Below are 72089 nucleotides of genomic sequence, written 5' to 3' on the forward strand. Positions count from 1 at the left end.
AGAGCAGGTGGGTGTGTCGTCTTCTTCTTGTTGTTGTTGTTGTCAGAGCAAGCGAATTGGAAGAAGGCCTGAGAAGGCCGCCATGAACGAAGCTCGGAATCTGAAGCTTGGGGTCCTTTAGCACAGCCGTGTTCGCAGCTCCAAACGGCGTCGTCATGGGGCCTCTCGCTCAGCAAAGAAAACAAAAAAGCACTGTGAGTGAGAGAGTGAATGAATGTGATGGCTTGGGTTGAGAAAATAGTTAAATAGAGAGAGAGAGAGAGTGTGAGATTCTTGTTGGGTTGAAATTGAATGGCTGGTATGAGGAAAAGCGAAGTGGTGTGGCTTTGAAATTCTTTTATACACAGAAGATATAAATGTTTAATATAGCTGGTAGTGGTATAGGCTAACGTGCGCCGATCACGTGCCTGTCACCCGCTTTTTTTTTTTTTTTTTTAATATATATCTATAAGGATAGGCTATAGCCTCCACGCGCCGTGTTCAATGTGGTTGCTCCAGTATGCGGCTTTCTTTGAAAAGATATGAATTTTGCGAATTGAGATTAGATTTTTCTCTAGTCACATATTGTACGGCTACAGTCCACTTTTAGTCTCTTATCAAGCAAAAAAAAAAAAAAAGAAGAAGTCCATTTTTAATTAGTGATGGAATGCAAGGGGTATTTGCTACATGAACCATTTCTCTTCCACCATATAAATTTTACAGTTGCATAAGTAACACATATGTCATGTTAGTGACATATGTTAGTGATGCTTTTCAACGTGTTAAATATATTAAATACTGACCATCATGCACTTGTGTACTTATATTGAATTAGAGTGAAATTTCTATTTTATATAAAAATATTATATATATATTAGATATTTATTATTATTAATAATAAACTTGTAAGTTATGGTGGCTGAAAACATATATTAAAATTTTATTATTTTATTAATAGATTTTTTTTTTCTTAGAATTTTATGTATTTATTATTAATTTTAAATTACCTACAGATTTATTATCAATGGTTAAGAATTAAGACTGATTTTTGTTGATGATGGATGGATATCTTTTTTGAAATTAATGAACGTAAATATAGTTTTTAAAACTTTTTAAATGAACGTATGTATTTTTTTGAGTTATTCGATATGTAAAGTTGTTTAACATGATCTCATGAGGTTTAATTAATTGCATAACAAATAAATAAGAATTTATATTTGCTGACAATTTTAACAAATTTTGATTAATAAAGTTCAAATCTTCTGTCCCACTTTTCCTACTTTATTTTATATTTTATCAATAAATATTTGCCACGTGTTCATCTAATTAATTAAATATTATCATTATTGACTTATTAATACTGCATTTATTAATTAATAATAATATTTAATTAATTAGGTGGACATATAGTAATTATTTATTAGTGAAGTATAGAGTGAAACAGAAAAAGTGTAACAGAAATTTGGACTCCCTAATAAAATTTTGGGCTCACAAACCCATATAACCAGACGCCGATACCCAGGGGGTAAAAGCGCGTGGAGCTATCAATATTGAACATTTACTAGAGCGACAGACGTGCAAAAAACAAATTTGGATTCCTTAGTACATTGAACCTGGACAGAAACGACCACACGTTGCAAAACCAATTTTTACTTGGGTCCAATATTTTTAGATTAGATTTTAGTATTTACCATGGTCTGGTCTGGTCAGGTAGATTTTTCAAAGACCTTATTATAGATTATAATCTAAACTAAAGTGGAGAGATTCAAATTCAGTTCGTGTTTGCCATACTTGCAACTTGCTAGAAGGCTGTTTGTTTGTTTGTTTAGTCAAAACCTGACAACATATATAAGAGTACTTTAGGGGCTGTTTAGTAAGGTTATTTCAGTAATATTATTTGTATTTTTTAAAAATACGTAAAAAAATGTGTGAAAATACATGTATTAATGTTTAAAAACTGAAAACATATTGCTATAGTACTTCTCTAAATCTAGAGAACACTGTAGCAACTCCAAATCAATTTTCTACTTAAAAAATTATACCAGCTACTATTATATCAATTCTTTCTCTCTCCTACGGATTTCTTTTTTCTCTCATTCTCTTCGTTTCTCACATAATCCAAACACAAAACAAAATCCAATTCTTAAAATAAAGTTGAATCAGAACAAGCAAATATGAAAAAAAAAAAAAAAAAAAAAAAAAAAAAAAAAAGGAAGAAGAACAAGCCATTCTGACCCAGTCTGGTGGTGGGGAGGAGGACGAGTGGCGGTGGAGCGGCGGATGTGGTAGTGCTACATGGTGAACGCTAATCACCACCGGCTTTGTCCTTTTGGCGACCTCGATCTCCACTGGCGGTGGGGCAGTGGACGAGCAACAGTCTCTCTCCCTCTCTCTCTCTCTCTCTCTGATGTGAACAAAATGTGAGGCTGCTAGAACTGGAATGTTCTTGAGGTGAAAAAGAAAATAAAAGAGGGGAGATAGAGATAGGACTGGACACTTGTGTGGAGGAGAAAAACAAGAAAAAGAAAAAAAAGGAAATGAAACGTGTATGGATGAAATTATGAAAATGAAATGAAAGAAAGAAAAAATATATATAAAAAATAAAAAATCCTAATTGAAAAATACTACCACAATATTTTCATAATAAATTTTAAGTAACAGATTGTTTTTAGTTAATATTGGCGAGTAAAAAAATAATTTCAATGGTGGTTTAAATTAGGACTAGTAACAACTTTCCACATAAATTTTGTTGTGAAAGTATTGCGTAAAATGTTGTGAACATAATACTTCTCATTTAAAAATATAGTTGTTAAAAAAAGAATAAATGATGATTAAAAAAGAATAAACAATGAATGAAGAAATAATATTTAAATAAGATAGAGAATCTGTTGAAAAGTGTATTTAAAAAAATGGATAGGTAAAAGCTAAATATCACTGTTTATTCTTCAAACAGTACAAAAATTTAGAGAAGCTGCTGGAGATACCCTAAATGGGGCCTTAATTGTATGGCACAATGAGAGGGACAAGGAGTGGGAGTAGGAGAGTACAAGTAGGACTCACCCACTTATTATTATTATTATTCACTTTTTTCCAAGGGAAATGTTTATTATATCACACTAACCAATAAAAGGTTTTCAAAATATATTAACCTTATGGCTTCAAAGGAAAAAAAAATTAAACAAAAATATCAAATTAAATCCATTTAAATAGAGCCACAATTGTTTATTACAATGTTTACTTTGTTTTATTTAAATTTGATATATTAATTTTGAAATTATAGAATATAAATTTTTACATTTTAAGATTTAATTTTTTAGTATTTTTAAAATTACATGATTTAATTTGTTACACTCATCAATTATAAGGTTAGTAACCCCTTGGCAGGATAACGTTGATCAGAGTGAACCACTTGAGTACCGATAAGGCCTCTGATGGGACGGACGGCCAGAAAAAAGGCAAATAGGTGATCAACAGATGGAAGGAGGAGATAGGAAGATGAAAACTATAAAAGAAAAGCTAGTAAAGTAAGAAAAGGGGGGGGGGGAAAAGAAAAAGGGAGAGAACAATCAGGCCTCCTCGGCCACAGGCCGAGGAGCATTCCCCCATTTGTAAAGAAACTCTTAGCATTTTTTATAAGAAAAGTTCATGCATGGTGATCGACGGCCAGCACCTAAACCTCTCAACCCACTCTCTATAAATTTATTGTTTGAGCTTATTGGGCTGAAAACCCATCACTCAGGGTCAATCCAAATTGAGTCCTTACATATATCATACAATTTTGTTATTTATTTTTTTGCCTATCTCTTTCTTAATAAAATTCAAACCCTAAATTCTCTTTGTATAGTTTGGTGTTATGTTCATGAATCATGACTATTTGATTATAAATTTGTTCTTATTTGTGGTGGTGTTATTCTAATGCTCAATTTAATACTAATAATAATAATAATAATTAAAAAAAAAAATTTGTCCAACCCGATCCAATTCAATCTATGTGGGTTGGGTTGGACATTGTGATGGATTGGATTAAGTTGGACACCTGTGATGGATTGGGTTGAGTTGGATTTTTTTTAAACCCACTATAGTGGGTTGGGTTAAAAAACCCTCCCAACTCAACTCATGCACACTCTTCTCTCCAATATCAAGATTAAAAATTTTGTGATAAATTGTGCATGTGTGTTTGGATGAGCATATTTCCTTTCTTATTTGCTTAGAAGATTAACGGGGATAAAAATGAGTATTACCTAAAAAATAATAATACTTTAAATATTTGTACATTAACCAAATAAGTTCATCCAAACAGATAGTTGAATTTCTAGCCTAAATAACTTCCTATTTTGAGTTGGTCTTTTAAAATTAAATTAGCAGCAAAACAAAACTTGATAGTCTTAAACCCAATCATAAACCTTGTTGACCTAAAGTCGTGAAAACAACTTGCTTGGTAGTCCTATAGGGAAATTGATGTCTATCTTTTTCTCAATCTTAAAAACAGTATTTTTGGAACATTGATTTAACTTCAAGACAAAAATACTTTCCCAGAACCTTATGGCTTTTGATTCATATGCCTATGCTTTCCCTAGCCTGAATGAGGGGAAGTATAAAAAAGATATAAAGTATCAATTTGATAACTTCTTCGTGCCTAAAAATCAAAACAAAGAGAAAAAGATAGCTTCTAACTTCTAAGCAGCAGTCAATTTTTTTGCCCCCAAGTTCAAGCAGTGCCCAACTAATATTTATTAAGGTTCAGCTGTGTCACACCTTGTGCACCTTGGACTTTAAAAAAATAAGCTAAAATCCCACTGATCCCCCATAAAAGTGTGAATGAGCCCTTCATTCTAAAATTTCAGAACCACTGAAAAGAGACTGTTCCACCAAAATAGATGGCATCTAGATAAATTCTAACCTGGCAATTCAGGCTGATAAGGCTGATACAGAATAGATTAACATGTACTGTGGCTTAAATGGTAACAACAAAAATAGAACAAAAAACATCAAAACATGTCAAACAAGAGGCAGCAAGCAAAGCAATGGTTCCATTACACACTAAGCTTTTTTGACTTTCAAGTCCAAGGATATGCGAAGCTAGTTGCAAGGTTTTGAGCTATCTGGCCAGAGATCCTTTTAGTTCAACTCAACTCCGTAGAGTTTTGCCAATAACCCATCAAGTTGAAAAAATCAAGCTTAAGAACACACCACAATATAAAGCATGACCACGTAAATAATAAAAGCGCTAAAGTTCTTATAGATAACTCAGAGGACATGCTCTGAATAAAAGGTTCACATAGTTTCTACCTCTCTGATTAGAAAGAGAAGGGGCAAAAGAAGAAGGAAAAAACTAAGAAAAGAAATAAAAAAGGAAAGCATTTTCCCATGTTTGCCATCAATTTCCATGAAGATTGAAGTCACCAATCAAGCTCAGATGCAAAGCATTCTTGCAGTCAAAAGCTGGCTTCAACCTCAAAACACCAGATAATTACCTGTAATAATCAGAAGAAGGCAAAGGTATCATAATCATGTTTCATCAGGACCAAAAAATTTAAAAAAAAAAAAAAAAAAATAGAGCATTGTGCTGAAATTACAGTGCAATAAAGATGGGGACAGCCAAATAATGGTGTAACTATCGCAGTTTTATATTCAGGAGTAATCAGGACATATTTTGTTTAAGAGACAGAAAGAAGCTTCTGTTGGATTCTTTGGTAAATAAAATACAAAACTTGCTTTTTCAACCAGTTGTCTAGAACTGTAAGCAGTGATCAGTAGACAAGATTTTGAGGGGAAATATGCCAAAGCACTAGGTGAGTGCCAAAGAGCAGAACAAATTGAGCTCTCAGAATTTCATTAAGTAACCAAAGTCACATTGGCATTTTGAATAAACAAACAACAAAGAGGATTTGAGGTAGGTATCATAGAAAGTATGGGACCAATAGAACTGCCAGAAATCAACCTTTTGACATTTCTCATCTTTGCCAAACTAAACCTTAATAACTCATTGACAGAAAGGAACTGAGTCATATGTAAAATTTTCATCCATGGGAAGTGATAACATATATATATATATATATATACACTAAGTAACAATTAAAGGAAACATATGAGTTTGTTGAAAAGCACTAACAGACTAAAAAACAAAAATGTAAGAAATAAAAATTATGCGGCCAGTATAAATTTATACTATTACAGCATAACGAACATCAATTACAAAGTCAAGGCTGGAGGATACTTTTGGTGTACAAAGCCGATGCATTTCCACTGATCACATAACATTTCACCTAATCAGTCAATACATCAAAACAAAATTTAAAATGGAAGTTCAAGCCTACTTAGCATTGATACAACTATTTGGATATGGTAATACTTAAAAAATTAAGATATATGCGTGTAAAGAGAGAGAGAGGGAAAAAACCAATGGATGTTTTCTTCAGCATGCAAAAGTAATTATTGTCAATCTAGTGTCAATTACCAAAATCACCTTGAAGAAAAGAAATAGATAAAACTGATGTAAGGTCCATTTATTGACTTCAAACCAAAAACACCTCAACTTTCTCACACCTTCCAAATCATTTTTGCCAACCCAGACTCAACTGCTTCTTTCAGTTTTATCTCTTTAGTGTTCTGCCAAATTAACTTTTTTCCTTTCATGGATAAATTATAAGGAACCTCAGATGAGAAAGGAAAAATGGGAATTAAATTAAAGTAAGGTGAAAATCTGGTTCTCTAATCAATGAAATTGAGTTGGGAAAAAGACTAAAATAAAATCCTTATCAGCCAAACAAAGCTTGAAGCAAGTACAAACTCAATGGTACCAAACCTGGTGTTGGGTTTCTTCTTGTTCAAGTCGTCTCTCTCCCTGTGTCTCTGCCACTGTGGATCTCTTTATGTCTTCTTTTATTTTAACCAAAACAGCAAGAGAGGAACAAAGAGGAGCAAGACGATTGGAAAGAGAGGAAAATGAGAATGAGCCATAGGCCCTTCTCTCTCCCTCCCTCCTTCTATCTGACTCTCTCTTTGATACAATCAAGGTAATACCTCAAAATGGAGAAAAACAAGAAGAGAAGTAAAGAGGAGGAAGAAAGAGAGTGCTCGCCCCTTTTGTATAGTTGTGTTTTTTAGAAATTAACCATCAACTCCCAAACATTTTCTATTAACATTTTTACCCCTTCTGTATCCCCCACATATCCTTTGACATTTCTCTAGTATCATATATCTGGCATATACCTTATTATTTTCACACAAATCATATTTAGGTGCAGTTACCTTTGCCAAATGTTTCTAATAAAAACATTACCATATATCTGGCATATCCCTCATATGTCAGGGCCCCTTTATAAGAATTATTTGTTTTATATTGTTTATAGCTTATACAAGAAAGGACCAAACCAATCTCTTAACCTCAGTTCTGATTGATAAACTAGCTTTTGCAATTGTGGAAACTAAAATATCACCAAATAACCTAAAATACTCACGCATCAGCCCAAGGAGAGGGAGATTCTAAACCGTTCATCACCATATATAAACAATCTAACAACCTACGCAGACAGCTACTAATGTTCATTTTAAGGGCATAAACTTAATCTAATACAGAAATCTGAATATGAATTCCTGTTCTACAAGCAGGTTGACAATGCATTCACAAAGCAACTAATCCATGTCTACAAATTCAGACCAATCTCCTACAAACTAAAAGCAACCAATTGAGAATGCACAATGAACAGTGAGTGGAGCCTCTTTTTAGGAAAATAATGCAAAGATGACATTTTCAAACCACACAGACATAGTGCATGCCCAGGCACATAGAGCATAAAAAGGTTCCCAAATAATAGAGAAGATATCTGCATGAAACAAACATGTAATGAGGTCATAAAGCCCATCCTTTGCACTAAATGTAAACCAGAAAGCAAAATGTTTATTAAGCAAGAGATATGAAAGCATGTATGTTCAGTTCCATTTCCAATAAAAGATTCATCAGGAAATAAAAAATGATACCTACTATGTTTGAACTATGGCTTTCTCCCTTCTGACAGGTTTGGTTAGGTTTCTTTGTTATCCTTAGTCTTCTGGCCGGTCAAGTTTCCCTCCTCACATATACCTTTTTCAATGTTCCCTACGTCCAGTTTAACCTTCAGAGTTTCTGGATCTTCCTCCCCAAGATTTTTTGGAAATATATGCAGTGCACCATCAGACGACTCACAGGCCCCTTCACTTGCTGCTTTCAGAAGAATTTCTGTCCCATCGCAACTTTTCACAGTATCAGCATCCCTGGGCCCTTCAACATTGATTTGTTTCCCTGTCACTTTCTCTTCAACTTTATTAGGAAGACCAGGGACATCTGCATTTGCTGCCAGCTCGTCCATATCATTTTTCACACCTTGAGGATTTGAGCTTAAACTCAAACTAGTTATAGCATCTTTGGAGGCCATTATATCTTCTATCTCAGTCTGCTTTTCTACTTGATCATCTTCTTTCTTCTTGACATTGAAGTCCGGTTTCTTACATTGGGCTTCAGCCAACATTCCACATTCTTCTTCACATGTTTCCCTTGCGTGAGAATCAATCTCCTCATCCCCCTCTTGATTATTAATTTCCACAGATTTGTCAAAATCAATATCACCGTGCATTATATTGTTCTTAGTTTCATCATGTTGTGAAACAATTTCCTTGTTTGCATCAAGGTCCTCCTCGTTGCTTTTTCTCCTGCTCTGTGACTTGGACCTTTTCTTCTTAACACCTATGGGAGCCATTCTATCCTTTGGCTCTGATTGCTTTTCCACTTTCTGAGCATCCACCATTTCAATATTTCCACACCAAGTTTCAGTACTGCCCTTGTTACCATCCAGGCCATTGACTTTCTTTCCAGAACTGGGTTTGGTTTTCAACTTGAAACCATCAGCAGGCTTAATTTCAAGCTCAAACAACTCTTTCTTCAAATCCACAATCTCGTCTTCATCGTCTTCATACCGAATCTTATGCAGCCTGTTCTTTTTATCAAAAGCTTTGATGCATCCAATGAACCATTTTCGTGACCCTGACCAATAAACCTTAACTCTTTTGCCAACGATCCTTTCATTGTCATCATCAACCAAATCTACCATCCGAAAAGCAGGCACCTCCTTTCTTGGGCGAAGCCTAGACGAACTTATCACCGGGGATGACCAAAATGCCTGTGCTATCTCACCATCTGCTCCCCTCTTTCGCTTCACTGGAGTAGCCATGTCCTGTTTACTCTCTTCCATCATGATGGTATGTGTGTCAATTTTTTCCGCGGTAAGTTTGACCCCACCTGCCTCACTTTCTCTTGCTGCAGACTTCTCTCCCTTTGACTCACCACCAGAAACCTGTCCAATTACTTCATTCTTCACAGCCCCTATCTTCAGATTATCATCTACATCACAGTCTTTCAAGTTGCTGCTTTGTTTGGCCACAGATTTCTCTCCCTTGGACTTATCACCAGCGACCTTCCCCCTTACTTCATTCTCCAAGGCCCCCATTATCAGATCATCATCTACAGTAACATCATTTGATTTTCTATCCTGTTTGGCCACAGATTTCTCTACCTTAGGCTTGCTACCAGCAGTCTTTCTCATTACTTCGTCCTTCAGAGCCCTTATTGTCATATTGTCTACAGAAGCATCATCTGATTTGCTCTTACCTCTGGTATTTTTTCGAGCTACAGGTCCTGATTTCTTATTGTTCCCTTTCCTAGCCATATTGAAAAATCAGATTGCACAAACAGCAAACCTCCTAATACAAAGAATTGTCAAGGCAGCCCCAGCAATGAAGCACTGGATTAAATATAAATCCTGCAAAAAATCAAGGAGTGATCAGAAGATTGTTACAAACAAATTAAAGATGAGAAAATTGTACAAAAGTTTCAGAATGGGAGGCAGGAGGTCAAAAGATGTAATAACAAGAATAAAATATAAAGATATAAATTGCAACAGATGAGACACATACGTGAGAGATGAAGACTCTAAACTCCAACCTTAAAGAAAACCCCAAAATACTAGCAAACTTATTTGTCATTTGCAGCCAGTTTAGCACAAAGTTCATGAATTTATGTACTGTAGAAAAGCCTTGCAGTTGCAGCTCAGATAATTTACATTGATTTTTAAAAGTTAGAATTGGTAATCTGGTTTATTTCAAACAAAATCCATGTGTCCTCCATGAAAAAAGAAGCCTTGAGAAGCTACTTCTCCCATTACCCATTTCAGCCTCTGGTTCAAGAGATTCCAAACCCCAGAATGCATTAATAACAGAAAAGTTTCAGTCCCTACCTCATTAGATTTAGAACTTCCTAGATTGAGATTATGCCCAAGAATCATCAAATCACCATTCATATGAAGTTAGAACTTGTCAAGCTATATGCCACCCACTAATCTTATCTGCCTCTGTAATCCCATTTCATAACTTTCCTTCTTGTTTTGTGTGTTTTAAGGAATGAGTATTGAGTTTCAGAATAGTTGGTGGGTGGTTGCATTTTGTGCTAGTTGACAATTTGTGCTGGATTCATTTGTATGAAAAAATTCAATAAGAGCACTAAAATGAAAGCATTCAAAAAGATTCCCAGACACAAACAGGCACCAACTCATCCCAATTCAAAGACTTCCAATTAATTAGTTGCACCATGTTAGCTGCTACAATTAACCCAGAATTGTAATTATCTTATCTCATGTCAGCTGAGAAACAAAATACAGCAACCAACCTTAATCCCAAAATTTGGGGTCAGCCACATATATTCTTTTCTGCCCTTCTATTCTATTTGAACCCTTCTATTCTATTTGAAGACATACTCCCAGTTACCATAGGTTAAGAAAATCTTGAAACCTTGGTGACATCAAAGCATCAAGATAAATTTTTGATAATTCGATAATGAGGGTGGAGGGATTTGAACCCTAGATGTCTCTGTTGGAGAGGTGTCAGTTGAGCCATCAAGCCCTTGGCCAAAGCATTCAAGAGAAATTGAGAAGCCAAATTGAACAACTTGAATACCAACATCGGAAAACCTAAATTCATCACAATAGAATACTAGCAAACTATATGCAACCTCAACTATAGTGAGAAAACACCACATATGAAGAATCATAAATTGGTAAAATCAAAAGATTTAAGAAAAACCCATACACCAAAACTTCAATATTGATATCAAAATAACAAAATCCATCACCAAAGAACGACCAAATTCATCATATTCTCAGTTACCACAAGTTTAGAAATTGAAAAACCTAAATTGGTGACATCAAAGCATCGAGAGAAATTTTTTATAATTCGATAATATTGGGGGTGGGGGGATTTGATCCTTGGATGGTGCCAGTTGAGCCACAAAGCTCATGGCCAAAGCATTCGAGGGAATTTGAGAAACCAAATCTAACAATACTGACATTGGAAAACCTAAATTCGTAACAATAGAATACTAGCAAACTATATGCAACCTCAACTATAGTGAGAAAACACCACATATGAAGAATCATAAATTGGCAAAATTAAAAGATTTAAGAGAAACTCATACACCAAAACTTCAATACTGGTGTCAAAGTAACCAAATTTATCACAATTGAAGCCTAGAAATATACCTGCAACCCAAAATCATAAGAAAACCATGGATATGCAGGAGCAACCAAAGGTCAAATGGAAGTCACATAATAATATATAGCAGGAAACAGAAATGAGTTAGCTTATAAGGGTTTAGTTGGGATACCTCTTTTGTGCTTTTTTCTGGGGGCTACTGCTACAGACTGTCAGAAACAAGCTCAACCAAAAGAACCCGTTGTTGCCAAGAAGAAACTTGTGCCAAGCTCTACTGTTTCTAAACACTTTACCAATTATAACAGAGAATTCTATGTAGGGAAACCCAATTGCTGAACTGAGCTTGCAGATGAACCATGGTTTTCTTTCCTTGAGAGTGACTCCTTAAATAGTGCTCTCCATGGTCCATCCACCACTCCTAGAAAATGGAAAGTAAATAATGAATTTGCCAATTTCTAACCCAGATACCAAAGTAATTATGCCTCTTGAAGAAATTGTCAAGTAATTCAATTGAATACTACCAAAACACATTCAAAATTATAATCTGGCACCAGAAACCCCAGATATGAAAAATTATGAGGAAAAAAGTCAAATTGAGGCATGCAATAACGTCTAAATTCACCCAATAACGCCTAAAATTTGAAAAGGGAAAACATGAAAACCCCAAAAGCCAAAGTGGACCTTCCAGAAAGAACCAGACTTGAAATGCTGACACAAAACTAAGCAGAAAAAGTTCTTAAATTTGCTACACAAGTGGACCAAATAGACCATTACATATCACCCAAAAGTAAAACAAAACGAAAAAATAGCCTAATTTTGGAGCTACTTGGGGCCTTACAAAAAAAAAGAACCAAACTTGAAAAGCTGGCACAAAATTAACCAAAACCAAGTTCCTAAATTTGCTAAACAAGTGGACCAAATAGACCTTCATGTAATTACCCAACAACAAAAAAATTGAAAAAAGAGCCTAAGTTTGGAGCTACTTGGGCATCAAGAAAAACAAAGTGGGCCAAAAAGAAATTAGAAATAGCAAGGTATGATTGTATAATTGTACCTTAACCCAGAAAAGAACCCAAGTCAGGGCAACTAGTCTGTGTGTGTGCGTACTTCCTGTGGCCCTGAGTGGCTGAGTGTCACGGTGGCAGTGATGTGCTGTGTTGGGCATTAATGGTGAGAGCATGTAGAGCTGCAGAATAGCAAATCACAGCACTGACTATATGCCATGTCAGCTTCAGAATGAGCGGGAAATATTCCTGGGAGTGACACGTGGCTGTATTAGGTTGGATGCTGTGGCAGCTCACCCCTCCCTGGGGTACTAGTGGAAGTGTGACTTGTGTGGCTACTGGTTAAGCTAATGTATGGCAAATTCAACTTTGTGACAAATATGAAATATTAAACAAAAAAAAGTTCCTTGTTTTTTAAAGGATTAAAGAAAAAAGTTTAACCATGTGGTATTGAACTTGCAACAAGTAATCATATAATCTATATTATTAATAAATTTTAGCTAGTACTAAGGAATTGACCCAAAACTCATCCAATTTGTGATTGGGTTTTGGTGTGATAATAAGAATTTTTTGTCCAAAACCAATATCGTGGGTTCAAATCAAAGAACCCATCTCTAAGAGCATGGGTTCAAATCAATGACCTTTTTCAATCCCATTGAATTAGACAAATTGATATTATATATGTAATCATCTCCCTCGCATAGTGGTGAACTCTATAAACATGAAACTACTCTTATATAAAAGAATCATTACATCATATACTATATTGTATAACTACGACTTTTATGCACTAAATTATAACCAAAATAAAGTTTTGATAAAATTATATTTTACAAAACAAAGAGGAATGGTGGAGAGTGGCTAATTTTAATACACACATTCTTGAAAAACATACATATTAATACCTTAAATTACTATGATTCGGTTCAAAAAATATACGCATTTTTTCATAATGAATACCTTGAATTGGTATGATTCCTTCACTTTATTGAAGAATAGTAGAAACAAAAGGATTGGGAGAATCAATTCTATCTAGTTCCTGTGCACTAGAACCCGAATTTAGAATTTAGAATGAATAAGAAGGGGATTGTTCCCCCACCTAATTACACTGCAAGAGAAACAAAACAAAACTTTTCTTATGTCACAAATTAATATGATTGTCTTTCTTATTGTTATGTCATATGAATAATAATAATAAAATAATCCTTTAATTAACATCGATTCTTAACAATGGAAGAGAGAGTTTATATCTTGAATATCTACAATAGAAGCATTAAAAAATTCCAATTGAATTACAATTTATAAAACTTTTGACTACACATACTAAAATTATGTCCTTAAAACATTTGTTAACTGTTTTTGTTATTTAAAGGTGACTCTAAAATGCAAGTTAACATTTTCAAATTAAACACCTAATGGTGAATATCTTGGGACTTGAAGAATCCTACAATGGTGTTTGGATGGCAGAATTTAAACTTAGGTAGTTAAAATCCAAATACCTTATTTTGATCATTTACAAATGATCAATAATTTGAATTTAACAAAACGGTCAAGAATTTTAAATCTTAAAATTGGTGAATTTGAAATAATTTCTAAATTTATAAAAATTTAAAAATTCATCTAACATTTTAAATATTTATGAATTTTGAATTAAATATTTATGGATTTGAGCACTCATTCTTTTGGATGAGTGGACTCAGATCCAAATAGCCCAATACAATGAATTTGTAGAGAGTGAGTCAAAGAGTTAGGTTTTAGTGCGTGGACAACGGTTAATATGGTGTTTATGACAATCAAATAGAGATGAACTGAGTTTATCAAAGAAAGCTTGTTCTCAGGACAATCCGAGGAGCTTTGTTCTGGTAAATATTGAATGACAATGGTTGCAGGAATTGTTGAGATAGCTACAGTGCTTTCTCTTCTCCCTCTTTTCTCTCCTCTTCTTTTTTGATCCCTTCTTTGGAGGATTTCTTACATTATATACCCCCTTTCAGTTGATCCTGGCCCTCCATTTGTTGGTAATGTAGGCCGCTACCTGAGTGCTTGTCCTATCAGCCGTCCTCTTAAGCCTTCTGTGAGTTACAGCAACTAAGGTAGCAGTGTTCAGGGGTCATTTCCTCATTAATGCGGCCAGAATGTTAGTTGTGGACATTTAATACGAAGACGACAGTTTCTCCTTGAATTGCTCCTCCACCATGCCCCGATGGCGGGTCCATTGGATTCGTCCTTCTTTTTTGTGGTGCTCTGCGAGGTTGCCTTTGATGATGTGCTGCTTCTCCCTTCTACGGTCTTGGTTGACCGAGGACAGGATTGTCCTCGGCTATGCTCCTCGGCACTTTGAGCTTTCTTTGTTCGTCCTCGGACATCCCTTCCTCCTCGGCGTAGACCTTGGGCTCGTTACGAAATGGGCCGGAGTCATCGAATTCTCTGGCCCCACACAAACCATAAAGAATATTTTTTCATTTTCATCTCTTTTTTTCCCTTTTTTAAAATTTTTTTCCACTTCTTTTTCCTTCCTTTAAAAATACTGCTAATTTTAGAGAGTAATTATAAATTTGACTCCCTCTTCACAATATTTGTATTGTGTTGGAACTAAACCTCTTGGCTCCTATCATAGATTCACAACACAAAATTGTGAGAGCATGTATATGAAATTTTCGATGAAATTTAGGATGTGTCTACTAGAATTTTTCTTGAAAGAGAGGGAAAGAAAGAACAAGCACAACTTTAGAGGTTTACGGGCATGTAAGAAATTTCCAACCCTTCTTCTCAACGTGTAAGCCTACCCCATATAAGAGCTCGGAGTAGTTTGCACAATAATTTTCCTTCAGCTAAACAATTATTGTATCAATCTCAACATCCAAAAACATTGTGCTAATTTCAAAGAGAGAGAGACAAAGTGGGGAAGATGGGCAAAACTTTTGAGGAGCAAACTGCAGAATGATGCTACGTAACGTGAACGTTTCTAACCCGAATCTCTTCTTTTTTCCACCAAACAGTGTTAATGTCAGAGAATCTCAGTCCTCTGTTAAACATTGTGTTGTGTTAATTCAAAGAGGAAAAGAGAGTAGACTGGCACAACTTTTGAAGAGAACAGTATAATTGTGGAAATTTCCAACCAATTCTTTGCCCTACCAAGCACTCTGAGAGAAGGAGAGGACAAACAAGTTTGGCATGGTGTATGAAATTTCCAACCCTTCGTTTGACGTTTTAGGAGCATATTGCAGATCATGCGTGTGTAGGACAAACAACCTTTGTTATTGCATAAAAGAAGACAAACTCCTTCTTATTATATTGCTTTGTGACCATTTTTTTTTTTTGCTGAATATTGTGACCCATTCATTATAAAGTTCTTTTTACATTTCTTTTCACAAGCTTTTTAAGTAAATTTTACATTACTTTTTGACTAGCTATAAATATTTTTATTTTACATTACTTTTTGACTAGCAATAACGGTTTACATCATTTAATAAAGAGTTAAATAAATCTTAACTGAAACTCAACTCGGGTTCCATATAAGATAGAAAATTAAATGATCTTAGAATTTTAATAATCAGCTTGATTCAGTTTAGCACAATTACAACCTATCTCACAAAACCTGAAAATACTTTATTATTGCCCATGTTATTCAAACAAATTTAAACATATTTTGAGGAGGACCTGAGTTTTAAGTTTCAAGAAGTGAAAATCACAACCGGCCTATCATTTTTCCTGGGATATATTTATGATGAAATTACCCATTCAAAAAATTCTCCCACAAAAGTTGGTATACACCTTGTTTAACAATAAAAAAACATAGAAGGGATCCTAACAACATGACATCTTCACTGAACAGTATTCTTAACCTCAATTTTAGCTGCTAATCTACCTCTTATAGAAATAATAGCTTTCGTAAACTCCACTTCACCTCCCATTTCAGCATTGAGAATGCTTTTATTTATTTATTTTTTATCCCTACAGATATGAACTAATTTAGTCAAATTGCCAAAGCCACATGGCAATCCTCCTCATATTAGATTGATGGACAAGCAAGGTATTCAAGGTGCATCCATCAAGCTTCTAATCATGTGAAAGAGCGGTGTCAAGATGGTTGAAGGCAACCACAGTGAATACCACATGATATCGCTCAAATATAGAGCTAGCATAGTCTTGGAACCAAAGTGATAACTACAAATGACCATAATCCAGTGGCAACAATCTGAGCTGGAATTCCATGAATCTAACCGTTTCAATGTGCTTTTTGTTGAAGCAGTAGCATTGATGATGGAACATAGGGGTGACAATTTTTATCCATATCCATGAACTCACCTATTACCCACCTAATTTGCATAAGTCTTAACCGAATTCATTTGAATAATTGGGTTAAATGGGTAAAGACCCATTAGGTTATTTAATTATATGAGTCTTAATGGATAAACCCACTAAAACCCATCTAAAATTTAAATAAAAACATAAAATCTAAATTTCTAAAAAATGAACAAAATACCCCAAAAACTCAGAAAATGACCAAAATACCATCGAAACAAAAAAAAAAGACCAAAATACCCTCAAAACCTAAAAATGACCAAAATACCCCCAAAATCCAAAAAATGACCAAAATACCCATGAAACCCAAAAAATGACCAAAATACCTTTGAAACCTGAAAATTACCAAAATACTCACAAAAACCCAAAAAATGACCAAAGTACTCTTGAAACCTAAAAATTATCAAAATACTCCTGAAACCTAAAAATAACCAAAATACTCCCAAAATCTAAAAAATGACTAAATTACCCCCGAAAGCTAAAAATTACCAAAATACACCAAAAACCTAAAAATTTACTAAAATACTTCCAAAACCTAAAAAATGACCAAAATACTCCTAAACATATAAGATGACCAAAATACACCTAAAACATCTAAAATTACCAAAATAGAGGTTTATGTTACGAGGGCATTTTTGTCATCTTTTAAGTTTTAGGGGTATTTCATTAATTTTTATATTTTTTAATTATTTTAGTAAATTTATAGATTTCAAAAATATTATAGTAACTTTTAGGATTTAGGGTATTTCAATAACCTTAACGACAATTGTCGTAGTCAAGCCTAGCCAACTTTCCATGTAACTTCAAACCAGTGTTTAGTAAATTGTCATTGGTTGATTGCTTTATTCGTATAAAATGAAGTGTGAACTGTGGACCAGCTTTATCCAGTACACACTTTTTTTTTTTTTTTAGTTTGTTGCGTTTTTCAGTTTGAAATGTGTGGCTATAAAGTATGCTAAAAGGGGTATATGCTAAATTTTAGCATCAAAACACCAAAAAAGCAACTCTATCAAAACTTTCAAATTGTAAAATTTTTGGCATACTTGCACATTGAGCTTGTATTAATACAAGCTCATTGTGGCCTGAATTATAAAAAAATTAGTTTTTTATTTTAATGTTGGTAAGTTAGTTGACTGGATGTTTGTGTTAAGTTATTTTATTATTATTTTAATGAGTAGTTTATATTATTTAAATGAAATGATAAAAATATAGAAGTTTTAATGTTTGATGTATTTTAAAATAGGATAGTATAATAAATAAAATAGATTTTTGAAGTGTTAAATGCTAAAAATTTTAACATTTTTTTTTTTTGGAGAATGAAAAAAAAGAAGGTCTTTATGGTCATATTACATCCCCGACAGGGAGCCAGTAGCCTCGGTCGGAGTAGCCTGATCTCGGAAGCCCTTCTGTACCACTGTGTGGAAGTCACCTCACATTTGTAAATACACTTCACCATTAAATTTAACCACCAACAAAAACTTGCGGACAATAGAACTTGAATCTAAATTTGTTGCACCGCCCAAGTCCAAGTCCAAGTCAATTTGTCAACACATGAAAAACAATAGAGTACCATGGAAGTTTTATTTATTGTTTTTCTTTGTGAAAGAAGTAAACGTGCTGACAAAGTAGAACAATAAAAAGACGAGTCTTTCTTTTGGTTATTTCCATAATTTTTATATATTTTATTTATTTCGGTAAATTTTTAAATTTTAAAAATATTTTGATAATTTTTAAATTTTAAGATGTTTTTATGAACAATTGTCGTAGTTAAGCCTAGCCAACTTTCCATGTAACTTCTTTCTAAAAAAGAAAAACTTTCCATGTAACTTCAGACCAGGGTTTAGTCAATTGTCATTGGCTGACTGCTTTATCCGTATAAAATGAAGTGTGAACTGTGAACCACTTTATCCAGTACACACTTTTTTTTTTTTGTTTTTTATTTTTATTTTTTAGTTTGTTGTGTTTTTCAATGTGAAATGTGTGGCTGTAAAAGCTGGGTTACTACCGTACGTACAAGTCGAAGTCAATTTGTCAACACATGAAAAACAAGAGAGTACCATGAAAGTTTTATTTATTGTTTTTCTTTGTGAAAGAAGTGAACGTACTGACAAAGTAGAACAAGACGAGTATTTTTCTTTCTTTAAGGCCACGTCTACTGTCTTTTTTAAAAGAAAACAAAATACACGTGATCTTGGTATATTTATATCACAGAATTCACTATTTAATTTTTATAATTTATTAATCTTAGTATTTTTTTATATAATTTTTGTTATTTTTAGTTTAGAGTTAATATTTTCTAGTTTTTAGATGTTTTTAATGTTTTTTAGTTCTATTTCTATCATGGTTAAATATTAATTAAAACTTATTTTAAAATATATTTTCTTATTTATCAAGTTTTACTAAGTTTTTAAATAGGTCTTTAAGTTTGTTTTGTAAACATTTTTTAACTTTTTTTTTTTTTTTTAACAATTCAAATTTAGTTTAGTAAAAATTAAACTTTTTCTCTATTATTTTATGATGAATTGGATATTATTTTTTAAAAATAGACGTGTGTTATGTTTCTTATAACTTTCACACTCACAACATCAATTGGGGCCAAAATTGGTAATTAACCCCAATTGTCCAACTATATAGTTAGTAGGCACTGATTCAAAATTATATTATTTACTAACATCTTGAGTTTAAAAGACTCGATTTAAGGCTTATAAATCGAGTCTTAAAGACTCGGTTTCCTTGTTTTGATCATGTTCTGATTTGGCGTTTTTCCATGTGGCGTCCACTTTGAAATCGAGTCTCTAATACTCGAGCTATATCTCGACACTTAGAGCCTCGATTTTTGTTCTCTGAGAATGACGTGGTTGATCCACGTGGAAGCTACCTGGAAATCGAGTCTCTACATAAAGGGCTTATTCAAAATTCATAAGTCACATACACCAGACCACTCTCACGCACCTCCACTCTTACTCACCCTCTCCACTCTCTCTCAATCTCCACTCTCATGCACCCTCTCCACTCTCACTTGGTCTCCACTTTCTCTCAGTCTCCACTCGTCCTCCACCAAATTCCTGTTCCACACTTCTACCCTCACTGAAACCCACGCCAGGTAATCCGTTTCTTAAAAGCTTTTTTTATTTTTTTATTATATTTTTGTGGGTTTGATTTTTTTTTTTTTTTTTTGGTTTTGTTTTTGTTTTTGTTTTGTGCTTTCTTCTACTCGTGGGTTGAACTGTTGATATTAGGCAAATTTCAAATTTCTATCTTGAACTATGCATTGTTCTGCAGTGATGAAATTAGGGTTTGTTAACTGGGTCTTTGATAAATTAAATTATTGATGTTAGGGTTTGTTAAAGTTGATGATTTAGTGTTTAATTGGATCCATGTTACTGAAACTTTGATGACTTTCTTTGATAGGCCAAAAACGTATTGACCCCTTGTGATTAAATTAATTGATTAATTAGCCAAATTATTAATTAATCAAATTAACATACAAAGCGCATGGTAGTACAAACAATTCACCAATAACTAAAGTATGCAGCAGAAAATAAATTGACACGGTGATTTGTTTACGAATGGGAAAAACCTACGTGGCAAAAACTCCACCGGGTAATTTTAAGGTCACCACTCTCGAAATTCCACTATTATCACAACAAGCAGTTACAAGTAAAGGAATCTCAGTACCTTATATCAAATTACAGTTGAACCCTTAACCCAATACCCAATTGGACTTAATCTGTAGTGACAATTTCTCCTTTTAATGCACGACTCCCAAGTACGTGACTAACCAATTGCGCGGATCCCAGTACGTGACTTCAATCATCAACTAGAGAAGATTGTTGACTGCAAAGTTCTTCAATTCATCCACATGATGAAGATCAAGAAGATGCTTGGTCACAAACTCCTATGGTGTACAAACACAGTAACTTCTTCAGAAGAGATGAACTAGGGCAGAATTTCGTCTCTAGTCACAATTTGCTTGAACAAACTTTTCTCAATACTTGTGCAACTTGTATACTCTTTAATGGTCCTTAAAATAATCCTTTTATATGTCTAGGGTTAGGAGAAAAGAAAGCCCAAATACACATTCACGGATCCCAAGAAAATAGAACAGAGAATCTGTTTTTCTTAAACCTCGACAGATAGGAGTTGTCAAGCACACGGGTTGAAATAGCTTCTTAAACTTGATAGATGCAGCTGTCGAGCTTTAATGAATTTTCACTATTCAGCTTGTTTCTTGGACAGACTTGAATTGCTTTAACACTTGATCTTGAAACCTTGTTTCTTGAAGTATTAAGAACACCTAGATTTACCTAATTACAAGTAAAGTGCATTTTGTCAAAAGATTAGTCAAATACATAAATAAATGACATATGTTCTTAACAAGTGAAACACATATGTTCTAACATTCTTCTTGCTAAATTTGATAATTTCAGAAATGATATTGTGTTTATTAATGTAATATTGTTGTAGTGTTATTTTATTTGATTTTATTTGTTAAGTTCTTGCCTTGCTTTCATTTACTGTGTTGGGATATTTTATTTGATATTGAATTATTATTTTGTTTACTTCTGTCATCTATATCATACCAATCCTCCCAAAATTAATTGGTTGAATAGGTTACCCTTTCCATTACTTTTGGCAATTTTTGTTGATTGCATGCTCTACTTAAGTTTTTGTTTATATAAAGTTCTCCAAACTCTAGTAAAAAGCAATTGTGAACTCTAGGGCTGCAATTTAGGCTTGCAGTAGAGTGTATGTCAGTTATTTGACAGAGAATGTCAAATTATGGCTCTTGCTATGTGATGATCAGGCATGATATTAGATTAGATCATCAAGTTATGAAATTGGTTGGGTAAGAGAGTTTGAGGTCAATGATAAAGACTGGTTGTACTTTCTTGGCTTGGAGGACATATGCCCTCATGTTGCTCATAGAAGGGGTATTGTACTGAAAATTGATATTAGAGAGGAAGCATTTACTATGCAGACCAGGCTGATGTTCCATCTAGTAGTTCTGCATCCATGTGTCATACTTTGGTTGAATGAAACTTATTGATGTAGTGGAGTAAAGATAGTCTACCTTAGCAAGGTCAAGTGCAAGGATTGAGATCCTTTCCACTTGGATTGAAATAGACTAAAACCAATTAAAAAGATTAGATCATGCTGCATCATTTGTGTATAATTAGACGGACTAAATTCAGCCACCTCAATGGCTTGGTTGAACGTTTTAGAAAACAGACATTTTATGTTGGCAACTGTGGTCGAATCAACATACCCCTAAACATGTAAGATGACCAAAATACACCTAAAACATCTAAAATTACCAAAATAGGGGTTTGGGGTATTTTGGATGTTTCGAGGATATTTTCGACAAATTAAAGGTTCTAAGGGTATTTTAGTCATTCTATAGGTTTCGAGGGGATTTTGGTAATTTTTTAGGTTTCGAGGGAATTTCGGTACTTTTTTAGGTTTTGGGGTTATTTTGATTATATTTTAGATTCTAAGGGTATTTCAGTCATTTTTTAGGTTATAAGGGCATTTCTGTCATCTTTTAGGTTTTAGGGGTATTTCAATAATTTATATATATTTTTGGTTATTTCGGTAAATTTCTAGGTTTCAGAAGTATTTTGGTAATTTTTAGGTTTTGGGATATTTTGGTAATATTTTAGGTTTCGGGGGGTATTTTGGTCATTTTGTGGGGTTTGGGGGGTATTTTGGTCATTTTTTGAGTTTGGGGGTATTTTGGTAATTTTTAGGTTTCGGGGGTATTTTGGTCATTTTCTGGGTTTTGGTGGTATTTCGGTATTTTTTTTGGGTTTTGGAAGTATTTTGGCCATTTTATGGGTTTTGGGGGTATTTTGGTCATTTTTGGGTTTTGAGGGTATTTTGGTCATTTTTGGGGTATTTTGGTAAATTTTTAGGTTTTAGGGGTATTTTGGTCATTTTTGGGTTTTGAGGGTATTTTGGTTTTTTTTTTTTTGGGGTTTTGGGAGGTATTTTGGTAATTTTCTAGGTTTTGGGGATATTATGGACATTTTAGAGGTTTTGGGGGGTAGTTTGGTCATTTTAGAGATTTTGGAGGTATTTTGGTCATTTTAGTGGTTTTTAATCATATTTGGTGATTTTAGAGATGCCGAGGGTATCTTGGTCATTTTAGAGGTTTCATGGGTATTTTGCTCATTTTAGAGGTTTTGGAGATATCTTGGTCATTTTAGTGGTTTTTTTTAGCATATTTGGTAATTTTAGAGATATCGGGGGTATTTTGGTTATTTTAGAGGTTTTATGGGTATTTTGCTTATTTGAGAGATTTTAGCAATATTTTGCTTATTTAGAGATTTTGGAGATAATTTTGGATGTCCAAGGGTATATTGGTAATTTTGGAAGTATAGGGGTATTTGCGTCATTTTAGGTATTTAAGGGTAATTGTAATTTTGGAGGTCAAGAGGGTATTCAAGTAGTTTTAGAGGTATTTGAGTCATATTGGGTTAAATGAATGTGTTACAAAATAAATGGGTTGGGTTGATAGTGGATAATTAATTTATATATAAACGAGTCATAAATGGATAAATGGGTAATTACATACCCAACTCATTTATAACCCAACCCACCCATACGAAATAGTAGGAATTCAAATAGTGTTTATTTATTTTTTAAATACAAAATTTTTTTTAAATATTGGCTTTGTAAGGACTACACTAATGCAAGCTCCAAGGGCATATAAAGCGTTAGTGGGAGGGTGCTCCTTTCGATGTGGGATTACAAGCAAGCTATTGGTCCTACACTCAGTCGAAGAGTACAAATCAGTGAGAGCTTGGCTCCCCAAGTGAGTAGTAGTATACTAATACAAGCTCCAAGGGCATATAAAGCGTTAGTGGGAGGGTGCTCCTTCCGATGTGGGATTACAAGCAAGCTATTGGTCCTACACTCGGTCGAAGAGTACAAATCCGTGAGGGCTTGGCTCTCCAAAGCGGACAAAGTCCTTACAGGCTTCATTTAAAATTTTTTATTTTTATTTTTTATAGCTTGGAACATACGAAATAATAGGAATTGTGTTATCATGCGTTTAATAAAAAAAATGTTATCATGCTAGATTGTGAAGGAAAGCCTATTGTAGCTATGGTGAAGAAGAAACGACAATAATGAATACCGAACGCATAGAAACTATAGCAACTAGCAATAAGGTTGTCCAAAAAGAAGGATTTTGTTAATAGGAGTCCTTAGAATATTTGTTAATAGACTATTTTAAAAAAAATTTTAATACCACTTTCATGAGAAAATTAAAAAAAAAAAAGTAAAAAAAGTTAGTTACATGTTTTTTTAATAAATATTTTTAAAAATACTTCCTAAACATATTTTTTCTTTTGTATATATATTTTTTTAATTTTTAAAAATAGTTCGTAAATCAATGCCTTTAGGCATTTGTTAGCATTGATGCGAGTTTGTTGTTACTCACATCCAAAATAGTCAATTGTTGCAAGTTTGCTAGTGATTGTGGAATTAAGCTTGATAGATTGTTGTATGATGAGTCCAAACTCTATAGATTACTTAAATCACTAAAACTTACTAGTATCCTCCCAGAAAGGTTGTTTTGTGAGATATTGAGAATCTTTACATTCTCTAGACTACCTAATGAAGCTGGAATTTCACCAGAAAGTTGGTTCATTGACAAGTCTAACAAAAAGTAGAATCTGTGGTTTAACCATGATCAACCTTGTTTTGACCGCTTCCAATTCACAATCACATCATTTTTGTGATTTTCCATGTCAAAACCACCATTAAAATACATATTGTTGATAAAACTAATTATGCTAGGTGTTTCAATCATACTAGCAAAATTTTCAAACTTCGGAGGGATATCTCCAACTAGATGGTTGTTGGAGAGATCAAGAATTTGGAGTTTGGTGAGGTTGGAAATGCAGTTTGGGATTGAACCATAGAGAGAGTTGTTTCGTAAATTTAGGAAATAAAGGCCTGAGATTTGGCAGACACAGTTTAGAAACTCACTTGTGATTTTGTTGTCATGGATGTTTAGGTGTTCAAGTGTTGTCATATTAATCAAGTTACTAGACAATCTGCTAGAAAACTTATGTTTGCCTAGAATTCTACTTTTTTCGGAAACATTTGATGGAATTTCACCTGAAAATTCATTTGAAGAAAAATGTTTGCCTAGAATTCTAGTTTCTCAGGAAACATTTGATGGAATTTCACCTGAGAATTCATTTGGAGAAAAATCAATGGTATGGAGCCTTTGATTGAAGCTAACATCTGGTAAAGTGTTGCTAGAAAATTTGTTGTTTGACAAGTCCAGTAACATGAGACTATGAATGTTGGCAATGGATTCAGGAAGATTCCCTGAAAAATTGTTGCCGTCCAACATAAGAACCTTAAGTGCAGATGCATTACCAATGTTGCTTGGTAGTTCTCCATAAAAGTTGTTACGAGACAGGGAAAGAACAACTAAATTGTCGGAGTTGAAGAGAAAAGGTGAGAGAGAATCTGTGGGATTGTTATCTGACAGAATTATATATTCAGCTTCCATTTCAACAAGCCATTGTGGGAACCTGTGAGCTGTGATGCTTCCTTCCAATTAAGTTATTCAATTTTAGTAACGAAATGGAGTATAACGTTAAGGGTTGAAATTAAATTTTAAAACTTTAGGGGTAAAATTAAAATTACTCCGAACTTTAATTTTGTAAATTACAATTTAATCCAAAAAAGTGGGTTTAAGTTTAAGTTTATAGTATATACTATATGCCATATTGCCTCTCTGTCTTTTGACTCTTGGCTTTTGCACCATACAACATTCTATAGCTGCTGAAGTTATAGCTCAAGCCCAGCCAATCACCATGGAAGAAATGAGTAAGTATAAAAATATAATAAAGACCATAAAGGTATATCAAGAAAGCCAGGTTGCATCATAATGATGGCCAATTAGGTTCAAATTACTTGAGTTGGCTATCAGCCTACCATTTCCATATAATCTATATGGTCTCAAACACCAAGTATTTCAGTATCTATAGTATTCTCTGTACATTGCAAGGGCAACAATTAAAAAAAAAAAAAAAACTATAGTAATTGAACTACAATCAATCATACCATCATATTTCAACAATGCTTTTTAAAAAAAATTAAATTAAATTAAAAATCAATAATTGGGGAGAAGAATTTGAATATTAAATGCCTTTATTATAAATATCAGGAGTTACCAATTAAATTATAAAACTTTTAGTATATTTCAACAAAGTATATAAAATACCATTTCATGCATATGTTTTTTTTAATTTTATTTTATTTTATTTTTTTATTGGTAAGTTTATACACATATTAGTCTTAAACCCACCAACCTGTTATCCACTTGTTTTTTTATATACCTTGTATACGTTGTTTAAACTTTAAAGTTTAAACTAAAACTTATTGTTGTATGTACTTCTTTAAATTGAATATATAATTTCTTTTATATTGTCAGTATTGAAATCGTTAGGTATTTCTATAGTAAAATATCGTGATATTTTATTATTCTCATAGTAATAGTAAATCTCATCATAAATTTAATTGATGAGATTCACTACTATACGAGAGAAGAGTACTAAATAATTTTCTTCTAAAAAAAAAAATTACTACATGATTTTTACATGCTTGACTTTCCATTCCATAACCATATTCTTAATTACTACTTTAAGGGTACGTTTAGTATGCTGTAATAGTTCCTGTAATGGAATAGTTATTCATGTGTAATATCAATTCGGTTATTTGGTTGCATTTTTATTACATGGATGTAATAGTTATTCCTTAATGCATATAATAGGTTTTAAAATTAATATATTTCCAAAAATATAAAGTTTCCTTATACATTATCCTTTACAAGCTTTTCATATGTAACAACCAAATTTATGAATAGTAGTAGTTATTCTATTATAATGTTTTCTATTCTCAGTAATAAAGATTATTATTCTTAATGTAATCTATATTTAGTGTATCAAACGTATTAAGTTTTTTCCAAAATGCACTTTGATGAAACCAAGAATTTTCAAATAGAGTATATGGGACTTGGGCCCGATATGGCCCAAGTTCAAAAATTGAACTTCCATAGCCTTTCAATCATGGGCCAAGCTAAAGCACATGCACATCAGTACGTGACTGCTATATAAATCGTCAAAACTGATACCAGCCCATATGTTTTTAGGCAACATTGGTCATACGCAATTAGGTAGTTTCCTTTTTAGTGACTAGTGACATCTTGCAAAACCACATTGAAATTTTCAATTTTTTTACAATTCACACATCACATATGATAAATTTAAGGACCGAACATATTTTTTGACAATACAATATATTTTGTCCTTAAAATTTAGGTTAAGTTCTATTTTATTTCATTAGATTTGAAAATTTTCTTTTCAATCCTTAGAGCACTCGCGTCAACATAGATAAAAATAAAATAGCCTCTAGTCAAAATTATAGCTAAAATTCTGGGGTCCCTTTCTTTGGCTCATCAGCAAGAGCAACCTTTGCAACAGAGAATGCTGCAGCAGCAAAGACCAAGTCCCTCCTCCCACTACTGCTTCTCTCTTCCTTGCTGTTGTTGAATTCCAATTTCCAAGTTGGTTTTTTCTCCTTCTGAGGCCTTGGCCACAACTAGGCCACGGCGAGCTGAGGAAGAAGGGTGTTGTTTGGTCACGGTTGAGGTTGCACCAGCTAGGAATCAGGCAGTCATGGTCATGGAAGCCATCTTTGCAGTCTGATACTCTAATCACTCTCTTTGTTGTTGTCAAAGTAATCTTACATATGGAGCAGTGTAGGAATATTATTTGCTAGATAAAAGTGCAAATAGCATATGGTGATCGCATGTTTACAAGGCCTTCATAGTTCATATCCATTTCCTTATCTAAGAGATGTTTGGACAAATGGGTTTTGGCCACGTGTTCTTTATCTTACTGAACACTTTTTGGTAGAACAAAATGGTTTTATATGTACTTTCATTTGCTTGAACTAGTGGCATCGAAAAAAGAAAAAGAAAAAAATAATTAGTGGCATATATTAGGGATCTCACTGCATTTTCAAAATGTTTACCCCCCAAAAAATAAAATATATATTCAAGTCCCTATTTACAAAATGAAATCATTATACCAAAACTTAAGAATTCATTATCATTATACCAACATATTGGTAAATTAGCAAAGAATAAAGGGCAATATCCGAAGATTAGGGCAATGGCTTTAAGATAATACTGATGGGATCAATAATTCTTGCTCCGCTAAAATTAATTTGAAAACACAAGCACAACAACCAAAAAGGAGAGCCTATTGTAGCTATGGTGAAGAAGAAACGGCAGTAATGAATGCCAAACGCATAGAAACTATAGCAACTAGCAGCAAAGTTGTCCAAAAAAGAAGGATTTTGTTAATAGTTGTCCTTAAAGTATTTGGTAATAGGCTATTTTTAAAAAGTTTTAATACAACCATTTTCATGAGAAAATATATATAAAAAAAAAAACTATCAAAAAAGTTAGTTATATATTTTTTTTCTTTTTTATAAATTTCTTTTAAAAATATAATTCCTAAACCAATATCCTTAGGCATTTGTTAACTTTTCGCTAAAAAGAAATCAAATTAACCAGAAAGCAAGAACACTAATATAAAGAAAAATAAGCCTCACTAGCTACTAAACTACAACATGAAACATCAATTTAAAAATAAAAAACATAGAAGGGATCCTAACAGCATAACATTCTTCATTGAACAGTGTTCTTAACCCTAGTTTTCGTAGCAAATCTAGCTCTTACAGAAGTAATAGCTTTCATAAACTCCACTTCACCTCTCATTTCAAAATTGAGAATGCTTTTATTTTTTTATCCCTCTAGATATGAAAAATTGTAGCCTTACAAGCCAACTTACTTGTTGATACTTATGAATGACTACTTGTCACCATTTGCTTGATTGAAAGCCTTTACAATGCTGGGATTTAGATCTTTGACCACTGCATGCATAACTTGTAAGAGACTTGACATTTATACTCTTTGCCTTCTTTGTTGATGGCGGTAATTTGGAGGCTTTGTCAGGACAAAACTATCAGTAAGATATAGAATTCCCTCTATTACAAAGAATCCAATTGCATATCCAATTCCCACTCCTTCCCATGAGAACCATGTTTCCTTATTTTCAACCCTTTGTGGTTTTGTTGGGGACAAATCTTCTAGATATGGCACTCGAATTTACATTCCGCACAAACTGTTGTTGTTGGCATAATAACTTGGATCAGCCAATGTATCCATTTGGCTACCAACTGGAATCTTTCCTGTGAGCTTGTTGTTACTAACATCCAAAATTGTCAGTTGTTGCAATTTTGCAAGTGATTTGCGGAATTGAGCCTGATAAATTGTTGTGTGATAAGTCCAAACTCTCTAGGTTCTCTAAACAACCAAGACTTGTTGGTAATCTCCCATAAAGGTTGTTGTGTGAGATGTTGAGAACCTTTAGAACTTTCAAATTGCTTAAGGAAGCTGGAATTTCACCAGAAAGTTGGTTCATTGATGAAAGCTCGAAAATGTGTTGAAAAACACACGAGCTGTTTAGACTCTAAAAACAAAAGTTACGGTTTGGTTGATTTTACACTAACTTAATATTAAATGCGGAATAGTGTAAACATAAGCGTATAAGTAAGAGAACTACTCTAATCCATATTTAAAGCAACACAGCAGTAAAAATGAAATGAACAAGAGTAAGGAAGAGAAATGCAAACACAGATAACACTGAGACGTGTTATTAAAGAGGAAACTGAAGAACTCGGTGAAAAACCTTTCCGCCGCCCTCCAAGCGGAAATCGATCCACTAGACAATCAGTTGGGATACATGGGTTAGCAAGAGACCCTCCAAGCCTAATCTACCCGATGTACCTAAGCCTTCCAAGCTCCTACTCCAACAAGGCTTCTTGGAATCATGTCTTGTCCAGCTCTTCGAATCTCGCAACAAGTTCTATGTTGCATCTGCCATCCTTAGCTTCTTCCAATGCTTTTCAGCAGCTCCAAAACACTCTTAATACTCTGAATAGGTGTGGGTTTTGTTTGGATACAAATCTCCTCTCAAAGTATGACAATAGGAGAGGGATGGAGAAGAAGCTACAATGATTTCTCACTAAGGATGAGTAGCTTTCTCTCAAAAAGATGGGTGTGTGTGTTGTAGAAAACCTATCTAGGGTTTTTCTCTCTGAATGGTCTCTCATACATTTATAGGTAATGAGGGTATATATAGTATGGGTGAAGGGTAAGAAAGTCACTCATTAAAATCATTCAGGCAGAATGTTTTGCGACTATCTCGCGGGAAGGCTTTACCCGCGAGACATTAGCGAAAACGACAGTCTGGCACGACTCTTCAGCTTCCAGTCATGTGCTTCTCGCATGGCTCTTTTGTGGGTTAGCTTCCAACGACACACTCGTGAGATCCACTGATCTTCAATAAAGCTTGAGTCTTCACCAACTTAATACTAAACCCAATACAGTTAAATCCCACAAAATATAAGGAAATAAATTAAAGCAATTACAATACTTTTTGTCATGGAATGAAGCCAACATAAAACATAATTGTAAATCACAACTTTACAATTGACAAGTCTAACAAATAGTAGATCTTGAGTCTATCCAATGATAGATCCTGTTTTGACTTCTTCCAAATGATAGTTACATCATCAATGTTGTTTTTCTTGATGATGAGATCAACATTTAAATGTATAGAAGCAACGGAATATGAAAGATTGAGATATGAAAAATTGATGGTTGTTTCCATAACAACAAGATTTCCAAACTTCGCAGGGATTTCTCCAACAAGATAATTGTTTGAAAGATCAAGAATTTGGATGTTAGTAAGATTGGAAATACAATTAGGGATTGAACCATGGAGAGGGTTGTTTCGTAAATTTAGGGTATGAAGGGTGGAGATTTGGCATATAAAGTTTGGCAATTCACCTGTAATTTTGTTGTCATGTATGTCTAGGTATTCAAGCTTGCCGAGATGAATAAGGTTTCTAGACAGATTGCCAGAAAAATTATTTTTGCCCAATGCAAGAATTCTAGTATGATGGGAAAAGTTTGTTGGAATCTCACCTGAGAATTCATATGAAGATAAATCAATGAGTTGGAGGTGCTCATTAGACCTGAAATCTGGCAAAGTGTTGCCAGAAAATTTGTTGTTCGACAAACATAATAATGTGAGTGCATAAATATTGACGATGGATGCCGGAAGCTTCCCCGAAAAATTGTTGTCAACCAACCCAAGAACTGAGAGTGTAGTGGCATTACCAATGTTGCTTGGTAGTTCACCATGGAAGTTGTTTCGAGATAAGGAAAGAACAACTAAATTGTGAGAGTTGAAGAGAAAAGGTGGGAGAGAACCTGTGAGATTGTTATTTGACAAAAGTATATATTCAACTCCCATTTAGCCAAGCCATTGCGGGAACGTTCCTTCTAGTTGGTTCTCCCACAAGTTCAAAATTTTGAGAGTCTTCTGTGTAGAAATCCAGTTTGGAATTTCTCCTACGAGACCACAAGACTTCATAGACAACTTAAATAGCATAAACCTTGGCACTATCTTTGCATTGTTATTCCAAGTGAGATGATTGCCTCCAAGCACAAGAATCTTCAAGCCCTTGATATAGGACAACTCGGATGGAATTTCTCCAACAAGCATGTTATTGTCCAATTGAAGTGTTTCCAACTTTGTTAATTTCAGTATTGATGATGGGATTCTACCTGTCAACTTGTTGTTGCTCAAGACCAAACTAGTTATGTTAGATAGATTGCCAATATCAATAGGAATTTCCATTGACAATGAATTGTAGCTCAAGTCCAATATTTTCAATTCCTTCAAATTTAGAATTGAAGACGGAATTTTACCAAGGAAATTGTTTTTAGCAAGAGACAATTGATGTAACTTTGTCATATTCCATATCTCCTTAGGAATCTCCCTAAGGTTATTTTCCCAATAAAAAATATAATTCAGGTTCAATACCCTCAAATTTTGAGGAGATGCTACCTCACTTAGAGTATCATGGAATGAATTGGAACTCAAATGAAGATATTAAAGATACCTCAAGTGAAGTAGTTGAGAGGGAATGGAGCCATTGAAGAGATTAAGACCCAAATCAAGATTAACTAATTTGGTCAAATTGCCAAAGCCATCACGTGGCAATTCTCCTTGTATTGAATTGTTGGACTAGTCAAGGTGCATCAAGCTTCTAATGTGAAATAGCGGTGTCAAGATGGTGGAAGGCAACACTGGCTCCTGTGAATTCGACGTGATGATATCGTCCAAATATATAGCTAGCACAGTCATGGAACCAAAGCGGGAACTACAAATGACCCCATCCCAGTGGCAACAATCTGAGCTGGAATTCCATGAATCTAACCGATACAGTACTTTTTGTTGAAGAAGTAGCATTGATGATGGAGGCTTTAAAGTGGAGAAGGGCTTGTTTTTAATGTTCAGGACAAGAGGGAGAAGTGATGAGAAAGGTGAGAAGTACAAGTAGCAGTAATAGTAGTAGGCTGAGTTTGGCCATTGTTGTGTTTCTTTGTTCTTTGTTGGCTCAGTGTGAGATAAATATAAATAGAGGTTCAGTTGTGCACTACTGACTACTAATGGGAACTGATCACGGCCATGGTATAGTCAACTCAACAACCGTTAGGAAAGAGTCTGGAAGGCAAAGAGCTTCTTCACCTGCTCCACTACCGTCCATATGTTATCGTTTCATCAAATAAAGTAGTAAATGGTTAATAGAAGTTTCTTTCAAAAGAATTAATACATTGACTCGTCTCTTTCGATGGAATCAGTTTAGTTCAATTTTGGAAACTTCTTTTTCAGTAAAATAAATTTTTTTAAACATGGAGAAGTGTGTTTTGACAATATTCGAAATGGCTGATATGCATGCATGCAGCAGCATATCTCCATGGATGATATAAACAAAGCTTTTGGTAAAATCCTTTCAAAGATGTGGTCATCTATTATTTTGCTTTAATTTTTGCAAGTTTTCTGGGCATGTTTGATAGGCTGTAATAGACACTGTAATGTAATAAATATTCCTATGACATAACTATTTGGTTGTTTAGTTATGTTTTTATTACAATGAATAGTTATCCCTTATGAATAGCTATTTTCCAAAATGAGGAATAACTATTCCTTATCAAAAGTACTGAATATCTATTCCTTCACCTTATGTAATAACTTTTTTTAAAAATTTCCTAAAAAGTCATTAATTGCATTTTCAAAAGGAAATAAAATAAAATTTCTTTGTTATTAATTATTAGTTCTATTTTGAACACCCTAAAATAAGTGTATTTTAGGAAATTTGACTTAAAAATAATTTAATTACATGTTCTTTTTATACTTTATTGAATTGTGGATGCATATTCAGGTTTCTATTCATAAATGGTCACCAATTTAATGTATTCCTTGTAATACTTATTTCTATTCCCATGTAATAATCATTACAATGTACTAAACGTGCCAGTTTTTCAATTTTAGTAGAAACACACAATATGATTTAGTATATAAATTATATTTATAAAGTAAGTAACATATTAGATATTTTTTAGTCTTTTTGTGTGAACAAACTTTTTAGTCTTTTTTAATTAACAAATTAATCAAAGGGTGTTGAAGGTGGAATAAAATTATAAAAATCCTTTGGTTGTTCTAATTTGAGTGTTCACACCACACACATTGTTTTTTTCCTCTCCATATAATATATTCAAAATTTAAAAGAAAAAAAAAAAATCAAATACATGATATAAAGTAGATCGTGGAATATAGAATGTAACAAAGAGTGAGACAAAGAAATTTTATGAGTAATGGTGAGATCATAATTTTTGCCACAACTTGCTCATGTGGCATGTCTTGAGTGATGGAATAAAAATAATGGGTTCACAACTCTACCACTCACGACTTGCCACGTGAGCAAATTGTGGGAAAAAAAAAAAATATGGTTCTAGCATTTTCCAAATTTATTGGGGAAAATGATAATAACATTCACATAATCATAATCTTCTTTTTGACTCTTAGGGTAGGGGGCGAAATTTCTTTATTAAATTTCCATCTATAATATCTTCTTGTTGAACTTAGAATTAGAAAGTTATTATTTAAGAGTTGGGAGGAGTACTGGGCTAGCTGTGGCTAGATAAGTCATGTAAACAGTTGATTGGTGCCCAAGGAAAGTGGCCGGAGCTTGGAAGCCAATTTCTCGTTTGTTTGGCTGTGTGATGTGATCTCTTAATTCCAAGGACTGGACAAGCGTGTTTGAAAAACCAAAAAACTATGCCAATACCAATCTACAATATTGTTATGTTTCTTTGTTCCTTAATTGTTGGACATGGATTGAATTGGATGGTTATGAAAACTAGTCTGGAAGAAGGAAAAAAAAAAAGCGTGAAGATTTGACTCAACGGAGACTATAGAAATTAAGAAACTTAAATTAGACAAAATGTAATAAAAAAATAACTTAATATATCAACATCACCAAAAAACTATACCAATCCCAATCTGCAACATGGCTGAGTTTAGTGACTATCGCTATTGTTATGTTTCTTTCTTCTTTAATTGTTGGGCGTGGATTGAATTTGATGGTTATGAAAACTAGGCTGGGTGAAGGAGAAAAAAAAAAAAAAAAACACGAAGACTTGACTCAATGGCGTCTATAGAAATTAAGAAACTTAAATTACACAAAATGTGATAAAAAAATAACTTAATATATCAACGTCACCAAAAAACTATACCAATCCTGATCTGCAACATGGTTGAATTTAGTGACTTTTGCTATTGTAATGTTTCTTTCTTCTTTAATTGTTGGATGTGGTTTGAATTGGATGGTTATGAAAACTAGGTTGGGAGAAGGAGAAAAAAAAAAAAAAAAGCACGAAGACTTGACTATGGTAATTAAGAAACTTAAATTACACAAAATGTGATAAAAACAATAACTTAATATATCAATGTCACCAAAAAACTATACCAATCCTGATTTGCAACATGGTTGAGTTTAGTGACTTTCGCTGTTGTTATGTTTCTTTCTTCTTAATTGCTGGATGTGGATTGAATTGGATGGTTATGAAAATTAGGCTAGGAGTGGGAGGAAAAAAAAAAGGAAGACTTGACTTAGTGGTGGCTATAGAAATTTGACAATTTGTTTTTTTGTTAAGTGAAAAATGAAAATAGTATATGAGACTTATAAGTATTAGTTCTAAACACTACTCAAAATGAGGTGATTATTTTCTAACAAAGTATAATTGATACAATATGTTATATTTTCTAAATTAAGCTATATATATTTGTCATTTGATAGTGTTTTATATTTTGTAAGTTTTTATTTTTTTATTTTTGGGTCTAGAAAACATAATGCATTTCACATTCAATTATTATATAAGGCGAGATATTTTGTAAATAATGTAATGTGTGATTGAAATTTATTTTCAGTACTCCTTATAAACGATTAATCATCTATATTTATTGAATGACCTAAAAAAAGCAGATATAAATAAATTTATCACTTAAAATAAGAAAAATATAATTTTATAAGAACTTACGAACATTACACTGAAAAAGTGACATAATTGTTAATGAAGCAGTTCATCTTTCTACACAAACCTCTCCTCCCAAAGCATCACCAAAATGGACTGAAGTGAACCAAATTGATCAAAGTAGACTAAAATGGGCACCAATGAAGCGAAATTGTCCAAAGTGGACCGAAGTAGAACAAAATAACCGAAGTTGATGAAAAACACTGAAGTGGACTAAAGTGAACCAAAAGTACCAAACTTGATCAAAATGTCACGTTGACGTAGCTTAATAGAAGCATATCAACAATACATACTACCCTTCAATTTTTAAATATTGTATAGACACTGTACAGTCCCTCTGTCCTTTGACCCTCTTCTTTTGTACCACACAACATTCTATAGCTGCTCAAGTTAATGGGCTCAAGCCAAGCCAATCACCATGGAATAATTGAGATAAGTACAAAAATGTAATTAGACTATAAAGGAATATGAAGAAATCCAGGTTGCATAAATAATGATGGCCTAAATAGGTCCAAATTATGAAATTACTTGAGTTGGCTATCAGCACTTCCATATAATATATATAGCCTCAAACACTAAGTATTTCAGTATCAAAAGTATTCTGTACATTGCTAGGGCATGCCAAATATTTTATTAAAAAAAAAAAAGAGTATAGTTATTGAACTAACTAGAACTAATTATACCATCATATTTCAACAATGTTTAAAAAAAAAAAATTTGATAGTTGAAGAGGGAAATTTGAATCTTGGACGCTTTTATTATAATTATTAGGAGTTGTCGATTAAATTATAAAACTCTTGACATATTTCAACAAAGTATATAAATACTGTTAGGATATATGTAGTTCACTTGTTAAGAACATATGTCATTCTTTTATGTAATTGGCTAATCCTTTGACAAAACACACTTTACTTGTAATTGGGTAGTTGTAGGTGTTTTTAATACTTCAAGAAACAAGGTTTCAAGATCAAGTGTTGAAGTCATTAAGTCTGTCCAAGAAACAAGCTGAGAAAGTGCAAGTTTATTAAAGCTCGACAGCTAGCATGTGTCGAGGTTTAGAAAGCTGTTCAGCCCATGTGCTTGACAGCTGCTCGACACCTCCTATCTGTTGAGGTTTATGAAATCCAGAATTTTGATCTAATTTTCTTGGAATCCGTGAATGTGTCTTTGGGCCCTCTTTTTTCCGAATTCTAGACATATAAAATGATTGTTTTAAGGGCCGTCAAAGAGTTCACAAGTTGCACAAGCATTGAGTAAAGTTTGTTCAAGCAAATTGTGATTGGAGACAAAGTTTTGCCCTAGTTTATCATTCTTGAAGAAGTTGCTGTGTATGTGCACCATAGGGTTTTATGACCAAGCATCTTCTTGATCTTCATTGTTGGGATAAACTGAAGAACTTTGCAGCCAACAACCTTCTCTAGTTGGTGGTTGAAGTCACGCACTAGGATTCGCGCATTGGTTAGTCACGTACTTGGGAGCTGTGCATCAAAAGGAGAAATTGTCACTACAGAACAAGTTCAATTGGGTATTGGGGTAAGGGTTCAACTGTACGTTGGTATAAGGTACTGAGATTTCTTTACTTGTAACCACTTGTTGTGATAATAGTGAAATTTCGGGAGTGGTGACCTGAAAATCACTCAATGGGATTTTTGCCGTGCAATTGTCACTACAGAACAAGTCCAGTTGGGTATTGGGATAAGGGTTCAATTGTACGTTGGTATAAGGTATTGAGATTTTTTTACTTGTAACCGGTTGTTGTGATAATAGTAAAATTTCGGGAGTGGTGACTTGAAAATCACTCGGTGGGGTTTTTGCCGTGTAGGTTTTTCCCATTCATAAACAAATTACCGTGTCAAATTTATTTTCCGCTGCACTTAGATTAATTGGTTATTTGTTTGTGCTAGCACGGGCTTTGCATGTTAATTAACTTAATTAACTCACTTGGCTAAATTAATTGGTTAATTTATCACAAGGGGTCAATTCGTTTTTGGGCTATCAAATACCATTCAATGCATATGTTTTTTTTACTATCCGCTCATTTTTTTTATAAACCCTGTCTACATTGTTTAAACTTTAAACTAAAACTTATTGTTGTATGTACTTCCTCAAATGGAAACATACAATTTCTTTTATACAATGATTATGAAAATCGTTAGATACTTCCATAGTAGAAAAACACGATACTTTAACATTCTCATAGTAATAGTGAATCTCACCATAAATTTAATTGGTGAGATCCGCTACTTTATGAGAGAAGAGGATATCACGTCACTGTACTCCTAGAGTACTAAATAATTGCATGATTATTACAGGCTAGGCTTTCCCTTCCATAACCATATTCATTGTCTGTTTAGGAACAGTTTATCTAGTTGAAGTTGAAAACTTTTTACTGAAAGTACTATAGATAAAATAGTACAGTGGGGTCATGAATAGTACCAAAAAGTGCAATAAGTCCCATAAATAGTATTAAAAATAAACTGAATAATAAAAAAAACTAGCTTTTTAAGCCATTCCACGCACACTAAATTACAACTTCGAGTTTTTTCCAAAATACACTTTGAGGAAATTGAGAATTTCCAAATAGAATTTATGGTACTTGGGCCTAACACGGCCCAAGTTCAAATATTGAACTTTCATAGCCTTTGTACCATGGGACAAGCTAAAGCAATTGCCATCAGTAGGTGACTGCTGTATAAATAATCAGCCCATATGTTATTAGGCTACATGGGCCATACAAGTGAGGCAATTAGGTAGTTTCTTTGTAATCATATTGATTTTTGATTTTTTTTTTTTTACAATGCACACATCACATACGATAATTTTAAGGACCAAACATACGCAATAGATTTTTTTGGGTAAAAAAGCTTTTCAAATTTTTAAAAAATAAAAGTAGAATTTAACCCAAATAATTTAGGGGGTGTTTAAAACATGCACTTAAAAACATGTGTTTTGTTGTTTGAAAACATGTGTGAAAATATGTGTAATATTATTAAAAAATTAAAAATATATATTTGAATGGGTGTACCAAACGAGACCTTATTTTCACCCCCTTTTTTTTTTTTTTTTAATGATTCAACAATTAAATCAATGCATAAATAAGAGCATGTACCATAAGTCCATGAATGAAGCCCCAAAGGTCCACAAGCAAGTACAGCGTGACAGCCTCTCGCGACAAAAGTGAAAGTAGATAAGGCTCCCTTTGATCCTATTGGTTGAGGTCAATCTAAGTGGGTACCACCACATAGAATCTCTTGGTTTATGGGACCCACATATCACATGACCATGAACACGTGGGGAATATTCACTAATTCTAATAGGGTTTGTTATCTGCCATGTCATAGTCAAATCATCAGAGAGATTCAAAAAATGACCAATGGGTAACACGCCGAGGACGTGGACTGTGTCTTCACACGCTTGTCCCACAATAAATAGCTCAGGTGATAATAATAATCTCTCAAGGTAGTTTCTTTTCTTCACTAGGTTTTAAAATTTTTTAATTTTATTATTAATTAATTAAAGTCTTGAATTTTATGAAATTGAGAATTTAAAAAAAAAAAATTGTGATATTGGTTGATGCCTTACAGTGTTTTTAAGGGAGATATTCAAAAAATTCAAACCCTTCAATTTCTGACATCGAATTATCAAAAAATTAAAATTATGAAACTGTTTCAATTTGAAATTTTTATTCATATTTGTTATTGTGGACTGTAATGAAGTAGAGAATAAACAAAAAATTGTTGATAGTAACTACTTTTGAGTTTCAATTTGGCAAAATGATTTTTTTTTTAAAATTTTCTCTTTCCCATTGCAAACTCTAATTTTATTTGAATATAATATGATTTCAACTCCTTAATCCTTACCCAATGACTACCAAATTAATTTATATGCAAATCAAATGTGAAATGTTCAATTTTAATCAATAATTAATGTAAGAAATTGTTATCTATCTATCTATCTATCTATCTATACTACTAATAACAGGATTCCCTATTTGGATTTCAATATTTTGCGTATTAAGGGTGTGTTTGGATACTGCTTATTTCTGAAAACTGAAAATTGAAAACACTGTAGCAAAATAATTTTTAAATGTGTGAATAGTGTCGTAGGACTCATTTTTAATGAAAGTTTGCTTAAAAGAGGTTTGTAAGTTCCGTGAATAGTGCACGAGAACCATTGGAAAACAAAAAACAAAGCTGATACGCGCTTCTAAAAAAAAATGATAAAGAAAACGTAGACGCAGTACTTTTTAGCACTATCCAAACAGATACTAAGTTATCCTCACATAATTTTTTTTTTTTTTTTTTGATCAGCCTCACATAAAATTTTAAACTCTCTAAAATACTCCTATCTTTTAGTTAAATAATTTTAAATTAAAAAATAAAAACTAGTTAAAAGAGTAATTTATTATTTTTTTAAAAGTTCCTAAGTTTTAAATTTTTTCCTTTCACTTCTCCAATATGAATTACCACTTTTTTATTTTAAATTTCAAATTTCAAATTTTTATTAACTCTCATGTAAAGAAAAACCATAAAAATTAGGACACTATTTTAATCTCACTTTTAAATATTATGATACTAAACCAAAAATTAAAAACAAAAAAGATCCTCATTGTGGTAGTTTCTTAAAAAAAATGATGTTAATGATAAGTCCAAATAAGAGCATCCACAGCAGTGGAACTAAAAATTTAGATATTTGGTACCATAAAAAGTTATTTTATCTATTTTATCTACTCACCTTACAAAACATCCCGCAGCAGTGGATCTACTTTAGCTTTCAACATAATAAAATAATATAAACATCACAATAAAATAATATATTCATTATAATAAAATAATATATCTACTACAATAAACAACAATCACAACCACTGCAACCGCTAACGTTGCCACTACCGCGACCACAACTGCCACCACCACTGACTCTTCCACCACCACCCCCACCACTGCAATGATATTTTTTTACCACTTCAATTTTTTTTTTTTGGAGAAAATTTACCACTTCAATTAAATATCCCTTGTTTATTATTTTTTATTCTCTATTCCTCTTTGTCTCTTTCTCTTTCTCTAAACCAAGATGAACCAACAAAGTGATCAAATTTTCACTCTTTCTTCACAACTGAGCAAAGCCACTGCCACCTAAACCCCCACATCACAACCCAGCCATAGCCACCTCCAAATACCCATTACCTAGCGACCATGATCATTGCTAGATACCCACTGCCCAGCCACCATGATCATAACCCATCATCGCCAAATCGACTCACTGAGACCCACCAAACTCATAGCCTAGCCACCGTGATCACAACCAAAACCCGCACCACTGTTATCAAACCCATCAAGAAAAAACCCAACAACCCAAAATTGCAAACCAATCGGCAACCCACCACCACAACTCAATCAATAAACCACTAGAGGCTCTCGCCTTCCTCGTCGGCGCGGGTTTGTGGGTTGTGCCATAGGTTTATGATCTTTTTTGATAGGCCAAGAATGTATTGACCTTTTGTGATATATTAATTGATTAATTAGTCAAGTTAATTAATTAATCAAATTAACATGCAATGTACGTGGTAGCACGAACAAATCACCAACTAAAATAAAGGGCAGCAGAAAATAAAGTTGACACAGTGATTTGTTTAGGGATGGGGAAAACCTACACGGCGAAAACCCCACCAGGTGATTTTAAGGTCATCAATCCCAAGAATCCACTACTATCAAAACAAGTGGTTATAAGTAAAGGAATCCTAGTACCTTATACCAACCTATAGTTGAACCCTTACTCTAATACCCAATTGGACTTGTTCTGTAGCGACAATCTCTCCTTTTCAATGCACGGCTCCCAGTACATGACTAACCAATAAATGCGAGAATTCCAATACGCAACTTGATCACCAACTTGAGAAAGATGTTGGCTGCAAAGTTCTTCAGTTCATCACACAATGAAAATCTAGAAGCTCCTTGGTTACAAAACCCTAAGGTGTACAAACACAGCAGCTTCTTCAAGAGAAAGATGAATTAGGGCAAATTCTGTCTCCGGTCACAATTTGCATGAACACAAATTTGCTTCACACTTGTCCAACTGTGCAACCTTTTACGGCCCTTAAAATAATCCTTATGTATGTTTATGGTTGTGAGAAAAGAAAACCTAAACACATACTCACGGATTGGATGCAAAACAGAACTGAAAATTTGTTTTTCATAAACCTCGACAGATAGGGTATCTATTGAGCTTCAGGCTTCACAGCTTTTTAAACCTCGATAGATGCTAGCTGTCAAGCTAGCTATTGAGTTTTAAAATGCAATACTTTCTCACTTGTTTCTTGGACAGACTTGCATGGCTTTAACACTTGAACTTGAAACCTTGTTCCATGAAGTATTAAACATATCATAGATTTACCCAATTACAAGTAAAGTGCGTTTTATCAAAGGATTAGCCAATTACATAAAATTATTGACATATGTTTCTAACATCAAATCACATATGTCTTAACATTTCTCTCTACTCTAACCAATCTGCCATGGGTTTGTGATTTGTGGTTTGGGTTTGTGTTTTGTGGTAGTTGTATGGAATTTGGACCAGTGTTGCTTCAATCTTTCTCTCTACTCTACTCTATGGGTTTGTGTTTTGTGTTTTGTGATGTGGGTTTGGTGGATTGGCTTTGCTTCAGTGGCAGTGGTCCGATCTAGTGTTTTTCTAGTGGCTGGGTGTTTGATTCGGTAGGTTTTATATAGATTTTATGAGCACTACCACTGGTGAGTTGGCCGGCAAAGCAGAGAGGAGATGAGGGATGCCGGAAAGAGAGAAAGAAAGATAAAGAGAAAATATTATTTTAATGAAAGAAAAGGGAGAAGTTTAATAAAATATTATTATTTTTTGGAAAATGTTAATGAGTGCCATTGGGGCATTGGTTAAGAATCAATTTTAAGAAAGTTTTGATATCACTTTTATGGAAAATGAAAAAAGCTGTCAAAACATTAATTGCTTTTTTTTTTCTTTTCCCATAAAAACTTTCTTTAATTGGATTGTTAACCAATGCTCTACGACACTCGTTAACATGACCCTTATTTTTTTTAGCTTCTTGCTATAGTGCACAACTAACTGTAGCAAGAAGCTAAAAAATTTTAGCTATGTCTCCACTATTGTAACATGCATTTTTGTGTTTTGGTGAAGCTAAAATAACTATATAGCTATTTAGCTTCACTACTGCTAATGTTCTAAAAACTAATAAAAACTTGTCAACTCAATTACATTGCTCCTCTCCTTTTCTTTGATGTTCCTTAATAAAAGTTTTCTTCCCTGGACCTCATGGTCCGGGTTCTCAAAAAAAAAAAAAAAATATATATATATATATATATATATAAATTAACAAGGGGTTTCTGCTCTTAAAATATATATATATATATATATATATATATAAAAGTACTTTAAAATAAATGCCAAAACAAAACTCTTATAAATTGTAATAAGAGTAGTTGGACCTCCTTTAAAGTATTAACCTAGTAGGTACAAATACAACCCACAAAACTTAATATAGAGAAGAATATACTAGACAAATACATAACCTCAACCACGTATGACAAAACAGTCTTTTGCTTCTGCCTGGACTAATTCTTGATGAATATAACATTGACTTGACTTGTATTGGATGCTTCTATCTGCAAAGTATTCCCAAAGTAATTTAATCAGAGAAATAAACAAACAATTACTAAAAAAAATGTATTGGAACTTGTGGTTTGTTAATTTAATCAATATTAATTCATGTCTAGATTCTAATTACATAATAGTACACCCCTACAACGGCAAAATCATGAAATTACGAGTCTATATTGAAAAGGAAATAGCTAATTTAGACTACAACTTGATCAAAATACCTGACTTCGACGTAGATTCTTTTGCTACAGTGTGATATGAATTTAGATCCTTAATTTCAATTTTAAAATTTACATGTTTACTATCTTGTGCCAATCAATGGGTACGTCCTTAAAGTAAACCAAGCCAAGCCTATTGTGCATTTGTCGTAATTCAAAAAAAGATATAATCAGGTTTGAACTTTGAATGATGGAGCTCAAATGTCATAATCACATAGAGAATAAATAAATAAAAATAAAATTTGGCAAAAATTTCAAAACAAATTAATGCTCAAGAGCCATGTAGTTAACTAGTTAAGTACAGCAACATAACTTGCTCTCTAGTGAGAATCAATACCCTCCTTATTACTTTAACTATCGCATTATAATTTTTTTTTTTAGTCTTTTTTTTAAGCATTAATGGAAGGTGTGGGTTAAAATAATAATAAATATTCACCAAAAAAGAGTTAAAATAATAATAAATATTCACCAAAAAAAGTTAAAATAATAATAAGTATTCACCAAAAAGAGTTTAAATAATAATAAATATTCACAAAAAAAAAAAGTTCAAATAGAAATAAATTTTAACTGTGAGGACACGATTTGAGCTAGTCACCCGTTATGTGGAAGGACTTAAACTCAAATAAGCCCAAAACAATAAATTTATAGAGAATGGGTTGGAAAACTGGACTATAGTTGATCAAACAAATATTGGAGTAAATTCAAATGATAGGAGAACGAAAAGAAATGGGATTATCTTGAAGAGAATTGGTCCTCGGCCAGATCTGAGGTACACTATTCTTGTTTACTATTCTCAAGTTGGGTTACAAATTTAGTTTCTGAATAATATTCTTTTTTTCTTCTCCTTTCTGACTCCCTTTCCATGAAGGAACTCTTTCCTTATATAGTTCCTTCTAAAGCATCTTGATCTTACACTTGTTAATTACCTGTGTTACCATTTGAGTGCATGTCCCATCAGACACCCTCTCTGGTCATGTAGGCTTTGGGGCAGCCAACTTTGCACTGTTCAGGGGTCTTCTCCACATTAATGCAACTAGGAAGGTAGCTGTAGAATATTAAATGCGGTGGTGACAGCTTTCTTCCTAAGATTTCTGACTCCTTCTCTTGATCTAATGTCTCTACAACATCTACTCATATCGACAAAACTTCCTGGGAGATTCTCTTGCCTTTGGCAAGCCATCCATCCTTACCTCGACTATAGTTGGCCAAGGATAAATTTATCCTCAACTCATCTCGCTTTGCTTTTATGGCCAAAAATAACTATTTTATTTGTAATATGGTTTCTGATGATGGAGATTCTTTCTCCTTGGACTAGGCTTTATCTTCGGCTTGGGTCATAGGCCCAATGTACACATGTATAATGAACTTCCGGGCCTAATATCCCTACAATAGCCCCTCGAGATTCTTCTTTCTAACTCCTTGGGAAGAAAGGAGGATTTCGACGTCATCAGGTTTATCTGGCACCCATCTCACCCCGTCTATGCTCACCGATGCACTGTTATAACTGCCTAAGGCATGTTTCAGTAGCTTCAGTTTATGAGACACGCTTTTCATTTAATGTTGGCGGCCTCATGTCTCCCATGTTCTACGGTGCGATGCGAATCCAACGGTTGAGGGCTTCATTAGGTACCGAGTGGGAGTTTTCCTGCTTTTTGTTCCTTCTTCGATATAAATATCTTTCAAATCAACTTATCCTCTCATTTTACCATTCCATCTGTTCTGGCGCATATACCTTGAACTTGCACACTTTTTCAGCACACTTGTGTCCTTATAAATACCAACAGCTTATCCAAGGACCCTTTTACTCTTCCTGTAAGTCCTTTCGCACTTTTCCCTTTTATTATTTTGTACGTTCTCCTTCTCTATGCATTTTTTTCTTCTTCGTATCCTCGGCCTCATTCTCCTTCCTTGATCTCTTTAGTTCTTATCACCCTCTATAGAAATGGGTAGATTTAAGAGTTTAGTAGACTTTGAGGAGAGTATGGCTAGTTTTAGGGCTTAATACAGGATCCCTCCTAACGTTAACCTCAGATATTGTGAGGAAGGGGAGTGGTTTGAGCGAAGGGAGGAAGGTGAGGTTGTGATTCCCAAGATCGCCTTAATAGAAGGCGACATGAGAATCCCAATAGGGACAGTTATGAGGGACTACCTTAGGTTCTATCATTTAGCACCCACCCAATGTACTCCCAATGTATTTAGGATATTAGGGTGTGTAGATGCCTTAAACGAGAAAATGAGGTTAGGGTTAACCCACCATGATGTCAATTGGGTATACAATCTCCACCATTTAAAGGGGAAAAGGTATTACTTGAAGACGAGGGTGCCCAAAATTAGGCTCATACAGTGCCTTCCCGAGTCTAGTAAAGGGCTTAATAAGGATTTTTTAATCGTATCAGGGGAATGGCATGATGGCCTTCCCTGCCCGATGATAAAGGGGCAACCAGGTGTGGTTCTAGGAATAGGAAAAATGCTTTACTTTTTGCCTTATTGTGTTTTGTGTTATTTCGCTCTTAATGATCTATGCCTTATGACTTTTGCAGATAGATGCATCACCGAACCACATTTAGGTTTGGTCAACAAGGAGGACTTAGACAAAATTCTTAAAGTCGAGGTGTTTGTAAATGAAGACGACGGTCAACTTTGGGCGGCTCATTTGATATTAGGAGTCACACCCATTTCTCGTGCTTTCTAGGCACCCAAGTGTGTGATAAAAGCTCACGACCCACGCCTTCATCGAATCAGTGTTGCTATAGAAGGGTTTCTCCTTCCTGAAGGTGCTCCAATCCCAGAGGGTACCTTAATCACAGAACCTATACTTCATCCTCATCCAGAACCAGAGGGTTCCTAAGCCGCTACTCATATATTTGAAGGCATACCCAAAGTAAGAGCTTCGTCATCACAACCATTTACCAATGCTGCCACTTAGTCTCGCACCATTCATCTGGAAGAAGAAGATGTGGTGGAAGTGATTGATTTCGAGGACAAATTTCAAGTTTTCAACCGATCCTTGTCCTCGAAGACCTCTTTTCCTAACCTCGGCCCACACTTCTCCCAATTAATCAACGAAATGGTCATTCAATGCTAACCCAAGTCAAGTTTGCTGGATTTAATCAAGTCCCAACCTGGGAAGGATGCTCCTGGGAGGTCAACCCGTGCTAAGCTTCCCATTCCTCCACCTGCTCTGCCCCCTCCCCAACTGGCTGATCTGAAGAGGAAGAGGGAGCAAAAGGGGAAGAATGTGGTGGAGGCTGGACAAAACCAACCTCCTCATGAGGATGAGATTCAAAGGGTTTCTAAATAAGTTAAGACGGGGTAGAGAGGTAATGAAAGGAGTAGCGACACTCTGCCCGAGCCCACAGCCTGGCTCCTGGCCCCGATGTTAGATGGGGAACCCTTGTTAGATGATGCATCGATGAGGGACTTTCATGGTGGGAAGTTTGGCTACGTGGCCGACGCTGTGGAGCAAGCCCTACTACTTCCTGGAGACATGGCCGAGCTACGGTCTATGAGGAAGCAGGAGGTCTTCCTTTGCTAGAAAAGATATTTGGCTTTGGTATGACCCTACTTGACCTTTTTACTTGACCTATTATTTATATTATGTATATAAATATATATTTTATTTTATTATTATCATTATTTATTTATTTATTTTACTCCCTTCCTTTTTTTCTTTGGTAGGCAGTTTAAGCTACCTTTCAAGCGGAAGAGATAGTCAACTCCTGCCATCGGTAGATGAAAGAGGATGAGGGAAGACGAATTGCTGCTGTGGAGGCATTTCAAGTGGTCGAGAAGAGCGTTCAGGATATGAAGAAAAAAAATTCAAGAGGAAGAAAAAGAAAGAAAATTCACAGTTGCTGCCCAGAAAAATGCTAAGACCCAGAGGTTGCAATTGCACAATGTTGAGGACCAACTAAACAACTCCAAGAGCCAAATTGCCACGTTGAAGAAGAAGTTGGAGGAGGTAGAGACAGCCAGAGCCCTAGCAAAAAAAGCCAAGGAGGAGGCAGAGAAGGCTAAAGGCGAGGCCGAGCAACATAGGTATGAAGTTGGGGTGGTCGAGACTGAGGACACCCTTAGGGCCGAAGTCCTGGCTGTATGTGGAATTTACTGCGCCCTGACATGGGATGAACCCTCAACCAGACTGGGGTGGAGGCTTCCTCTGTGCTTAGGAAAGCAGAAAATATTTACTACCCCCCAGCTATACGCCCTCCAGTATCTTTGGACTCTAAGGCCGATCTTGTGTCCTCGGAGGCTGATGAGGTTCCCCCTGCAACTGATACCACTGCCTAGGGGTTAAAACAAACTGAGGGTACTTCAAAGATAGGAGAGGCCAACATAGAAGCTGTCCAAAGTTCTGACCTTCCTCCTCCTACTCCAAAGGTACCTCTAAGGAACAACAAGCTTCTCAAAGTATGGAGTTGGTACTGGAAACTCTAACTATACCCCCAACAGAGGATCCCAAGGACAAGGCCGAAGTGCTGACCACGGCAGCAAGCGCGCAACCTTCCAAGGATCCCAAAGACAAACTTACAATAAAAATGAAGAAATAGATTGTCCTCTTTTCTTTTTGGTTTGTTTCAGTTTTCAAATTCTATATTTGTATCAATCTTATGTAATCCATTCGTTTTTGTTAGAGGTTTATCGTTAATGGGACATGTAAATTTTCATCTTTATAATCTTAATGTCAATGCTATTTGAATCTTAGCTTTTATTTATTTTAACACATTGAGAAAAACTATGATGAATGACCTTATCTTGATATCCTAATCTGTCTAAATGATAGCACAAGTTTTACACATAACATGATTAACAATAAAACAAACGAAGACTATTAATTCTGTTACTTTGGTAAAGAACAACCCTGATTTTAATAATGCGCACAATGTTGCAATATGCATATGAGTTCACATTACCTTGTGCCTTACTCATCATCAAGCTTATAAGGTCAAAGAGGATAGTTCAATTTCACAAAAGTACAAGTAGGTCAACAAATGCTTTAAAAGATGCTTATGAGCATCCATTTGGGACTCTTGTTATGATAGAAATTATTGCTATTTGGGGTAGTCATACTAGATACCAACGTAGTTAATAAAGGATACTAATTTACTTTGAATATGTATCTCGCAGAGTTTGTAATAACCAAAGTTCTGCCTCGACACTTTGCAATTCGAGGGAAAATGTTAATATGCCTTAAATATATATGGTCCGAGGATCCACGCAAAACTTAGGGTATGCTTTATCAACGAGAATAATACTTGAGAGTTACCAATTTGCCTAGGGTGTTTGGTCCGAGGATCCGGCATGACCAAAGTTCTATTTGGTACTTAGTTAAATGTCATATCGTGTTAATTTTCTTAGTTAAATGTCATATTGTGTTAATTTTCCCAAAGCAGATGGTTTGAGGAACCAGGCATAGCTAAGATTCTATTTAACATTTAGAAATGTAACTGAAAGACATCAATTTTCCCAAGGCATGTGGTTCGAGGATCCAAGCATGGCCAAGGTTTTCTTTGATACTTAGATAAATGTCATACTGTGTTAATTTTCCCAAAGCAGATGGTCCAAGGAACCAGGCATAACTAAGGTTCTGTTTAACATTTAGAAAAGTAATTAAAAGACATCAATTTTCCCAAGGCATGTGGTTCGAGGATCCAGGTATGGCTAAGGTTCTGTTTGATATCTAGATAAATGTCATATCATGTTAATTTTTCCAAAGCAGATGGTCTGAGGAACTAGGCATAGCTAAGGTTTTGTTTAACATTTAGAAAAGTAACTAAAAGACATCAATTTTCCCAAGGCATGTGGTCTGAGGATCCAGACATGGCTAAGGTTTTGTTTGATACTTAGATAAATGTCATATCGTGTTAATTTTTCCAAAGCAGATGGTCTGAGGAACCAAGCATAGCTAAGATTCTATTTAACATTTAGAAAAGTAACTGAAAGACATCAATTTTCCCAAGGCATGTGGTCCGAGGATCCAGGTATGACCAAGGTTCTATTTGATACTTAGATAAATGTCATACCGTGTTAATTTTTCCAAAGCAAATGGTTCGAGGAACCAGATATAGCTAAGGTTCTGTTTAACACTTAGAATGATGATAAAGCCAACAGATAAGTACTAAAACAAGCCCAAAGAAGACGAAGAAAAACTTGTATTAATAATAATATCTTCTAAGATTATTTACATTCCAAGGATGTGGTACAGCTCTTTCCTCTAGATCTTCAAGATAATACGCGCCTATTCCAGCCATTGATTTTATACGATATGGGTCCTCCTAGTTAGGTCCTAACTTCCCCTATGCTGGATTCTTAGCAGCTCTCACAACTTTTCTTAAGACCAAATCCCCCACCGTTTGAGGCCTTAGCCTTACGTTAGCATCGTATCCTCGCTTGAGTTTGTGTTGATAATATGCCAACTAGACCATGGCGTTTTCTCTTCATTCTTCAACTAAATCTAAACTTTTTCCTAATAACTCATCATTGCTGCTTGGAGTGAATGAGCTTGTTCTTAGGGTGGGGAATCCATTTTCCAAAGGAATAACGACCTTGGCCCCATATGTCATTGACAAAGGCGTCTCTCCTGTGGACCTTCGAGGCGTGGTCTGGTAAGTCCATAGGACGTGTGACAGCTCTTCAACCCATTTCCCCTTTGCATCATCTAGCCTCTTTTTGAGTCCATTTACTATGACTTTATTGACAGCTTCAGCTTGCCTATTCCCTTGTGGATATGCTATGATGGAATATCTATTTGTTATGCCCAAGTCGCAGCAATATCTTCTAAAGGCCTTACTATCAAATTGCAAACTGTTGTCTGAGATGAGGGTGCGAGGGACTCCGAACCTAGTTACAATGTTTTTCCAAATAAACCGTTTGGCATCCACATCCCTAATGTTGGCCAATGGTTTAGCTTCGACCCACTTGGTAAAGTAGTCTGTGCCGACCAATAAATATCTCTTATTTCCTACTGCTTTAGGGAAAGGGCCAACAATATCCAATCTGCATTGAGCAAAAGGCCAAGGATTGGAGAGAGGATTAAGGACTCCACTAGGTTGGTGAATATTTAGGGCAAACCTCTGACACTGGTCGCACTTCTTTACATAGTCCTTTGCTTCTTTTTGCATCCTCGGCCACCAGTAGCCTTGCGTAATAGCCCTATGTGATAAAGACCTTTCTTCTGTATGGCTTCCGCAAATTCCCTCATGCAATTCTTCCAGAATTATCTCAACTCCTTCCGAGTGTACACATAGCAGATACGGGCCATAAAAAGACCTTTCATACAACTTCTGATCCTCGAACAGTCAAAACCGAGGAGCTTTTCTTCGTACCTTGTCAGCTTCAGACTTATCTTCTGGCAAAATGTCTTCCTTAAGGAATAATACAATAGGTTCCATCCATCTAGGAGCCACCCTTATTTGATGAACATGGGCTACGGTTTTTCTTGCCTCGGTAGGTCTACATAAGTCTTCCATGAGAATTACCTAAGGTAGATTTTGTGTCGAGGAGGTTGCCAATGTAGTAAGAGAATCCACATGTGTATTTTTACTTCTAGGGACTTGTGATAAATTGAAAGATTCAAATTTAGACTGTAAATGTCTAACCTGGTTTAAGTATTCTTGCATTTTTGGATCTCTGGCTTCCAACTCCCTTTGGACTTGGCCAACGACCAATCTTGAATCAGAGATCAATTCTACTGCTTTTCCACCCATTTTTTGTACCATGTTCATCCCTTCCAACAGAGGTTCAAATTCAGCTTCATTATTCGTAGCTGAGAAGCCCAATCTTAAGGATTTTTCAATAGTAATACTCTTTGGAGATATCAAGACTAGCCTCACACTAGATCCCTTTTGGTTTGCTGCCCTATCAACATAGACTCTCCAGGGTGCAAGTTCTTGTATGGAGATCATTCCAACCTATTTTTCATCCATGTTTTGCCTTTTTATCTTTTCTTCTTCTGTGGATTTAGCAAACTCAGCAACTAGGTCAGCAAGAAACTGACCCTTAACAAAGGTTTGTGGCATGTACTTGATGTCAAAAGCTCCTAAAATCGTACCCTTCTTAGCAATTCTTCTTGTGTAATCAGCACTCCGTAGCAAAGATTTAAATGGGAGCTAGGTTAGGACAACAACTGTGTGACTGAAAATGGTGGGGAAGTTTACGTGTAGCATGCACTACTGCCAAAATATCCCGCTTTAATGGTAAGTAATGAATCTCGACCTCATGCAATGATTTACTCACGTAGTAAACTGGCCTCTGTACACCATCTTCAACACATATTAGCACTAAACTCACCGCATGGGAGGCCACTGCGATGTAGGCAAATAACACCTCATATACCTTGGGTTTGGACATGATGGGAGTCCAAGACAGATATTCTTTCAACTGCTAGAAAGCCAGGGCACACTCGTTAATCTATTCAAACCCCTTTCATTTGTTTAATAATTGAAAGAAATGTCTACATCTATCAGCTGATCAAGAGATGAATCGGTTTAAGGCGGCAGTCATTCCTGTAAGCCTCTGAACTTCCTTGGGATTCCGCAGTGGTTACAGGTTGTTAATTGCCTTGATCTGGTCAGGGTTGACTTTAATTCCATGGTGAGTAACCATGTAGCCTAAGAATTTCCCAAATCCGACCCTAAATGAACATTTGGAAGTATTAAGTCGCAGCTTGTACTTCCTTAAGGTATCAAAAGTATTTCCAAGGTCAACAATGTGGTCGGACTTTACTTTGCTCTTAACTACCATATCATTGATGTAGATTTCCATGTTTTTTCCTAATTGAGGCTCAAACATTTTGGTCATCATTCTTTGATAGGTAGCCTCTGTATTTTTCAAATTAAAAGGCACCACCTTATAGTGGTAATTTCCAGTAGGAGTGATGAAAGCCATCTTTTCCTGGTTGTTCAAGGCTAAAAGTATCTGATGATATCTTTGGAAGGCATCAAAAAAGCTCATCCGAGGATGGCCTACAGTCGCATCCACCAACTGGTCAATCTGAGGCATAGGGACAAGGTTTTTTAGGTAGGCTTTATTCAAGTTTGTGAAATCTACACATACGTGCCATATTCCATTTTTCTTTTTTACTACCACTGTGTTAGCCAGCCATTCAGGATAAAAGACCTTTTTAATAGTCTCAACTCGTTTAAGCATCGTTACCTCGTCCTTGACAGCGTCAGAATGTTCCTTAGATGAATGCTGGGGAGGTTGTTTCTTTGGGGTAATAGCTGGGTTGACATTCAAATGGTGGCAAATGAAGCTCTGATCCACCCTCGGAGCTTTGTAGGCATCCTAAGTGAACACATCAACATTCTTCTTAAGAAATTCCACCAAATCTTCTTTTTCTTGAGGGGGTAGCTGAATTCCAATTTGAAAAAACTTCTCGGGGTCGTTGCCTATAATAAATTTCTCTAAATTGTCACATTTGGCCTCCTTGGCTAGCCCCTTATTAGATAGAACCGTAGACTTTGACTGCTATAAACCTTCATTTACTAAGGCCAAAGACTCAATTGTTGACTTATGTGAGATGGCAGACACGAGGCATTGCCGAGCCACAGATTGGTCCCTTACCAGTTCCTCAATCCAATCTCCTAATGGATACTTCACTTTTTGATGTAAGGTTGAAGAAACAGCCCCTAGAGTGTGAAGCCAAGGTTTTGCCATAATGGTCGTGTAGGGGGAGTATGTATCTACTACTATGAAGTCCACTTCTACCACCTCTGAGCCTGCCTGCACTGGTAACCTGATTTGGCACTTCGGGATAACCACTTTCCCATCAAAACTCATCAAAGGAGAATCATAGGCGGTTAGATTCTTGGGTTTTAGGTGCAGCCCTTTATATAAATCAGGGTACATGATTTCCACAGAACTACCTTGGTCTACCATTACCCTTCTTACATCGTACTCACCTATTCTAAGGGTTACCACTAAAGCATCATCGTGCAGTTGAATGGTCCCTACCTTGTCTTCGTTCGAGAAACTCAGCGTCGGTCGAATTTCTACTCCGGCCCTCTTCGGCCCAAAGCTTGTATCCTCGGCTGGTATTCGAGCTACAGACATCACCCTGGAAAGCTGTGAGCTAGTACTCCTAGGTGCAGCAAAGATGACATTAATTGTGACTATTGGGGGTCTTGAAGAAGCATTGCCCCGGATCCTAGACCTCGGCTGGTCACCTTGCCCATTTGGGCTATATAGGAGATGCTGTAACTTCCCTCCCTTGACCAATTGCTCCAGATGACTCCACGATGTCCGACAGTCCTTGGTGGTACGTCCTTGCTCTTGGTGATATTGACAATGAAGGCTTTGGTTGCGTCTTAAGGGATCTCCGCTCATCTTGTTTGGCCATTTAAAGTATGGCTCATTCTGATTTTCTTTAAAACTTAATGCACTGACTCTTTAAACACAGTGTTTACAACTTGGGGAGCTGCGGATGAAGACTGCCCAGCAAAATATCTACGAGATCTGTTATTGTTGGAGTGGTCTAACTTGAAATCCCTCCTTTCCTGAGGGATAACCTTGCCCTTGCCCATATCCTGCTGTTGGTCCTCTTCAACCCTTTTGTATTTATCAATCCGATCCATGAGTTGACATATATTTGTAACATGTTTCCCAGTCAGAGAGTTCCTTAAGCCATGCTTGGCAGGTAGGCCGAGCTTAAAAGTGCTAATGGCCACGTCGTCAAAATTACCATCTATCTCATTGAACATCTTCCAGTATTTATCCGAATACGTCTTTAGGGTCTTTCCTTCTCCCATGGATAGAGACAACAAAGAAGCCAGAGGCCGATGAGCCCTTCTACACATGACGAATTTGGACCCAAATGCTTGAGTAAGCACCTTGAAAGAACTGATGGAACCTGCCCTCAAACTATCAAACTATCTCATCGCTACCAGTCCTAAACTGGACGGGAATACCTTGCACATCAAAGGCTCATTCTTGGAGTGTACGGCCATCCTCTGATTAAAGTGGCTAACATGCTCCACGGGGTCTGTTTTTTCATTGTACATGGTGAACGTGGGTTGGGAAAATCGCTGTGGGAATCTCCCTTTTTCAATCCAGTGTGTAAAAGGAGACTTTGCGATCTGGTTCAGTGCTCTACTTATAGCATCGTTTATGAGGCTGTCCGAGGATGACTTTCTATCTCTACCCTCATGATGATAGTCTTCATCATACGAGAAAGTCTCACTAGGGGGAGTTCTTGATCTGCGCCTATAGCTAATATCCTTTTCCCCATCAGAGGAGAGTTGAGGATCTAATGAGGCTCATTTTCGTCATTCATGGTGCAAGCTTCTCCTTAGGTGATCAATCTTTTTCTGCATGTTCCTAACATTTTCTTCTCGAGAGACATGGCTTTTACCCTTAGCTTGACTTCTAATAGTATGGGTAGTATGTACACTTCCTTCCTGGTCTCGCAGCCACTCGAGTTCACGGAAATGATCTTGATGCTGAGACCCTATAGACTCTGCATAATGTGGACCTGAACCTACCATTGTTAAAAGTTGGATTTACTGAAACACCAGTTCTTCCTATAGACGACGCCAATTGTGAGGACACGATTTGAGCTAGTCACTCGTTACGTGGAAGGACTTAAATCCAAATAAGTCCAAAACAATAAATTTATAGAGAATGGGTTGGAAAATTGGGCTATAGTTGATCAAACAGACATTGGAGTAGATTCAAATGATAGGAGAACGAAAAGAAATGGGATTATCTTGAAGAGAATTAGTCCTCGGCCAAATCCGAGGTACACTATTCTTGTTTATTATTCTTAAGTTGGGTTACAAATTTAGTTTCTGAATAATATTATGTTTTTCTTCTCCTTTCCAATCCCCTTTCCATGAAGGAACTCTTTCCTTATATAGTTCATTCTAAAGCATCTTGATCTTACACTTGTTGAACACCTGTGTTACCACTTGAGTGCTTGTCCCATCAAACACCCTCTCTGGTCATCTAGGCCTTGGGGCAGCTAACTTTGCACTGTTCAAGGATCGTCTACACATTAATGCAGTCAGGAAGGTAGCTGCAGAATATTAAATGCGGTGGTGACAGCTTTCTTCCTAAGATATCTGACTCCTTCTCTTGGTCTAATGTCTCTACAACGTCTACTCATACTGACAGAACTTCCTGGGAGATTCTCTTGCCTTTAGCAAGCCATCCATCCTTACCTCGGCTATAGTTGGTCGAGGATAAATTTATCCTTGGCTCGTCTCGCCGAGCTTTTATGGAAAAAAATAACTCTTTTATTTGTAATACAGTTTCTGATGATGGGGATTCTTTCTCCTCGGACTAGGCTTTATCTTCGGCTTGGGCCATAGGCCCAATGTACAAACGTATAATGAACTTCCGGGCCTAATATCCCTACATTAACCAAAAAGAGTTTAAATAATATTAAATATTCACAAAAAATATTTTAATTAATAATAAATGTTCACCAAATAGAGTTTAATTAATAATAAATGTTCGCCAAAAAGAGTTAAAATAATAATAAATTTTCAATTATAAGCATTAAGAAAAAAATGCATAAATACAACAATTCATTAACTAGTATACACAAATTGAAAGTGATGGTGTGTGTTTTTCCTAATTTGTGCATAATTTTTTTTAAGATGTACCTTAAGGGTATTAATTTAGGAAATACTTTTAAAAACATTTTTTAAGAAAAGAAAAAAAAATTGTTAACTTTTTATATTTACTCTAAAAATAGGACAAAGTTTAGTAACAAAATTGGTTGAATTACTGCATATTTTGAAAATTTAACCGTTGAATTACATGTTCTTTATGCTCTTAATACACATGTCAATTTTTGAGTCAATTAGATATTATTTACTATATATTCTATAATCTTATATTTTATGCATAATTTTAAATTACAAAAACTTGCAATTTAAAAATTTATTGATGACGTAGACATTGATTTTTAATTTTCTTGGAATTTTGCAAACATGGAGGATATAAGAAGAAGATGTAATCAAATGGTGGATTTGTCAAAATTCACCTCCAATAAAAAGATATTGAGTGCGTTTGTAGACTAAGACTACAATTGATTTTATAGTTAAATTTTGTCCATAAAAATAATATCAAAACATTCTTAAAATGGTACATTAACGAATGAATAGTTGAAATTGTACAATGAGGCTTATGAATAGTACCAAAAAATACAGTGGGGCTCATAAATAGTAGCAAAAATAAGTTAAATAGTAAAATAAGCTGGCTTTTTAATTTTTGCCAAACACACTATTCATGGGTCTCACCGTACTATTTCAGCTAACTTTTACCTTTATCTACAATACTTTCAGCAAAAAAATTTCAATTTTAAAAGTTCAAAATGTGTATAAAACACCCTTGAACGTTTAGACCCCAAATTATAAAAATACCAATTCAAGTTTTATATCAAACAATTAATGTGTGAAACAAGATAACAAGTTTATAACAGAATTGATAAATAATCTAAGTCAAATATAAACACATCCACAACAGTAAATATAAAGTAAAGATAAAGAGAAGGAAGATGCAAACACACGGACAACACACGATGTGTTATCGAAGAGAAAACCGAAGTTCTAGGCGTATAACCTCTCTGCCGCTCTCCAAGTGGTAAATAATCCACTAAAGAATGTAGTTGGGATACATGAACAGCAGAAGACTCTCCAAGCCTAATCTACCTAAGTACGTAAGCCCTCCAATCTTCTTACTCTAACGAGATTACGCCGAACCTATTTCTTCTTTAGCTTCTCGGATTTCGCTACTATACCATAGCATCAACTAATGTATATTGGTTTCTTCCAAACTGCTTCCTTTTGCACCAAATGAACCTTCTCATAGACGTGGGTGTGGTGAGATAAGGATTTGGCTAAAGACCTCTTAAGAATGTAACAATGGAGAGGAAGAGAGAAGAGGAATTTGTAGAGTCTTTAAGGTAAAGATTGGGGATGAGGCAATCTTGTTTTTCTCTAGAGTTTCTCTCACAAAATTCTCTCTAGAAGCTCTCACAATTTAGTGGGTATAAGGGTCTATATATAGTGGTGTGTGTTTGGAATACGAAGAGTAAGTTTTTGCCAAACAGGGCTGATTGGCAACTTGGCCTCGCGATTGGTTTGAGTTGTGACTTCAAGCTGCGAGATAAGGGCCTGGTCAGCCTGGGACTTTTGTCCTGTAGTGCGATAGCTGGCGCGACATTTCAGCTCCCCATGTGTGCATCTCACGTGCCTGCAGTTGGCGGCTTGCCAGTTGCGAGTCAGTCGCGAGTCCTAGTCGCGAATCTCTGCCTTCTTGCACATACTTGAGCTTTTCTTCACATCTTCTCACACACTTCCCTTACAATAATCCCACCTAAATATAGGGTTACTAAGTGCTTAAATTACAGGCAAACTGGCACAGAATAAAGCCAACAAGATGGTTGATAAATTTCAACCTTACAATCTCCCCTTTTGGCTATTCCGTGACAAAACCCTAAAACAAACTCTAGACTTAACGCGTGAGTTGGGAACAATTGAAAAACTCACTCACACCTAACTCTAGAATCTGTGAAGCTTTAGAACCATAAGAACAAGTAACTCCTGAAACACAACAACACAATAAGTTCATTGTATGCAGAAAACTTGTAATGTAAATGGAGCAAGCACAATGCGATCAAGCACAATGGAGTAAAGCACTAAACCATGGCAAGACCAAAAATAGGTAATCACTTCATACAAGTGATCACAATGTTCATTCACACTTGGAATGAACATCCGGACATTCAAGTTGACAAACACAAGGTAAATTACTTGAATGACCAACACTCAACCAATGCACAATACATGAAGTATGTGCATCTAGGAAAAATCATACACGAGCACAAGAGTGACAGTACTTAAAAAGGAATGCATAACATTAGGTTAGAAGTACTGATATAACAAATCACAAAGGCTGCATAAAGCATGGTACAAACCACAAAGGCCTACAAGAGCATAAACAACCCTAAAAGCTTACCAAAGTAACATGAGTACAAATCATAAACATAAACCTTAAAAACCTACAAAGGTAGCAGGTACAAACCAACACAAAAAGAAAGATGTGCTGAATAAACATCATATTATGTACTGAAAAACAACCACCAAAGATTCAAACTAACTAGTAGATATGAGTTTAAGCCAATTAAACAATTAACACCACAGAGTTTTAAATTAGTAAAGACAGCAGAAAGCCAAAAAAAATATCAAAGTTATGCACAAAATATCAAGTGATAAAGAAATCTCTCCCTTTCACAATGCTTTCTATCTTCCTGTCTATCTCCCCCTTTCTATGTGCATCTCCCCCTTTTTGTCAGGAATAGCTAAAGACTATCTTCAAGCTTTTGTTGTATAGCATCTAGCTGAGTCTCGATAGTTGTGAGTCGCATCTAAGTTTGATTGTGAAAGGAGTTGAGAAGCCGTTCTAGATCAGAAATCCGATGAAACACATTTTCGATGAAGTAACTTTGCTTGGGCATTTGAAATTCAGGAGGAATAGACGGAGTCCCAGTTGATTGAACAGGAGTAGTTGTAGCATGAGCAGTTGGAGATGCATGTGTGGATGGCTTACTCTTAGGTTTCTTGGAGGAGTGACTCTTGCTTGCTTGGAGAGAGTAGTGGGATATTGGTCGAGGACGAGGCAGGAGTCTCTTATCTGATGAAGGACTAACACCTTCACTAAGAACAATCTTCATGACTAGATTGTAGAATGAAAGAATTGTTCGTGTTGTTGAACGGGCCGATGTTTTCCCAATGATTTGGAATATATGAGCACAGATGTCAATCGGTGCACTAGTAATGAGGTCATATAGGAATTTAGCCCTTCCAAGATTGATGAAGGTAGTATTTGATAGTGGGTAGAAATTGGAAAACATGATCAGCTTTAAAGTTGTCAGTTTGGGTGAAAACAATGCAGTGCTTATAGATGATCCTGTGCTTCCCCACTTCATGTTCATTCCCAAGAGCATGAAGGATGTCTTGTGCCTGAAGTTCCCGGTCATCGTATGGAGTTCGATCCACATCTTTTGGTTTGGTGATGTGAAGAACTTTAGCAATGTAGTCTACATTTATGGAAAATTCTTTTCCTCGTGCCCAGCATTTCAACTCAACTCCTGTGTATCTGGCATTTGAAAAGAATTCCTTAACCAATTCTTCAGATGGATTCTCAAAATTTCCAAATAGATTAGCCCAATCTCTTTCTTCAAAAATTTTAAGGATAAATGTTGTCCCTAGTGTGTCAAACCTGACAACTCTTTCCACAATGGCAGAAGACTCTTTGAAGATGTCTGTGTAGGTTTAAGTCAGTAGGTTTTTGAGTCCTGAATCTCTCAATGGTGGAGTCCTTGGATGACTTAGACGATAATCGTGTCCGTTTAGCAACCGGGATTGATGAATCATCAGTTACAATGCCTTTGCCTTTGGATGAACAACGAGTTATCTGCAACAAAGTCGACATACAGAAAAGAACCAAAATACAATACCATAAGAACCAAACATCAGATTGATTAGTTTCAGTTATAAGTCAGTGAAAGAAAAATGTACCTAGAATAGAGCAAATGACAAAGAAACACGATATGATGAAAACCCCAATGCAGCAGCACACACAAGATATGGTGAGTGAAAAACAACACAATGCTATCCACACAATACTCATATAAATTGATAAACCCACAAACCACATTTAGAGAGAAACACTGAAAAACCCCCAACCCATATGCCCAAAGAGAAATAACTCTATCAAAGACAATGCACAGACCAAAGACAAGCAACTTGAAGCATTAACAAGATACTTAGACAACTCAGCTACAAGAGAAAACAACCCCAAACAATCAAACCCAACATTTTAGGCAAACCCATGTTTGAACACACTATATTGCAGAACATAAATGCAACATACAAAACAAGAAACTAAACATCAAAACATTAAGAATGAAGTAAAGGAAAAAAAAAAACATACCTTTTTCTTGGTGTTTGATGAAGACATGATGCAAAAATGGAATCTTTTACAGTGAGACTCGGAGTGTTTGAGAGAGAGAAATGAAGAAGACAATGAACAGTCACTGATATTCGAGAGAAAAATTGAAAAACAATTTTTAAAACTGTCCATAAGACCCTAAAGAATGTAGTTGGGATACATGAATAGCAGAAGACCCTGTAAGCCTAATCTACCCAAGTACCTAAGCCTTCCAAGCTTCTTGCTCCAACGAGGTTACGCCGAACCTATTTCTTTTTTAGCTTCCCGGATTCCGCTACTATACCATAGCATCGACCAATGTATATTGGTTCCTTCCAAACTGTTTCACTTAGCACCAAATGAACCTTCTCACAGACGTGGGTGTGGTAAGATAAGGATTTGGTTAAAGGCCTCTCAAGAATGTAACAATGGAGAGGAAGAGAGAAGAGAAATTTGTAGAGTCTCTAAGATAAAGATTGGGGATGAGGCAATCTTGTTTTTCTCTAGGGTTTTTTCTCACAAAATTCTCTCTAGAAGCTTTCACAATTTAGTGGGTATAAGGGTCTATATATAGTTGTATGTGTTTGGAATACGAAGAGTCAGTTTTTGTCAAACAAGGCTAATTGGCGGCTTGGCCTTGCGACTGGTCTGAGTCGCGAGTTCAAGCCGCGAGATAATGGCCTGGCTAGCCTGGGACTTTTGTCCTGAAGTGCGACAGCTGGCGCGACCCTTCAGCTCCCCATATGTGTATTTCACGTGCCTGCAGTTGGCGGCTTGCCAGTCGCGAGTCCTAGCCGCGAATCTTTGCCTTCTTGCACATACTTGAGCTTTTCTTCACATCTTCTCACATACTACCTTTACAATAATCCCACATAAATACAGGGTTATAAGTGCTTAAATTACAAGCAAATTGGTACGAAATAAAGCCAATAAGATGGTTGATAAATTTCAACCTTACAAATTTTAATAAAATAAATAGATTCTAAACAGATTTTTAATCAAAATTTTGTTATGCACCTGCAGTCTAAACGTTACGGTTTTTTTTTTTTTTTTGGAGATACTCAACGTTAACGTATTGGTCCAATTGTACATAAATCATAAATGTGAAACTAAATGAAACCATGCAACCAAGCAATTCTATTTTTGGTAAGTGGTCCTGCAATATCCAATCCAACGGCTCTTTGATTCAAACATGGTGCATGTTTCACTCCATAGCAAGAGCATTGATATCTATATTTAATGTTGGCTTTCCAACAAAGCTGAAAGTTTCTCTGTGGGTTTTGAGTTTAGGGGGTACCATTGAAAATGATGATCAATTAATCACAAACAGTACGTGATTCGTGAGGACCGAGACAGAGAATCATACTTATTTTTTTGAATTACATTAGGTGCAATAACTAGGGTATTGCACTTAGTGCAATTCACCCATTTTTTTCACAATTTTTTTTACTTTTTATCTTTAACTTTTTAATCTTGTTTTTAATATATTTTATTTAATGATTGAGATTGAAAGTTATTTTTTCAACTTTTAATCTCAACTATTCATTTGATATTCATTTGAGATTGACGTGGATCCGAATTTTTTTTTTAATAATTTTTTGCAGAGTAAAAAAGACAGATATGGGAGCATAAGAAGAAGACTCAGGAATGCATAGGATGTCGGTAATGAAAATTACAAAACAAAACAAAACAAATCAATTCAATTCATTATTATTAAACAATCAAGAACCAAACACATGACACAACGTCTTCAACGGCACGGACCATTTCATTTATTAATGTGAAGTAAAAATTAGACAGTGACACTCACATACCTTGTTTTGTGTGAGACTCTTTAAACGTAAGCTGACATTAGAGTCACTCACACTAAGATTAGCATTAAGTTTTAGTAATTATGTCTAATTACTAATAATTATGTCTAATTATTAAAAGTTAATGGTAACTGTTAACAAACCATAATAAAAAAGTTTTGACATTAGTTTTGTAAGAAACATAAAAAATTGTCAAAAATTTTAATTATTTTATCATTTTTCCATAAAATATTTTTAAAAATAGTTCTTAAACTAATATTTTTAAAGTATTTGTTAATATTTTCCTTATTAAAAAGTTGCTTATGTTAGAGGGGTCACTCACACCAGGACTAGCATTACGTTTTTGAATTGCTTCATTTAGTGAGTGGTTCAAGCGATAATACTAACAAGATATTGGTGATATATATGATATTACTTACTACTATCACATAGTGTAAAATCCGTGAGTCTACAATGAAAACCCCTTTAATCAGTAAAAAAAAAAAAAAAAAAAAAAAAAAAGCATGAGTTTTGTCTAAATCTTTTGTAACTTTCATATTTAAAATTTTCTGAAAATTAAAAATTTAAACTTCAAGCAATTTCTAAGGGTTAAAGTGGAAATTTCAACCGGTAAATAGTACATGAAAATTAATAATGATTATTATCCAGTTGTACTTATGTTGTCATGTACGTACAAAACATAAATATAGTGAAGTGATAGGAAATATGGGCCATGAAATTAAGTTGATTGCTGAACCTAAGATTTTAAGCTAGCGACATAAAGAAAGAAAAAATTTCGAATAGACATCTATATAATATTAAAAAATTATAAATACATACTATTGTTATTTTTAAATACTTTAAGATGTAAAGATTTATCAACAAAGATAAAATCAAAAATAAAATAATGTTATTTTTAATACTAGGCTGGCTATGATATATATATATATATATATTGGTTAAAGTTAGAGCATTCATAGTAGTGGTGCTAAAAATGTTAACTTTTAGCACATTAAACAATTACTTTATTTATTTTACTATCTCATTTTACAATACACCTAGTATCAAATATTCAATGTTTTTTAGTACTTTATTTAAAATAATATAAATAACTTATTAATAATTAAAGGAAGAGAGAATCTAGGTTTTTAATTGAAGGAAGAAATAATCTTAATAAAATATTGTATTTTATTTTTAATAACTTGCTACAATCAACTGGTATTTATACCAGTTTACTGTCTGTCGTTGCAAAAAAATTTAGTTTTATCTTCTCCAATAACACATGATTTTTTGGTTCTTTGGTGATAAAATAGTTTTTTTTTTTTTGCTAAAATATAATTACTATTATAAATATTTTTATTATTTTTGTTAAGTTTTTGGGTTTGAATAGTTACTTTTTGGGTGAGTTAGACTTATTGAGGAGAAAATGGCCTAAGATTTTGGAAGGAGGTCTAACTGCAAAAATGAAATATATAATAACTAAAAAAATAAAAAAAAATTATGGACTAGGTGGGCCTCACCCCCCGGTCCGTCCCCGGGAAAAAGGTGAGTAGTTTTCAAATTTCAAGTACAATTAAGCTGTTTCAGCAAAATAGGTAAAAAAAAAATAAAGGTACAATTAAGTTATTTATTTATTTATAGCAAGCAGGTACAATTAAGTTATGAACAATATCAAGGATGATGAGGGTCAGATTTGTCACAGAATTACTGTTTAATGATTCCAAATGACTTATTATTTAAATATTCATGAATGAAAAACCATGTGATAAAAAGTTACTAAACATTGGCAATTCCCCATTATACAAATGGGGTGTCAGAGACAAATATTTAAACTAGACAATGGGTACTAGTTCTATGTATAGTCAATTCCTCTTTCATATAATGTCAATGCAGATAGAGTAATAGTTGAAAGTTTGAAACCATTTGTCACGTGATTTTTCATTCACAAATGTTGGAGAAAGAAAAATAAAAATTCAACCCAAGTCTCCATCCATAGTTTTAATTAATTAAGATTTGGTGATACCCATTTTAAGTTTAGTTTATCACAACAACTCTACTTTCTCCAATTCAAACCCTAAAATTGAAAGGGTTGCATCTACATCTTTCTGCCTTTTTGATTGACACTTAGACCCTCACATTTTTATTTACAACTCTAGCCCACCACTCATTTTCCTTTTATCAAATTGAAAATCTGATTTGTTGCCTTGTTGCAATACCTACCAAGCAGCACAATTATTTTAAGATAGGACAAAATTTAGGTACAATACCTTAAGCATTGTTCCTTAAGTTTTTTTCTTAAGATTCAGCCATGCATGTGGCTACTTAACTAAAAAATACACTTTTATTCCATGAGAAAAAATCCACATGACAGAATTTTAAGAGGGAAATTTAAAAAACAACATTTAATATACAGTACCTAAGTCTTGCTCTTTAAGATACTATACATGTAGGGTTTGCCTTTGTTGGGCTTTTGAGCAAAATTATTGACTCCATACTAGTAAGTAGTGACAACTTTAGTTTAGTTATTGAGGCGGGAATTTTTAATGCTTGTCTATTACAACATATTGCTTCAAGATTTCCTGTGTGTTGTCCATATATTAATAAATGCAATACTTTTTTTTTTACTAAATGATAAAAAACGGTTCATGCCTTTTTATTTTCAAAATCAAATAATAGATGCATCAATATTTAGAAAAAAAAAATTAAATCATAATGACTAGGACTATTCATGTTCCAACTGAAATCAACTGGAGTCGAATCGGCCACAATACTTTTGATTGTTGTCGACAATGAAAGGGTTGACAATCGACATTTTTTTTTTTAAAGAAACCACAATTCGACAGGTCCGGTTGGTGATTTTCATTTCAATTTTTTGACAAAAATAGCACTGCATCGAAGGTGTACACACACACACACACTCAAAACATTTAAGTTATGTGTCTTTCACTCCTTATCTCTCGTTAGTAAAATATTTCCTCGCTTTCTTTCTCTCAAATCTTATTCTCTTGGTTCCAATTACATCAAGCTTCAATTTGATTGTAGGTAGGGTTTGACTAATTAAAGTTTTGAATTTCATGTTTCAGCTTCAAACTCTAACTTGATTGAAGTTTCGAATTGATCGTGTGTGGGTTTGGGTCAACTCTAATTTGATTGAAGTTTCGAATCGATCGTGTGTGATTGCAGGATAGATAGAAACTATTCAGTGATTGCAGGAAATTCTTGATTTTAGTGTTCTTACTATACATAGAAACTATCCAGCTACGGTAAACATGGCAGGGGAAAAAAATCCTATATTTTTGGGACAATCTAATGAAGTTAAATATATTTTGAGTTTTAGTTGGTGGAGCTGAAAGAAGCTGAAGAGAAATCTCTGAAGGAGTCTGAAAGATTAGAAAAGGAGGTTGCAGAAGTTTAAGAGATGAAGATAGACATTGATTTTGTTATTATTATTATTTTTTTAAATCACCCATTTTCCATGTCTCTCTCACCATTTTGGTTTTTATTGGTTTGTGTGCCAACTTAATAGAAAAAGATCAATATCATGACTGCAAATTTAAGATGCAACCAGAGCTAAAGAAGAAGTTTGATGATGAAATCCCAAATGATTATTGGTGTTGCTGAAGTCATAGCAATATTTGGCTTCATATTTTTTATTTATTTTTATAGCTTGGAATAAACGAAATAATAGGAATTGTGCTTTGGGGGAAAAAATGAAACAAAAAACAAGGGAATCAAAGTAAACTATGTTGAGTATATATATATATACACACCAACTAGCAAGCGGTCCAAGAGGTGGTCAAAGCCCAAAAAAGAACAAAATTTTGAAAACTCCAATTAATGGCTTTTGCAAAGTGAATGTTGAATCGTTGATGAGCATAGGACAATCTCCAAAGACAAGCTTTACATGGGAGTAGGTGTTACAGTGCGTTTCATTAAAAAAGAAAAAAAAAAAAAAGGTAAAAAGATGTTATCGTGCGAGATTGTGAAGCAAGTTACAGTGCGTTTCATTAAAAAAGAAAAAAAAAAAAAAGGTAAAAAGATGTTATCGTGCGAGATTGTGAAGCAGGGCCTATTGTAGCTATGGTGAAGAAAAAACGGAAGTAATGAATACCGAACGCATAGAAACTATAGCAACTAGCAGCAAGGTTGCCAAGAAAAGAAATCAACTTAACCAAAAAGCAGCTACGACTGCAAATTTAAGATGCATCCAGAGCTAAAGAAGAAGTTTGATGATAAAATCCGAAATGATTATTGGTGTTACTGAAGTCATCTCTGCTTATCACTTTTCAGTTATTAAGCATCAATTGCATTTCAAGTTCTACGCCTTCATCCCTAATTTGTCATATTCCATTAGAATAAAATTAAGCAATTGTTCTTTTTGAATTTTGTAAGCTTGTTCTTGGGAAATTGTGAAAATTTTGATCAATATACTTGTGTGGAAAAGGATTGTCTTCATTTCAATTCTTGTTTATTTCGATCATTTAATTGTTTTTAATTTTATTCTCTTGATCTAATAGTGTAAGGATTGTCATGTCATTTAATCGTATACTTGTACCATAGATATGGGTTCTGACTTCTTAAAAAGACAGATGACTGTTATGGAATGGGCCATCTATATCAAACTAGTCTGAAGTCCATCCAAACTCAACTTTGGGCCATTGGCCACCTTTTTGAGCTCACCTGCTATAATTCCAGCATAAAGACAAAAGGTAAACTACATATATCACAGATTCACAATATTGATTATTGACTTATTGAGACGTTTATGGCCACAAGAGAATCTTCATGGGACCAAGGCTTCTCCTTCTCTCACTGAATATTTAAGAGAAAATAATGCAACAGAAGAAGTTCATAGAGAATAAAAAGCTCTAGCTCTAGGTTAGACAAATGGAATAATAAAAGGAATATTGGATAGAAGTTGATGATGATTAGAGAGAGGAACTCTTGACTCTGTCTCTCCCTCAGGCTGGGATAAAAACCATAGGATAGAAAACCAACTAATAATAAGCTCTACTAAGATAAGTTGGAGAAAATGGTTTGGTATGATTCTTCCAACTCTGATGTAGTCTACCATCAATTATGTGATTGTTGAAGGAGGACCACTCTCCTTCTCTTAATGCCAAAAGCTAAAAGAAGAGTCATGTGATGTGCTCCACACTGGGGCTTTCTTCGTGGTCCCCCTTTCTAATGCAAATTTATAAATTCTCCTTTCCCTTGCATTTAGATTTTGGACAGTGTTAGTGCTTTTCAGACTGCTGCATTGCATACCAACAACAATGGCGGTGTACAGGTAATGCATTGCATGGATCCTATGATACCAAGTCCAAACCCGCTGATGCACCACTATTTGCTATGTGGACTCCGCTCGTAATGTATGTGAAATTCACGGACCTGAACTGGGCCTGCCTCAAACATAGCTTTCTCCTGCCAAAAATCAACCAACTAGTTGATTAAACACCGGGGCATAAACTCCTCACTTTCGTGGACGCTTTCTTAGGCAACAACCAAATCCAAATGTCAAAAAAAGACTCAGAGAAGACAGCTTTCATCACCAGTCAAGGACTCTATTGTTACAGGGTCATTGATAGTGGTTAAAATACAGTCATATATATATATATATATATATATAAGTTAGGTATTACAAAATTTTACGTAAATAATCTCTCTCTCTCTCTCTCTCTCTCTCTCTCTCTCTCTCTCTCATGGATGTTATTTTAATGGGTGACGTGTTAAAATAAAATATTTGATGTAGGATATATTTTAAATACTATATTAAAATAGATAGAGTAAATTTTTGATATGTTGAATAGAATTTTTTTTAGAACCGTTAATGCTAATGCTCTAAGTTTGATTATAAATATTTTATAGGGTCATGCTAATGAGTGTTCTTAAGATAATTGTTAATAAACTAAATAGAAAATGCTAACGGATGCCCTTAGAGAAATGGTTAACAATTCATTTAAAGAATGTTTTTATAGGGAAAAAAAAACAATTAATATTTTAACAATTTTTTTTATTTCTTATAAAAGTGGTGTCAAAACTTTTTTAAAATGAATTGTTAACTATTGTCTTAAGAGCACTCGTTAGTATTACCCTAAACTATATTAGAAAATTTTTAATAACACTTTCATAGAAAATATAAAAAACTTGATTCATCATTTTCCTATAAAATATTTCTAAAAATAGTTTCTAAACTAGTATTCTTAGATCATTAGTTAACTTTTTTTTTTTCTTATAAATATCTTATTTTATTTTATTTTTTATAATACCATAAAACAAAACTATCCAAACAGAACTGTGGATTTAAAAATGAAGAAGAAGGGCAAAATGGTCATGAGGGGAGAACAGACATTGACTGCAACTACTTACTGGTACAAATCTTTTTCATTTTCCCATAAACAAACAAGGTCCAAGGTTGGAAGTAAATTAGTATGCAAAAAGAAGAACACGCAGCTTTCATTTGAAATCCCTGTTCTTTCATTTCACGAGGTTGCACGCCTATCACTCTCTTTACTCCTCAAGCTCCTTCTCTCTCTCTCTCTCTCATTCGCTCACTGTGTGTGAGCTTCTCCAACGTTACAAAAAGGCTTATTATTATGGACCTTTCTCTTTCAAACCCAAAAAAGATCAAAGTTTGAAACTTTGGAGTGCTATACTATAAGCCTATAACCCCTTTAAGTCCAAACTCTCACTTTCATCACTGTTTCACTCTCTCATCAAACCAACCTACATTGCAAAAACACAAAGCTTAATAAGTTTTTCTCTTTTTCAACCCAACCCAAAAGCTAAACAAAAGTTGGTGGCGTATAGAGAGAATGTCAACAACAACTACAGCATTAAGGAGAGCGAAATGGCAGTACCCACCACCAGCACCAACGCCTAGAATCCTCCACTTGCCACGCCGGCCTCGGCGGAGACAGCACCGCAACTCCAAGACCGTGGCTTCAAAACCCACCTGTGTGGAAGCCAGGCGTGACCGTATACAAGGCAAGCTGGAGACACTGTTTGATCAAGAGCGGGCCTTTTCAAGAACTGGGATTCCGGTAGTTTTTTTGGACTATAATGGTAGTAATGTTAGTGGCGGTGAAAGTGAGAGGAGGAGAGTGAGGGTAGAGGAGTGCAGTAGCGAGAGTAGTGGTCATTGTAGTGGTATGATGGAGGAGGAGAAGTGGAGGTTCCAAGCGGAGATGTTAAGGGCTGAGTGCAATTTGCTGAGAATGGAGAGGGACATTGCTGTCAAGAAGTTGGAGAGGAGCAGGGTGAAGATGGAGAAGACTCTGAGATCCTCTGTTCAGACTCTTCTTTCTGTTAGTCTCTCTCTCTCTCTCTAGCTGTTTTGTTTTTTGTTTTTGTTTTTTTTTTAGAATGCTTAATTATATGGATTTTGTTTGGTTACTGGGAAAATATAGGAAAAGCATAAGAAAATGTAAGGACAATAAAAATTTTAAATTATCATGTTTGAACTTTGGAACTATCATGTTTTGAGTAAGACTACCTAATAATCACCACTTCTAGAGTTAGCAGAAGTGGGAGTCTTGTGCTTATTATCACTTTTCAGTAAAGAACTAGGTGGTTTGGATATATTTACATTTATTTATTTATTTTTGTTCAGTCGGTGTCACGGGTGGAATTAGGATAGTGTTTTACAACTCTTGGAGCCTGAAAAAAAAAATCCTTGTTTGAGTAAATGTCACTATTTTTTTGCCAAGAAATTTTTGAAAAAAGAAAGAAACAGTTTTGGCTTTTTGAAAGGAGAATAATTTAAAAGTCATTGGATTTGAAGTATTTTTATTTCCCTTTATTTTTCTTTTCTCTCAGCAACCAAACAAAGTACAAACAGTTCTTCTCTCGATCTGAGTAATATTGTTGATGGGAACTTGGGATATGACTAGGTTTGAATAATTTGGCTTAACCTTTTTTGATTGAAAATAATATTTTACTTGGTTCCTGCTTTTGTAACTGTTGGTATCAGTTTCTTGCTTGTCCTATTACAATAAGCAGATGGGTCATTTTGTCACCATTTGCATTTTCTTGATAAAATATATTTAGGGAAAGACAGGGCAGTTTGAATATTGAATCATCAGCTATCTAGTAATAGTCTGGTCATTTTGATTCTATTTTATTATTATTTTTATTTTAAATTGTTCCATTTTGCCTAAATTAGCAAATAAGCTCAAGGCCTGGTCTCTTCTTTTGTTTTTCCTATAATGTTTTGCAATTAAACATAGATTATAGTAATTTGGCATCTTTTAATTGCTTAAATTGCATGCCAAATTTGATTAACATGAATTTAAACTGGTATCTTGGTTTGGTGATTTGTTTCTGCTTTGTAGGGAAGAAAGAAGATTTGTGAAGGAGAGGATGTGAGTGTGGTATTGGAGAAAGAGATCCTTGACTTGGCAGAGAAACTAGAGAAGTTACAAAGGAGCTTAGGACTAAAGGATTTTGAAGTTAGGAACTGTAGTAATTTTGATAAACAAGCAACTCTTCTTCAGAGACGGCTAGAGAAGTTTGAAGTAACATCAGATGAGATATGTGTGAAGGAGATAGAGGAGATGGCAGAAGCAAGCTTGTCAATTAAAACAAGTTGTGGAGTTGATGATAGCTTTGTTTCAAGTGGCAAATGCAATGTAAGAATGATCTGTCTTTCACTAATTGGTGTCATCAATCCACATTTTGATACCCAATGATGCTATTCAATTATTATAACTCTATCTTTGACTTCTCAAAAAAGTAGCTGCTCTTAGTTTTGAATAAAATTTATAATGTTGTTGTGTTTTCTGAAAGTGAAAGTTATCCTTAATTGAGCAATATAATTTTTATTAGACAAATTTCAGTGGAGTTTTTTGTGTTCTCGAGGCCATCATGTGATGGACTATTTAAGGTCAATTCACTGAGTTATTCTCTTTTTGTACAGTTTTTAAGCAACAATGCAAAGAATTTTCATTTTCAATTCGCATAATCCTCCTTTTGGTTAATATAATTATGCAAAAGCATATAAAACAGAACTTTAAGCTCAATTAAGGGCAAGAGTGATTCTCAAACCCAAGTCTACTTTATTCTCATCATCATTATTATTTTTCTGAACTATTTTGAACATTGAATCCCATTTATTAATTGGTAATATTAATTTTCCAAGACTGTGCAGGTCGATATTCTAAGAAGGAAAATGGAGGGGTTGTCAAAGGGGATTTTGTTAAACAGAATGGAAGAGGAGTATAGATCAATGCTCTCTTCAGCAAACAGTTCCGCATCCTCTTCCAAGCGTATTGAAATTCATAATTCATCTTCTTCCTCAATAAGACAACCTGATCAGGCACATCCTTCTCTCTTTACTATGTTTCATTATACATTGCTTAGTAAATAAATGATTTTATAAATAAAATTTGTTCTTTGATGTTTCATATATGTTATATGAATATTTTTAATGACTTTGACATTAGTGGTTTGCATATTGGTTTGTACTGCATAGCTTAAACTTCCTCTAACTAGAACTGGTTCCATTCTAATAATTTGGATTTGTCATGTCTTTTCATTGTTACTCATGTTGATACACTCTCTTAGGTTTACATTTCCCAATGAGCTCATATGTCTTGTTGCTTCCTTCTTTCAAGATTTTATAGGGGCCATTGGATGTTGATTAATGTCTACAATTACTACTTTACTAGGCATTGCAGCCTCAACTAATGCAACATGATATGATCACTCTCTTTTAATTGCATCAGACCTGCAATGCTCCTTGCATGTCTTTCAGTTATTTTTCACGACAAACAAATAGGAAAGGAATTCGTGCTTAAAGTTGGAAATATTCTTCTACAGGATATAATGTCCCATGAAGACAACAAGTGCTCAGGACGTTGTAAGGCTGTAGTGCGAAGAATTGTAGAGCAAGTTCGAGTTGAGACAGAGCAATGGTCTCAGATGCAAGGGATGCTAGGGCAAGTGAGGGTGGAGATGGAAGAATTGCAGGCTTCTCGAGACTTTTGGGAGGATCGAGCCCTCAATTCCGATCATCAAATTCAATCCCTACACTCTGCTGTAAGATTTCTTACAACAAACTTGAGCCAATTTGTCTTATGTTTTGTTTCATTTTCTATCCCAATATTCTTTATGCAAAAGTATCTTTTCTTTGCTTATGCCGTTCTGC

General features: G+C 34.7%; 3 protein-coding genes across 6 annotated transcripts in view; 1 reads left to right on the top strand and 2 right to left on the bottom strand.

Annotated features, from left to right (window-relative positions):
* Positions 1–5195: 5195 nt before the first annotated feature.
* Positions 5196–12766, bottom strand: LOC112027633 (sister chromatid cohesion protein PDS5 homolog E). 3 transcript variants are annotated; one of them, XM_024060288.2, is made up of 4 exons: positions 12551–12766; positions 11669–11914; positions 7960–9773; positions 5196–5453 (listed from the first exon to the last, which is right to left on the bottom strand). In XM_024060288.2, the coding sequence occupies exon 3, from the start codon at positions 9678–9680 to the stop codon at positions 8004–8006; it is 1677 nt and encodes a 558-aa protein (XP_023916056.1). In that variant the 5' UTR covers positions 9681–9773; positions 11669–11914; positions 12551–12766; the 3' UTR covers positions 5196–5453; positions 7960–8003. The 3 variants fall into 3 exon arrangements, with proteins under 3 accessions (XP_023916056.1, XP_023916058.1, XP_023916057.1); XM_024060290.2 differs by lacking the exon at positions 12551–12766 and having other exon boundaries at positions 7964–9773; positions 11669–12522; XM_024060289.2 differs by lacking the exon at positions 12551–12766 and having other exon boundaries at positions 11669–12522.
* A 17613-nt stretch (positions 12767–30379) lies between these two features.
* Positions 30380–31222, bottom strand: LOC111987430 (receptor-like protein 46). Its single transcript, XM_065766489.1, has one exon. The coding sequence runs from the start codon at positions 31220–31222 to the stop codon at positions 30380–30382; it is 843 nt and encodes a 280-aa protein (XP_065622561.1).
* Positions 31223–68382: 37160 nt separating this feature from the next.
* Positions 68383–72089, top strand: part of LOC112025774 (uncharacterized) — a 4382-nt gene continuing 675 nt past the window's right edge. Inside the window, exons 1-4 of one of the 2 annotated variants that reach the window (XM_024058462.2) lie at positions 68383–69249; positions 70276–70572; positions 71082–71258; positions 71762–71980. In XM_024058462.2, coding sequence (XP_023914230.1) covers positions 68758–69249; positions 70276–70572; positions 71082–71258; positions 71762–71980 — 1185 coding nt within the window. In that variant the 5' untranslated portion in view covers positions 68383–68757. The remainder of the gene's footprint in view (positions 69250–70275; positions 70573–71081; positions 71259–71761; positions 71981–72089) is intronic. The other variant, XM_024058464.2, reaches the window with a different exon arrangement.

Source organism: Quercus suber, unplaced genomic scaffold (genome assembly GCF_002906115.3).
Source record: "Quercus suber isolate HL8 unplaced genomic scaffold, Cork oak 2.0 scaffold_710, whole genome shotgun sequence".
In the NCBI taxonomy this organism is placed as follows: domain Eukaryota; kingdom Viridiplantae; phylum Streptophyta; class Magnoliopsida; order Fagales; family Fagaceae; genus Quercus; species Quercus suber.

Excerpts from the sequence above, each read along its gene's own strand:
- LOC112027633 (XM_024060288.2), bottom strand. The coding sequence starts at position 9,680 with ATGGCTAGGAAAGGGAACAATAAGAAATCAGGACCTGTAGCTCGAAAA.
- LOC111987430 (XM_065766489.1), bottom strand. The coding sequence starts at position 31,222 with ATGGGAGTTGAATATATACTTTTGTCAAATAACAATCTCACAGGTTCT.